Raw genomic sequence first — 65,000 nt, forward strand, 5'->3', positions numbered from 1 at the left:
CGACGTGGAGTGTGACACGTAGCTTCTACTGAGAACCTGAGACCCTCGACACTGGTACCAGCCATTAGGCGACCCCGGGCCTGTGGCACTGTGGACGCATGCCAATGTCAACAAGACTACAGCCTGGGTGGGGGAAGATGTTGAGGTCCGCGGGAGGAGGAGGAGTGAACAGACTGAACAGAAGAGGTCCGGACCGGTTCCGATCCAGACTGCACTTGACTCCTCCTTGATTACATTTTAATTGGTGTCTGTTTTGAGGATCCTGGTTCAAGCCCTGCATTAGTTGGCACATCTGTCCTGTTGAAGTTATTATATTATTATTATTACGTTAGAACTACTTTGTAATCACATTTCTCTGAACCCCCCCCCCAGATAAGTGGGATGCACCCATATCTTATTACTGTAATGAGCAATGTGTGACAGGCAGTGTCGGGGGTAACTCCAAAAGTAACATATTACATGTAATATATTACTTTTAGCAGTAACTCGGTAATATAACTTATTATTACTTATAGGATTTTAGTCAGATTATACCAGTTACTTTGTCAAGTAACTCAAGTTACAAATTGAGTTATTACATATTTTTTTAATCAAAGCACATATTTAAAAAAGATACAATCATTTCTTAATCAAAACTGTCTGTTTTTACGCAAATAACCACTATAGATGACGATAACAAAAGGAAAAGAATAACATTTAAAATTTTGGATTGTTTACACTGACTCCAAGGCGGTTTAAATTATTTTTCGGGGTGGTTCCGGGGCGGCGATGTAATTCTGCTGCTGCTGTTGTTTTGGTGAAAGTAATGCAAAAGTAGTGTAAATAAGTAACGAGTTACTCTACACAGACAACAGTAATATTGTAAAGTAACGTATTACTTTCAAATGAAAGTAACTAGTAATATGTAGTATATAAGTAACGTGCCCAACACTGGTGACAGGACGTGCTGTCATTGTCACTCCCACTCCACAGCCCTCTGTGTGTGTCTCTCTGTCTCTCTGTCTCTCTGTCTCTCTGTCTCTCTGTCTCTCTGTCATCCTTGCTGGACATTCATTCACAGAATGGCTCTTCCTGTCTCTCAGGAGGGACTAAATAACCAGAGGGATGAAGGCAGTACGAATGATCGTGTTTGTTTCCACTCGTCAGCCAATTGCGTCTCCCAGCTGAAAGTGTTTCATATTTTGAAGGCAGAGTTGGCACTCAGGCCAGACCCAGGCGAAGCCCTCGTCCCTGCTCTCAGTTATTGACATCTGAGCTTCCACAGAGGCAGCTATGTTGCCCTCGTGATCCTGTTAGGAGGACCACCACTCCTCCAGCAGACCTGCTGGGACACTTCAGTCACCGTACAAGGAGATGGACAATTAAAGAGTCTGAAAGCAGAGGAACCACAGCAGAGGGAGCAACATTTGGAACGCATTACAAATTAAGAAAAGAGCGGTTATTGTTTTTTGTTTTTGTTTTTTTTTAATTATGATTCACCTCTTTCAAAAGGTGGTTATCTGATTCATGACATGAGCAGCAGAGAAGATTACGAAGAAAAAGAGGTCATCTGAGGCAACTCATTATGAGAGGTTTAAACACTGAGCAATGAGTAACAGAGTTGGTTAAATCGGCCACTTGGTGTGAACGGCCAATAAGAAAACGTCTATACTTTGAAATGGAATCAGACGTTCTCCTCTTAGATGTCGTGACATGTGATGCATGTCAATACGTGTAATAATGCATTTAATAATAATAATAATAATTAAAAAAGAACAGAAGTAACTAAAGCTGTTAATCATCCACACAGAATAGACTTAAACTTAGAGCTCCTGTCCCACCAAAGCAAGGTGTCCTTCACCCACATACGTGTGGGTGTGTAGTGTGGGTGTGTAGTGTGTAGTGTGTGTGTGTGTGTGTGTGTGTGTGTGTGTGTGTATGTGTGTGTGTGTGTGTGTGTGTGTGTGTGTGTGTGTGTGTGTGTGCGTGTGTGTGTGTGTGTGTGTGTGTGTGTGTGTGTGTGTGTGTGTGCGCGTGTGCGAGTGTGAGCATGCCTGCATGCTTGTCAGTGAGATAGTGTGACAGTGACAGCAGTGACATCAGTGTGAGAGTGACAGTAGTGAGATAGTGTGAGAGTGACAGTAATGTGCTGTCACAAGTCGACAATTTTAAAGCTACCGTGAAATGTGCAACAGGTGGACTTACAACCTTCTTGCTAACACTGACGAAGTCTGTTAACACTTGACTGAGGTCAGCTTCACTGTCTTTTTATAGTGGGCCCCAATACCGAACGTGACTCAAATACGACTTGCAAATTGCAAATAATTCTCAGTTTTTGTTTTAAACTATAAGAATGAGGTCAACTTTCCTATGTCTAAATGTGTGTTTAAACAGTATTTGTTTCAGTATACTTTTTGCCTGACCCAAAATAATAATAATAATAATAATAATAATAATAATAATAATAATAATAATAATAATAATAATAATAATAATAATAATAATAATAATACATTTTACTGGGATTTGAGGGGTGGGTAGGAGGAGTGGCTAGGGCAGGGATACTCAACTTGCTTTGCCCGGGGGCCACTTTTGTAAAATCATAGGAGGCCAGGGGCCAGTTAATAAACAAACATTAATATAATTTTTTTCTGTAGCAGATTGTAGGTTTTTGGGGTGTCAGCCGGAGTTTAGTCTGATCATTTTGTGCACGCGGGATAGTTTGTTAGGTTAAGTTAAAGTATAAGTATAAGTGCCTGGGTGGCAAGCAGATGGCGGTATTTGACAATTTAGCTGGAGCTCAGTCAAACTTTATTTCACGTTAGTTTTCACTGTGAATTAGAAAATGGTCGGGGGGGCCACTCTGCACCCTATCGCGGGCCGCATCTGGCCCGCGGGGCGCATCTGGCCCCCGGGCCGCATCTGGCCCCCGGGCCGCATCTGGCCCCCGGGCCACAAGTTGAGTATCACTGGGCTAGCGGGTACGGGTGGTGTTTGGGTGACGGAAAAGCGGTCATACGGTCATAAGGTGCGAGAGAATCATTTCAAAATGGTGAACAATGAATGCGAACTATTTCATTTTAAGCTGTGTGAACTGAACTTTGAGCTAGCTCTTATGTGAACTTGCACAACAATGCACAGCAGTCTGGGTCCGGCTTAGCTAGGCTGGCCTGTTCTTGTTACTTAACCCATTGATACCTGATGCAGCATTTGCATGTATATCCCTCATTTGTGTGTGTATCCCTTTAAGACCGCGAACCGCGTGACCCGAAAATATTTCCGCTTTGAAAAAATGGCCACCGGAAAAAAATTCCGCTTTGCATCAGGTATCAATGGGTTAAGCTGTAGGCTACTATACAATGTGTGGCGGGGGGGGGGGGGGGGGGGGGGGGAATGCAAGTCCAAGCAATCGAATAATAAATCCCTTTATTAGACTAGATTTCTTATTTGATCCAGGAGATGGGACCTATATGCCCTATGATACTCAATCAACAAGCCATAAAGTTTATATTGTGCAACATTATGACTTAATGAGATGCCACATCATAAGAGTTTATCTGCATAATGGAGCAAGATCTGTCTAATCAACCTGATACTATTACAGCCTGTAAATCTCACCCATGTGTTTAAATCATATGAACTTAAATTAACATTCTCATTGGTATTCAACGTGAAAACTAACTAGCCTCCATGAAGCTAAGAGAGCAGCTTGTTGTCCACAATTACGCAGCTCCTAGTCATCGTGCGCCTGTTGTTTCACAGACGGTTTCCTGGGCTACTGCTGACCAGCGCTCCGGCTCACACACTCACTCCAAGAACACACACACACACACACACACACACACACACACACACACACACACACACACACACACACACACACACACACACACACACACACACACACACACACACACACACACACACACACACACACACTCCAAGAACTCGTCTGGGAAATTTCCACAAGGCCAAATCCCTCTGGCCAGCCAGGCGCCCTGAATAAACCTTAAGCCTGTAGGAAAGAATGGCAAAGAGAATAAACAGCAATAAACCATCTAAATGGCTCAAACACGCACGCACACACACACACACACACACACACACACACACACACACACACACACACACACACACACACACACACACACACACACACACACGCCATGCGAGCCGAGATGTCATTAGCACGTTTCACCGCTAATGGAGTCTTCAGTCAGGCATGTCAGGGGTTAATTGGCATGAGATCTGCCTAATAACATGTTGGCACTTAGCAGGTAGGCTACTATAACTACAGTAGTGTTTAAAGAGACAGACAGTGACAGAGATCATCTCCTCCTTTCCTCTGTCCATGACTCATTGTGGTCCACCATCGCCTTTCTCTTCTGGAGCCACCACACACTTTGAATTTCAACATCCAGCAGTGTCAAGACAATGTTTAACTTTCACTCTTTTAAATCACAACTAAATTTATGGCTGAACGAAACCCCATTGTCTTTGGTATTAGTAGGGCCCACATATTCTAGTTTAGGACTGCTTATTTATTTATTTATTTATTTATTTATTTATTTATTTATTTATTTATTTATTTATTTATTTATTTATTTATTTATATGTAGATGCTTATAGATGTGTTTTACTACTATTTTATAAATCTCACTTGGATGATAGGATGCAAGGTTTTGTCTAATCACAACATGACAAAAGAAATTAAAGCCTTGGTTTCCATCTTAAGGAGAAGAGTTGTTCATGTTCCCAAATATGGACTGAACGGTCTGATATCAGAGCAAAGATACGTGCAAATTCTGTTTTAGGGTGGACGTCAGCAGCTTTAAATTGATTGTTTGGAGTTGATGCAGCCTTGGGCACTTTGAGGCAAACCTGTAACACTTCCAGGACGTGGTCACAGGAGGCGCTGTCCTCAGCACTGATGTGGACATGAGGGGGAAACATGGTTGGATGGGCGCTGGTGATAGGGGCACAACTGATGGCCACACCTCTATTCCTTGAAAGCATATTGTCCTGTGCTTTTCCTATGGAGCTGGGGCCAGCCGGTCAAATCAGGACACTCACTCATGGACGTTTTGTGAGTATAGTGAAGGAGGCCGGGCTAGGGAAGAGGGATAGGAAGGTGCTAGAGAGTCTGGTCTTAAAGGGATACACACACAAATTAGGGATATACACACAAATGCTGCATCCGGTATCAATGGGTTAAAGGTATCTGTGCTTGTTTGATGGGCCTTGGGCCAAGGAACACAATTCATTTGATTTTGGTGGTGATCCAGATCTATTTTAACTCTATAACTCTCAGAGAATTCGATTTGATTCCAAATTCTAAGGGTATGTTTGGAGGTCAAGAGATCAATTTTACTTAAAAAAATGTAATGATAGGAATGCTATCTTTGGGTGGAAAAGCAAGTTAGACGTTGGCAGATTCTTTTTTTAAGTCTGAGTGTTGAGAATGTTTTGTCCAATTTTGAGAAAGAAATTCACTCCATCTGTGACTATTGCTTGGTAATTCCGGCGATTTTTCTCCCCACAGCTTCTCTCTCTCTCTCTCTCTCTCTCTCTCTCTCTCTCTCTCTCTCTATCTGACAAATTCAAAATGACATGTGGAGACATATTGGACACAGCATTTTCACCTGTCTGGCATGTGAAAAGGTTATGCTAAGGTTGAATATTGATCCCAAATCACTAGAGTTGAAGGCAAATGTGTATATAGCCTACACCAGTCCATGCTCCTTCTTGTTTCCTACCACACTACAACTGAGATGTCATCGGCCATGTGCACATTACAGGCAAATTCGATTTGCTGATCAAGTCATTAATCATCATTATCTTGATTGGTTTTCCCAAATCTGATTCGGGAGTGTGTCCGCACTGCCACAAATCTGATTCTCAAGTCGGATCTGTGTGTCCAGACCTCCATATGTGGTTTGGGACAAGTGACACAAATCAGACTTGGAGCGTCCCAGACTCATAAAACCAATCTGGATAGAATCATTAATAGGTCACTAAAGTTCACAAATTAGATTTGGCCTCCTAGTCTGAACATGGTTAAAGATGTTTGTTTCTTGTGTCTCCTGACTCTCCTCCACATAATCCTTTCATGCTGGGGAAGCATGTTTTTGTTTACATTCTTCACGCACAGAGCACATTTTTGCACTTTAAGCTGCTTTACTTAAGGCATGTGTTCGCTTCACAAAATCTCAGGCGACCAGCAGCTGGTGACACTTGTTTTTTTCTCCTCTTTTCTGCGGCTTTTTAACCCATTGATACCTGATGCAGCATTTGCGTGTATATCCCTCATTTGTGTGTGTATCCCTTTAAGACCGTGAACCGCGCCTTAAAGGGATACACACACAAATGCTGCATCAGGTATCAATGGGTTAATCTGACAGTGATTGATCACATATAGTCGGCAGCAGCCTGGTAAAGATCACACAGGGCGACTGTCACAAAGGCATAGCGCTATCGAGGGTGATGACATCATCACCGCGCCGATGACAATGGGATCTATGAGTCACAATTGGACCTGTGACATCAGACATCACCGATGATGTCATAACTGGCCAGACAATGCCAGACTATAGTCAATATGACATCATCGAACAAGTGTGACATCACCAAGCTGGGGGATGAGAGGTGTGAGTTATGACATCACCAGTGATGTCATACATACCCCCACTGCCAGCCATGCTATAAGCAGCGCACACTCCAGGTTTGACACGTACTTCTTTGGAGGTGTTCAAGCCTTCAAGGCTTTAACACAGCACAAGGTTTGAGGTTCAACGTCCACATTATCTTCAATGCCCAAGAGAGCAAACGCCAGAAGAGGATTCAGGAACAGGAACAGGAACAGGAAAGACAAAACAGGCATATTTGGTGGGCTTCAGCCCATGGATGTATTAAAAGAACTGGATAGGGGACGTGCCACGCCCACCCATGCATTTGGACGGAGGCTGCTCACTGGCGCATGAAGCCATCATGGGGGGGTTTTTCTTCCTGGTTTTACTCCCTGACCATGCGGCCCAAGGCGAAGTGCGCATGTGTGCCATGACGTATTCCATGACGTCTCCCACCCCTCGCCCATGGATGTAGATGTAGATGACGAAAATACACCCGTATACGGCTCTTAGTGGCTTCTGAAGAAAAAATGCCCCATAAAAAGTTATTTGATAATTAAAAGAGTCGTTGTATACTTTGAGTGACACCCGGAAAAAATTCCCCTGGGTTTAACAGCTGCCGGGGTCCCCATGCAAGTGGATGGGAATTTTCCTTTCTGGGCTGCATGGCGTCACGTGACTTGCAATACAGAGCTTCGACACCATGTTCAAATGGCTTCACAGCCCAGCGCTATTCCTGGGGGCTTGGTTCATTCAGCCCAATACATTCCAGGAGGTGTTGGCCAACATCCAGTTAGCCAGAGGGTTATGGGAACGAGGGACCTCCATCCTACTCTTAACCCATTGATACCTGTGCAGCATTTTGTGTGCGTATCCCTTTAAGACTGCGAACCGTGTGACGCGGTTCGCGGTCTTAAAGGGATACACACACAAATGAGGGATATACACGCAAATGCTGCATCAGGTATCAGTGGGTTAACCAGTGTGCCTACGGCATTGCAGGGTTCCATAATATACGATTCAGGTTCATATCTACAAGAAGAAAAGGTTGGTAAAGTTGGTTCTATGAACCCACCAGCGTGTCCTCCAACCTCCGAGAGAGAGCTGGGCCTTAAGGAACTCTCTAACAGCAACTATATAATAATGATCAAAGAAAATATAGAGGACTTTCAAGCCCAGTTTACACCAAAGATTCGCAACGAGACGAAACCGTCGCAAGGAAAGTTGCAGTGGTGTAAACTGGCCCCTCTCTCTCATCTCTGATGGCATCGCCAGCAATTCAGCTGGTCAAGTCACAGGAGCTGGTTGCAACTTGCAGTTGCAAGCTGCAGCCAGTCTTGTCGTTAGACGTTTTTTTTTAAAAAGAGACATGATTCCGCCTTGAGCCGGTTCCATCCTGACCTCTGACCTCCCTGAACGGGGACAAGAGAAGATATCTTAAGTCAGGGAAAACTGACACCACTAAAATCAAGTGTTGGGAAACAAAAGCTTACTGGGGGCAACTTCGTAATGGGGCCCTATGGAGCCTGCCTTGAGTGTCTCGTGCTAGCAGGCTGTGCTTTTTACTCAATTAACTTCATTTTAAAAACTGCGACAGTTCACACAACTTTAACACGACATGCATATATTATACATCGGACTCTTGAGCTACTTCTGCTCTCACTCAGAATGTCAAAATATAAGCGATGTGATGTATAGTTTTTGAGATATTAACGTTTGTTTAACTGCTGTGGTTCCACATTTCCATGTGGTCGTGACTGAGGAACATTGACACAATGAAGAAATCAGTCTATTACTCTATTAGAATGTGAATACAATAGTGGGCGAGGTCAAATCACCCTGATTCATGATTTTAGTATAACTTACTGGTACAGTAGACTTAGCAACCACGACTTATCGATTTGTGATCTTTCTGATCCAGTTTCCTATCATCTGTCAGGAGTGTCATGGATGATTTGGAGGCTATACGCATGCAGGAGGAGGTGTGGAAGGTGTGTGTGTGTGTGTGTGTGTGTGTGTGTGTGTGTGTGTGTGTGAGTGTGAGAGAGAGAGAGAGAGCCATCCACATCTGGCTGAAACACAGAACACTTAACACACTGTATTATTTGCACTAGCATCCAGTTTATTGGTTTGCGTGTTTACATTTAAAATTGTAAGTTTTAAGTTTTTAAGTTTTAAATTTGTTGTTCCAAATAGGTTTTTTGGTCAACACTAATATTTTATTTTATCTTATTCGATCATATTTGATTCATTTTTGCTTTGTTTTGTTTTTCGCTCTCTTCTGAAGATTTCAAAATAACAACGGTTATTTACAGATTCTGTGAATTTTTGTTAATATACTGTAATTGTTCACTATTTGCACTATCACCATTTAACTGCCCATTTATTACTGTTCTGTTATTATTCTGAATAGATTCCGGTCAACAATAGTCTTCTATTATATTCTATCTGATCACATTCCATTGAATTTTCTTTTCTCTTCCTCTTTGAATATCTTCAGATTTTGTGATTTATGTTACTGGGTAACAAAATGTCTTGTTTTCTGTTTTTGATTCTTTGTAACTGCTAAGTGTTGCTAATGTTGCTTTGGCAATGTAGGATGCACCTTATCATGCCAATAAAGCCCTTTGAATTGAATTGAATTGAGAGAGAGAGAGAGAGAGAGAGAGAGAGAGAGAGCGAGAGAGAAAGGGGGGGGGGGGAGGGAGGGAGAGAGGGGGCGTGTCTACGAGTCTAGTGACCACGCTCTGGGGATTAGCTATTTAAAGTTCAGTCTCCTCGCGCGCCATATAGGAACCTTTCCATTGTGCGCGTCGGTCGGGTCAGGACGCACAGGACAGCACGCACGCACACACACGGGCTGCGCGGGCGGAATAAACACACTTTAGCGCTACACTAGCGAAGTGTGCGAAAAGGACGCAAGTAGTGAAGTTTGATTGCAGCTGTCAAGTTATCAAGACGGTGTGTGTGGCTTATTACTGCTCCCCCTCCACTGCCTGGTGTCTGCCCTGCTCTTCTTCAATCAAGTCTGTTTCTGCGCAGTCTCCAGGTATGTAGCCTCACCTGTCCTGTGCCACCCACCTGAAACTCCATTCAGTAGATATGTTTGAGACTAGCTAAATACTTGACATCATGTACAAGCGTTAGCGTTATTAGTTTGTTGAGTTGTGTTGTTTGGCTGAGAGAGGGGGCGTGTCCGCGGGAGGAGCGCTCCTCCAGGCTGCTGAGACTCCCACTGTTTTTACTGAACAGCATTTTGTCAAACATCGTTCTGCACGCCTGGCTGACCAGCTCGCCCGTTATCTTCTTATTATCATCACCTAATTGTGCAGTAGAGCAAATTGTAACGGCCCCAATCAACAGGTTTTCTGAAGTGCTGCTGAAGATATTTGTGTAAACTCCAAATGCATGCACCTCATCATGGCTTCAATATGGTATGCGAGAATGTAAACAAGCACGTGTTATATTATTTACATTCACAGGAGTAGGAGGTTAGGCAATAACCTTAAAGCCATGATTAGATTAGATTAGCCTGTCTGGCACAGCTTTTCATTCACCCCCCCCCCCCCCCCCCCCCCCCCCGCTCCCCTCCCCCCCGTGCGCGGGCACAGTGGCCTCCAGTGCGCGTGCACTTGATCCATTTCCAAGAGGATAATGATGTGTTCAAAAATATCCAACTGATGGTGGACATTTGTTTTTAGGGGTTAAAATATGATCATTTTTGGCAGATAGATAGATAGATAGATACATAGATATATAGATAGCAGCAGACCTGAATGGACAGCATAGTAGTAGGCTATCACTGGTAACACCTAATGCACTCGCATACACACACACACACACACACACGCACGCACGCACGCACACACAGACACACACACACACACGCACACACACACACACACACACACACACACACACACACACACACACACGCACACACACACACACACACACACACACACACACACACACACACACACACAATCCCAGTACAACAGCTATCTTAGTGAGGCTAATTCATTGACATCATGCATTCCCTGGCCCTTACTAAACTTAACCATCAAAACTGAATGCCTATAACCAAACCCCCGATTCCAACCTAACCATAAGCCTTAACCTTCAAACAGGCCTTTGAAGACGTGTGAGAACGTGAGGAGCTGCCAAAATGGCCTCACTTTCCTCAAATGTCCTCACTTCTCAGGTCTGAAAAACTCCAATTGGTTCTCACTACACACACACACACGCACGCACGCACGCACACGCACACACACGCACACACACACACACGCACACACACACACACACACACGCACACACACACACACACACACACACACACACACACACACACAGAGTGTGCGTCACCGCCCTGGCAGGACTGTGCGAGGCCCTTTGAGAGGCAGCGCCACTCGGCTCCGAGCCCAAGACTTTTTTTTTTTTTTTTCACAGAGCTCCAGGGACCGTGAATGGAAAGTGTAATTCTGTGGAAATATGGCACTGCTGTGCTGTGGGAGGGGTCTTATCATATTACCTACTGTAAACAATCTCTGTAACGCTGCTACTTCCTGCCAGCTTTGTTTACATGACAGCAGCACAGAGACTACTGTACAGGTAGATCAGGAGCTGAATGGGTGTGGGCGGGGCTTCTACTGTACAGGTAGATCAGGAGCTGAATGGGTGTGGGCGGGGCTTCTACTGTACAGGTAGATCAGGAGCTGAATGGGTGTGGGCGGGGCTTCTACTGTACAGGTAGATCAGGAGCTGAATGGGTGTGGGCGGGGCTTCTACTGTACAGGTAGATCAGGAGCTGAATGGGTGTGGGCGGGGCTTCTACTGTACAGGTAGATCAGGAGCTGAATGGGTGTGGGCGGGGCTTTGAAAGGTGACTCGTTAACAGAGGAGATTGATGGACATGATGTGTGGTGGTGGTGGTGGTCTGCAAAAAAGCCTTCACATAAGCCTCTTCTAAACATCAAGTCTGGATCATGTCCGGCTAGCCAGAGCAGGATATTTTCCGGTTTGACCTTTCTAGACATGAGGAGTCTGTGTTTAGGAACAGCTGGAAATGGTCCGTATTCTCTCTGCCAGTGGGCGGGGGGAGGGGGTGCGGTAGCGTGTATCGATAACAAGAAGTGTGATATGGAAACAGCTTTAGTGAATCTTTAACCAAACTCCATTCAAAAACATGCCGTTTTAACGGAGGATCCATTCTGACTATTCAGGCAATAACGAGGGGTGGCAATGTGCCAAAAATGAGCGCTTGCTACATCGGCCAAAAGCCGCCCAGTCAAAATAGTGGTCGCACCGTCGTCAATCACTGTGGGGGATTTAATTTACAAGTGGCATTCAAGTCATATCTGACTAGTTTTCAATTTATTTCTCCCCACAAAAGTTAGGCTAGGCCTATGTCTCGATATAGGCTGTCAGTCAGTCAGCTCCTCTCATTGACATAAATAAATAGGCTCCTCTCCGCAGCTGTGTTAGCTTGGACACTCACAGTCACAGCACTGGCTGGCTGCCTCACAATACTTGGCTGCATCCAACTCGAGACAACTTTTCAGACCCTCCTGGACACAATCTTTCTCAGAAGAGACTAACGTTAGCGACAAATCTGGAGACTTTTTCTGACATGGGATTAACATTACCAGCAAGCAGCAGTAAGCAGGCAATGACGATAGCTGGGTAAGTCCCGCTAGCATCGATGCTAAGTTAGCAAAGTACCCAAGCGCAGCTGAAGCACATGGCTAATTAATCTGGATGTTAACGTCCATATTAATTAGCCATGTGCTTGCGCAATGACATCGTGTATTGGCGATGTCAAAGGGTGGCGATTGACGATCTGACTGAGGTCAAGATCGCGCAACTCTAGTAGTAGGCTATCACCTCCTTGTTGCATTTTTAAACTGGCAGATGGGGGACAAAGAAACGATTCAACTTTGACTTGTTTACTCACCTAATTTGGCTCTCTTCCAAATAATCCAGCCATGTAACTAACCCTACGTCCATTCATGAAAATAATGATCACTGGGACATTCATGGTTTGTAAAGTGCCACCACCCACCCACTCAGACAGAACAGCTACATGATCTGGATCATGAGCTGCCAGTGTTAAACAACAGCCGCTTTTCCTATAATGCGGATCCTATACTAGGCGCTCAGATGGTCATGATCCGCACTCGCGGGAGTGCGCATAAGCCGGCTAATTGTTTCTAAACATGCAGGCCGACCGGCTAGGAGCTGGTTATAATCCGGATTCCACTGCATGTTTAGAAGGGGCGCTATGGTGGGAAGATTTTCATTGGTTGAGATTTCCATACATTTCCATAGATTTCCATAGATTTCCATAAACTGCCTGATGTAAACCAAAGTGCCCTTCTGGGACATGTATTAAATATGATTGATTGATGATTGATGATTGAATTAGAAACTCTCCTCCCCCTATATATAATTTTTTTTGAACGACTGAGCGCACAGTATTTTAATCTGTTAGGTGTGTCAAAGTAAAACGTGAGGAAAAATGGCTTTAAATGTGCCACAACGTTGTATTTTCTACAGTGGCATTCCATCATCAAATACATCAAAATAAATACTTTGCGAGTTTGAATTTTGTTTTATGAAAATAATTGTTCACCATGATGTACTATGGCAGGGGTGTCCAAACTTTTTTGAATGGGGGCCAGATTAGATAATGTGCTCATCACCAACAATGTGCAGCAGCAGAGACATGTGAACACACACAAACACACACACACACACACACACACACACGCACACACACACACACACACACACACACACACACACACACATACACACACACACACACACACAGGCATAAACACACACACACACACACACACAGGCACAAACACGCACTCAGAGCGATGCATCTGAGCCCGTGAGCTGTTTACTTCAAAATGTTTCTCTGAAGCGATTGCGCAATTGCAAAATGACAGAACAAGTAACCCTGCATTATTCCCACTCTGGGATTAAGAATGATCACAGGATTAAGAAAAAGTAAAAGTTCATACCAGCCAATGATCAATATATATATAATCAATATTATATCATATGCAAAGGGTTTCCTTCCCTGACTATTGGTGCTTTCACAAAATATTGACACTATGAGATTTCTGATCGTCATCAGTAATGCAAGTAAGGCTACAGAACAGTCTGGTGAGTTCAGAGAATAACATCGCTTTACTGTAATGCAGCCTTTAAAACGACAGTAGGAAAAAACAACGCTCATGCCATATCCCGATATTACGATCCAAAAATCTAAAACGATATCTAGTCTCATATCACGATATCGATATCATACCGATGTATTCCCCAATTCCAATGTAGTTTCTACTGTAGATGGTAAATAAACGGACTCTATTGCCCATGCCCAGCCCCTAACCTCATCCTGTTCAAATATATATGCATCTTATTTTGTCTTCTTCTCTTTCTTCTTCTTCTTCTTCTTCTGCTCTTCTCCCATGTTTTACTCTTCCTCCTCCTCTCTGTGGTCAGTGTGGGTCTGTGCTTTTTCACTTGTTTGTGTGCGCGTGTGTGTGTGTGTGTGTGTGTGTGTGTGTGCGTGCGTGCATGCGACGCGTGCATGTGTGTCTTTGCCATCTGGTTTGTTTTTCCCCTCCAAGCTCCCAGGCTGCTGTGTGCTGCCAGACCCCCACAGCCAATCATGATCTCGGCCCAAAATTCCACCCCACACTGACCACAGGGACTTCACATTGTGTCCACTAGGGCTGTGAATCGTCACTGGCCTCACAATTCGATTCGATTACGATTCATCTGTCAACGATTCGATTCGATTCCACGAATGTGTGCTATACCTGTGTGCTATACCCTGTGTGCTATACCCTGTGTGCTATACCTGTGTGCTATACCTGTGTGCTATACCGCGGCCTCTCTTCTGAAACTGACATCTAAATGGACCTATAACCATAATGGCTTCACTGTCTGTTAAATGGGGTCGGGTTTCAGAGCCACACCTGAGTGAAAGAGAGAAGAGGGGGGGAGGGGGGAGGAAGGGAGGTAGAGAGGTAGAGAGGTAGAGAGGTTTAAGACAGAGGGAGAGAAACAGGGGAGGGAACGGAGAATGTTTATGGAAAATGTTGATTTTCTTGTACCGGTTTACAAGTTTCCCCATTGGCTTCACCAACTCTGTGTGTGTGTGTGTGTGTGTGTGTGTGTGTGTGTGTGTGTGTGTGTGTGTGTGTGTGTGTGTGTGTGTGTGTGTGTGTGTGTGTGTGTGTGTGTGTGTGTGTGTGTGTGTGTGTGTGTGTGTGTGTGTGCATGTGTGTGTGTGTGTGTAGTGTGTGCATGTGTGTGTATATAGTGAGTATAGTATATGTGAGTCCTGTCACGTCGGTGCCGGTGACCCGGTGGGGAAATTGCAGCCAGCAGCAGCAAACAGTGACTGATAACTTTGGTCTTAGGAGCTTTTGCTAAATGCAATCACAACACTGTTTGACACGAGATAGGCGTACTGAAATCACTCCCTCCTGTGATTAATTAACAATGGGGCCTCAATACGCTATCACACACTCGTTAGCTCACACACCACCGGCTTAATCTCGACACAACCTGGAGGACTGATTTGAGTGATTGATTCTTGAGTGCTGTCTTCTGCTATTTGAAAACGTCACGGTTTTAAATAGCAGTCTGATATTGGTGAAACCTCGGATGGGTGGATTCATCTGGTTGCTGATTGGCTCAAGGAGCGCCTGCATCATCGTGGCTGACGACATGTCTTCACTTGATCCTGGTTTTGCTGTTATTATTATTATGGAAAATGGATGATTCATTCTAGGCCTTGAGACGAAGCAATAAGAACAACAGTAACAACCCAGGTCTCAGTGAGGAAACTGCGCTATGGGCGTGTGGTCTGACTGTCATAGGCAACTTTCGGGGGGACAAATTTCAGACTTAGGACCAGTTAATTGTAGGCTTGGGTACCGAAACAAAGTACCAATATGGTACCGGTACTTTTACAATCAATACTACCGGTACCGAATTGCAACCCAGATTTAGGTGCCTCATTTAGGTGCCATGCCCGAGTGAAATATCTGCCCTCCGGTGCTCTGAAATGGGCGCTGCACGCACCTTCACTAACATTCTAGGGCTTAAACACATAAAAAAAAAAAAAAAAAAAAATTAAATACCGTTTCAGGCACCGCTTAGGCACCGCTACCATTTTAGAAGTATCGTTTTAGCACCGGTATCGAAAAAGATGAAACGATACCGATCCCTAGTTAATTGGGCACAGCTTTGCAATTGGGGACAAAAGCGGTCTTCAAGCCGCATTTTTGCGTCAGTGGTCAAAGACAACACACACCATGCTGTCTGTCACACACAGGACAACACACACCACGCTGCTGTCTGTCACAAACAGCGCTTTATCACCTCGTGTCCTTAAGTGACCTGAGGACTATTTTAGCCCTTTTTATGACAGGAAGACCTTGTGACAGTGTGGGGTTTTATAGTGTGTGGGATTACATAGCCCTGCACTGTGCTATATAGCTACAGGCTTTTTCTATTGTTTCTGACCGCCTGTATTGATTTCTGTTCATATCACGTTATACGTACACATCATTTACAACAGAAGAATGCAAGGTACACGCACACACACACACGCACACACACACACACGCACGCACGCACGCACGCACGCACGCACGCACGCACACACACACACACACACACACACACACACACACACACACACACACACACACACACACACACACACACACACAGTGCTTTTAAACCCTCAGCACAAAGGCAATAGACACTGGAGAGATGCCTCACCTCACTCGGCCTCATTTCATTTGACCTATTTGTTCACTGGATACAGACATCAAAGACTACCATGGCTCTAGATCCAGGATGGGTCAAGACTACCATGGCTCTAGATCCAGGATGGGTCAAGGTTCATGGGCGTGTCTGGCTCTAGATCCAGGATGGGTCAAGGTTCATGGTAGGGGTGTGCCGATTAATCATTTTTTAGATGCATCGCGATGAGTCACGTGACGATTAAAATCGATTCACAATGTTCGATTATCGATTTGCAAAAAATTGCACTTTTTTTTTTTTTTTTTTTTGCTTTATTTGCAAAAAATACGGTATTTCGCTCGGAAAGCAGTTCCTTAACTGTAAAACGAGACCAAAACCGAAGTACTGGAAACTGGAATCACTGAAGAAAGCATGCAGGGTGGCTGTAACATGTGATGCGTGGACTTCAGTCGCAACTGAAGATAATGGAGGTACATTTGTTTGTTTACTTTAATTAATGGATACTGACAAATATACCTTGCTTAAAAAAAATCCTGTTTGGTGAAAAAGATGCATCGAAAATCGTGATTAATCGTAATAATCGTAATAATCGTTTAATAATCGAATCGTAGCACCCTTAATCGTAATCGAATCGAATCGTGAGGTGCCTAAGGTGGCACACCCCTAGTTCATGGGCGTGTCTGGCTCTAGATCCAGGATGGGTCAAGGTTGGGTGACGCTCATATCGTCAAACAACACGGGGATTAACAGAACGTGATGCAGCTCCTGTCAGAACCCAGAACCTCAAAGCAGAAATTAAACCAAGCCTGACTGACTGACTGCATGTTGTGCGAAACCCTGCTATGCAAAAGTAAACGGTAAACTAGCTGATATAGAAAAGTTCACAGACAGATAAAAGTTTGACAGCGACAGCAGCAGCAGCAATAGTTGATCATAGGTTTTAATCACAGTGAGGCCATTTACACCTGGCGCTAACATGCGTTTTCTGTGATCAGATTGCAATCAGATTGTGTTTTATCACTTGAAATGCCAGGTGTAAACACCCACAAAACGCATTGAAGAAGGATTGCAATCTGATCGGCCAAACCACCTCCGGAGGTGGTCAGGGATGCATTGGGTACACATTGAACACAAGTGTAAATGCAATGTGTCCTCTCAATCTGGATACAGCAACTTTATGCGGATTGAGAGGACAACCATTTCTGCCATCAGATTGCAATCTGATGCATGTTAACGCCAGGTGTAAATGGAATCAGGCTGTGATCAAATACAATCTGATTGCAATCAGATCACAGAAAACACATGTTAACACATTGAATGCCAGCCATGTTTTCATTCCTGTAGGTAAGTTGTGCCAGGGGTGTTTTTGACGATTCTGGCTCATTTTAGAACAGCCGAGGATTCTTTTCTGTTAAGAATTCATGAACACCAATCATCTAAAAATAACTAATAGAATGTGTGCTTTCTCTGTCTAAAAGAGTTAGTTTGCAGAGTTAGTAGTTATGTAGATATTAGCCGTTGAGTACAGCATGGTTTCAGCGTCTGGAAATTTATTCAGAGATAAATGGCTTTTTGTGAAACAGTCACTTTAACCATTCATTTTTGGCATCAGTAAGACCGTCAGACATTCTAAACAATAGTTTTGAACAGTAATTTCCTCCATAACAACAGGAAACACCCCTCTCATTCAAACTCCTCCCTCCGTGTGTCTTCTCCTCCTTCCTCCTAACAGCGGGCGTGTCAGAAGCGCGTTGTGCTGCCTGCCTGTCTGTCTGCGTGCCTGCCTGCCTGCTTGCCTGCGTGCGGGGACGAGTCTGAAATGGATTACTGTAAAATCGCCAAGCCATTTCCTTGAATGGCTTGCTCCCGCGGTGTGTGTGTGTGTGTGTGTGTGTGTGTGTGTGTGTGTGTGTGTGTGTTCGCGCGTTGCTCCGCGGCTCTGGGGGGGAGGGGATCTCTGTCCGTTCTGTGTGTGTGTCTCCGGGCTCCTGACTGTAAAATCGCCAAGCCATTTCCGCGGGAGGCGGCTGTACGGGTCCCGTGGCTGTGGCTTCTCTCTGTATCTGTCGCCACTTAGTGGTCGGTAAAATAGATTACACACATGCTCTTGCTCCAAATAGTTATCTCGAAGATGTAAAAGGGGTTGATTGATGTCCCACCGTCAAAAAAAAAAAATGTTTATGTAAGACGAGTTAGCTCGTCCTTGGCACTTAAGCGCTGGATTATGTAAGACGAGTTAGGTCGTCTCTGGCACTTAATGTGTTAACACCAGGTGTAAATGGAATCAGGCTGTGATCAAATACAATCTGATTGCAATCAGATCACAGAAAACACATGTTAACACCAGGTGTAAATGGCCTCAGTAATGTGGTGAAACCTGTCTGCTAGGTGCCTTAGTCATAATTTAGCTCTGTGTAATCCGTGCAGCCTGTGCAGTGTGTGTGTGTGTGTGTATCAGAATGTGCAGTGTGTGTGTGTGTGTGTGTGTGTGTGTGTGTATCAGAATGTGCAGTGTGTGTGTGTGTGTGTGTGTATCAGAATGTGCAGTGTGTGTGTGTGTGTGTATCAGAATGTGCAGCCTGTGCAGTGTGTGTGTGTGTATCAGAATGTGCAGCATGTGCAGTGTGTGTGTGTGTGTGTGTGTATCAGAATGTGCAGCCTGTGCAGTGTGTGTGTGTGTGTGTGTGTGTGTGTGTGTGTGTGTGTATCAGAATGTGCAGCCTGTGCAGTGTGTGTGTGTGTGTGTATCAGAATGTGCAGTCTGTGCAGTGTGTGTGTGTGTGTGTGTGTGTGTGTATCAGAATGTACAGCCTGTGCAGTGTGTGTGTATCAGAATGTGCAGTCTGTGCAGTGTGTGTGTGTGTGTGTGTGTGTGTGTATCAGAAGGGGGATTACATTACATTATTCATGTTCACACCAGGATTAGACAATGCAGAGGGCGGTGAGGAGTTACTGGCTGATCATTGGTCGGATGTGGCGTTCAATCAGTGATATTATTTGGATTAGCCTATATCGTTGATGATGGGCTGGTAATGATCCTGTGACATGTCACTTGATAAAGCGGACATAATGGGAACACAGAGTGAGCACTTTTAACGAGTTGGATTGTTTTGAACACAAATATTTAAGCGAGCTCATCACCTGAGAAGATTTGCAGGAACTGTACAATCAGCGGTGCCTCAGGAGGTCCCGGAAGATCATCCAGGACACGAACCACCCGCATAACAGCCTGTTCTCCCTGTTGCCCTCAGGGAGAACAGGGACAGGTAAGGGTCCCGAAAGCACGCACAAGCCGCTTACGGGACAGTTTCTTTCCGCAGGCCACGAGACTCCTCAATAAATGTGCACACCTGGACACTTTTTTTAATATACATTCCATCGCATTCTATTTAATATTTAATACCCTTACTACCCATTTATTACCCTTCGTATTTTAGTGTTGCCACAACTGCCTTACTAGTGAACTATATTGCCCTATTGTTGCCTATTTAAAACTGCACCTTGTCTGTAACGGAGCCAACAACAGCATAAGAATTTCACATGTGCGTACTTGCACTACGGAGTGACAATATGTTGTGTTGTGTAATAGTTGTGTTGTGATTTGGCATGGCTTTACCTCCGTCAAGTCTCATCGTGGGCCATTTAAAGAGTATCGTGCACATGGATCATTACCCATATTTGCATATTATTTCATCTTCACTTATGACTCACTCTCCCGTTCTCTTCCTCTCTCTGCAGACTCATCTGTCATGGGCGTGAAGATGCTCCAGTGTTTCCCTTTCTACAGACGCTGTAAAGAGCGCTGCAAGGGCAGACAGTGCCCGCCAGCGGCAGGTGAGAGGCAGTGCACTCTTTCATTTACTTCAGAAAATCAGGACATAAAACTTTAGGTTAAGAAATTAACCCCTGTTCTCTGAGACATTTGTGAGGTATCTCACTATGGGAACACGCTCTCTGCGCTGTTTCCTAGAAGCATTTATTGCATTACGCCAGTCCTGACTGGCTGACGGACGTGACGTCTGCTCCCTAGGGGGAGGGAGCTTCCCCTACTATAAGAGCCTGACGTCACATCCTTACCCTCAGTCTAAGCAAGCACAACCTCTTCCTCGCTCCAGGCAAGGAGGGCTGTCTGGTGAGATACCTCACAAATGTCTCAGAGAACAGGGGTTAATTTCTTAACCTAAAGTTCTCTTTCAACATTTGTTTCGGTATCTCACTATGGGATATAGAGACTCCCGTATTGTCAGACAAGCTTACCTCGAAGACCGAGAATACAACCAGTTACGATAGTCAACAGGGACAGTTGGTGTCTCAACTCACGCTCAGCACTGTGTGAGACAGTGTAGGCGCAGTGACATCCAACCTGTAAAATCTGGTGAAGGTATGAGGCGTCGCCCAGCTGGCAGCCGCACATATCTCCTCCACAGAAATCCCTCGAAACAGAGCCCATGACGTGGCCATTCCACGCGTGGAATGAGCCCGCAGACCCTCAGGGGGAGGAATCCCCCTACTATCATACGCCATGGTAATAGCCCCCACGATCCAGTGTGACAAACGCTGCTTCGTGAGAGGCTTCCCCAAGTGTGACGTAGCCCATGACACAAACAGCTGTTCAGACTTCCTGAAGCCAGCTGTCCTGTCAATGTATATGCGTAACGCCCGCACCGGGCAAAGCGCATTAAGCCGCTCCTCCTCTCCCGAGGAAAAAGGAGGGGGATGAAAAGCATATAGCTCAATAGGGCGATATGGCACTGCCGGGTTGAAAACCTTAGGCACAAAAACAGGATTAGGTCTCATTACCACCTTATCCACCCCTGAAAACCGCATGCACGCCGGATTCACCGACAACGCATGTATGTCACTCACGCGTTTAGCCGAAGCCAAAGCGAGCAACAGAGTGGTCTTAAAGGAGAGTATTTTAAGCTCTACGTGATGTAAAGGCTCAAAAGGTGGGCGTGATAGCGCCTCAAGCACCATAGCCAAATCCCACGGGGCAGCCAAGTCCCTTGAAACCGGGCGCAGGCGTCGTGCCCCTTTCATAAACCGACAAATGAGAGGATGCTGACCCGCCGTTTTGTCCCCAAAGCCAATGTGACACGCCGATATAGCGGCTAAGTACACTTTGACAGTGGAGAAAGCCAAGCCTTTATCCAGCAGCCCCTGCAGAAACGTCAGGATCACCGGTACGGGGCTCTGAAAAGCCACCTCCCCGGCTTTTACGCACCACTCCTCGAACGCGCGCCATTTACCATCGTATGCGCAGCGCGTAGAGGAGGCTCTGGCGCTCTGAATAGTCTCAATGACACTTCGTGGAAGCCCGACAGTAGTCAGATTTTGCCTCTCACGGGCCAGGCCCATAGGGCCATGCGCTCCGGATGAGGATGGACGATCTCCCCGCGAGCCTGCGTCAGGAGATCTCTGCGGAGAGGCAGAGGCCACGGCGTGCCGCACAGCAGCTATCAGGATCAGAGCATGGCCCCTCTCTCTCACTCTGGCAAGAGTAGGAGTGATCAGCTCTAATGGGGGAAAAGCGTACAGGGGGACACGCGGCCACTCGTGTGCCAAGGCGTCCAGCCCCATCGGCGCAGCCCGACCGGTCAGGGAATAAAACAGTGGGCACTGAGCATCCTCTTCCGATGCGAACAGGTCTATCTCCGCCCGACCGTATTTCATCCAGATTTGGGACATCACTTAGCTGTGAAGTTTCCAATCTTTGTAACGGGGGTTGCCTCGGGACAGCAAATCTGCCGCCCGGTTCAATATCCCCGGCACATGCGTGGCTCTCAGTGACAAGTGAGAGTCGCTCCACACAGTCAGTCTGTGTGCCAACATGTGAAGTCGGTAGGAGCGCAGCCCACCCTGTCTGTTGATATACGCCACCACCGTGGTGTTGTCTGTTCTGACCAGGACATGCCTCCCCTTCAGGAAGGGTAGGAAATGCCTTAGTGCCAGCGAGACCGCCTGGAGCTCCAGAAGGTTTATGTGAAACCCCCTCAGCTGTGAGCTCCATGTGCCATGGTGACCGTGGTGCGTCGGACTCAGGTTGAGTGACGTCACCCACCGCTGAACCGGCCGAGTGGGATCACCACAAGCGCTGACGCCATCAGGCCCAGCAACCTGAGACACACCTTGAATTTTAGCAGCGCCCCTCTGCGAAAAAGTGTCAGACAAGCCCGAAAGGCTTCCTCCCTTTCCGCCGACAGACGTGCCCTGAAAACAACTGAATCTAGATGCAGACCTATAAAAGTGATCTTTTGAGTGGGGGTCAAAACACTTTTCTCCCAGTTTATTGTGAAACCCAGGGCTCCCAGATGCGACGTAAGCTGTCTGGTCTGCGCCTGGATATGCTGGGGTGAATCTGCCAGTATAAGCCAGTCGTTTATATACGTTGCCAAGCGAATGCCCCTCTCCCTCAGGGGGGCGATCGCTGCCTCGGTGCATTTCACAAATACCCTGGGACTCAGTGAGAGTCCGAACGGGAGCACCATGAACTCGTAGGTTATTCCTTTGAAGGCAAACCTGAGATACTTTCTGTGAGGCGGATAAATATGGATGTGAAAGTAGGCGTCTTTCAGGTCTATTGATGCAAACCAATCGCCCGGACGCACACTGCGTAATACGGCTGCGTTTGTCAGCATTCTGAATCTGTACCGTCTTAGGTATCCGTTCAGAGCCCGCAGATCCAGTATCGGTCGCAGACTTCCTCCTTTCTTGGGGACCAGAAAGTACCTCGAGTAAAAACCGCTGTGGTTCTATTCTGATGGTACCGTCTGAATAGCCCCCTTCTTCAGCGAGGTTATTTCCTCCTGCAAAACACGGGCTTTTTCCCCACGGGCCTGTGACTGCAGTGTCCCGTTGAACCGCGGTGGTGTTGATGCGAATTGGAGCCTGTAACCCTTTGTTACAGTCTTTATGACCCAATCTGACGTCACACACGCCCGCCACTGCTGAGCCCGGTCCGCAAGCGGGCCCAAAGCCGGCCTCGCTGCTAGCTCGGGCTGAGCAGACACTGTGAGATGAGCCTTCGCGGCACCCGTACTCACTGTGTTTTGCTGGCTTGGTCGTTGCACTACAGGCAGAGCAATGGTTCCCCCATGCGGCGTAACGAGGACTTGCCCGCTCATGTTCCAGGCTTGCGCCACATTCATTATTTTTAATGTTTTTTCTTTTATTGTTTTCACAATATTGGGCTGCGCCCTCGGCTCGTGGCCTGGATGCGCGCCTGTAAACATCTTTAATGAACGTTTTACATTGGGAAGGGAGGGACACTGGTATGTGCTTGTGTAACATTTGAACCCTGTTACACTTGTGCGATACAGCTGCGGCTCCACTGAGCTCTCTGCTGGGCAAACCCCTCTCTTCCAGTGGCTGTGAGCTGAGCGCCGATGTGGCCTCTGCACGCCTCTTGGAGAGCCCGGAACATGCTCTCTGGAACTGTTTCAGGAACAGAACATCCCTCGGGGGTAGCGAATCGGTCATCTGACTGGACCCGTCGTTTTCCCCCGGCAACAGCGCACTAAGTACGCCTCTTCTTCCTTGCCCCCGTCGTGGCGGGAGGACCAGCTTGGTCTCCCTGCGTCACCACGGCGGCAAAGGTTTTCTTCCCCCACGCGCCTCTCTGTTCTGGCGGCTTGCTGTGTCCCCGTCCGCCCGTCTGGGGTGGGCCGGGGGAGGGCTGTCGCTTGGGACCGCGGTAGCCTGGTCGGGCGGCGGCCTGGGCGAACTGCCTGGGTGCAGCAGCGGGGGGGGGAGGAGGTGGCGCTCTCCTGGGCAGGCACAGGTGTAGCGCTTCACCTTCCTTCTTTTTCTCCTCACAGCATTTTTGCATGGAGGCAACGGCTGGACCGAACAGGCCCTTAGGATCCACGGGGACGTCCAGGAGCTGGGTCTTCTCCCTCTGGGACAGGCTGGATAGGTTAAGCCATCTAGCTCTCTCCTGAGTGACCATCATTGCCATGGCACGCCCGGATGATTGCACGGCGCATCTATGCAGACGCAGGCAGAGATCCGTAACCACACACACCTCATCCCACAATTGTGTGGAGGGTGAGGCTCGCATGTCGTCCTGTAATTCGGCCTGGTAGGCTATTAGCAGGGACGATGCGTTCAAAGCCTTCACTGACGTGGCGACACACTTGTAACCTTTCTCCGTCAGTGATGACTGGAAACACTCAGCCTTGGAGGGCAGGCCTGGCCCCGCCGAGGCCATGGTGTTCTTCTGAGTGGGGTGGAGGTGGGAAGCCAACACCGGTTCGACCGGTGGCAGGTGGGCGAAACCCTTCTCTTCCATCCCGGCCCAATCTAACGACGACCCTCCCAGGACGGGGTTCTTACACGTTAGGGGATTATCCCATGACCGGGTCGCCTCCTCCAAGCACTCAGGGAAAATCGGCAGCAGCTGCTTTGCCGAGGGCTTGGTTGTGGGCAGTCTCCGCCCTTCGTAGCGAGACCTTGCGGTCTCGACGAGGGCTTCAGGCCACACTATGCCTAGCTTCGCAGCCGCTCTCCGGCAAACATCGTGTAGGTCCGTACCGGCGGTCGGGTCTGGAGGGCCACTGCCGAAGAATCCCACAGCCCCCGGCTTTGCAGCCGGTGCGATGTCAAACGGCGCGTAGCCGTCCTCCTCATCGTCGGAGCCCAAGCTGACAGGCTCGTCTCCCGAATCAGAGGCTTCGCCCAAGACGTTGTCTTGCCCGGCCGTGAGGCCGTCGTCGGACTCGTCGTCGGGGCCGGTCAGAGGGATTAGCTCGTCGACCTGTTCGCCCCAGCTCGTCCCCGCGTGGATGGTGTCTCCTCGGGGGCTCTCAGTTAGTTCCTGTGGCGGGGGAGTGGATACCCCCAGCATAGGATCCATCGCAGGCATGCTGGCCTGGCGTGCCAGCCTGCGTCTGCGAGTCTTGTTCGAGAAGCGTGCACAATGCTCGCAGGCAATCGGGGATAGCGTAGCGTCCTGGGCATGTTGCAGCCCGAGGCACGCTGAGCACACTTGGTGAGTGTCTGCTCCCGCAATTTTATTGCCGCAATCGCACGTCCTCGCCGCCGGAGTGGTGGCTCTACCCGTGGTGGGGATAAGTGCCGCCGGCTCCGACATCGCTCAGGCTAGTGTGATGGCTAGCCTTAGCAGCTAATGTTTGGATACGAACTAGCCGCTAGACTCAGAAAGTGGAACCGTACCGTGTCGGGATAGCGCTCGTTGACCGAGGTGTAAGCTCGCTCTGTAAGCAGTGATGCTAGTCCCTCATCCACCGTACTGTCTGTCCTTCCGAGGTATGCTTCAGGAGCGAGAAGAGGTTTTAGACTGAGGGTAAGGATGTGACGTCAGGCTCTTATAGTAGGGGAAGCTCCCTCCCCCTAGGGAGCAGACGTCACGTCCGTCAGCCAGTCAGGACTGGCGTAATGCAATAAATGCTTCTAGGAAACAGCGCAGAGAGCGTGTTCCCATAGTGAGATACCGAAACAAATGTTGAAAGAGAACCAGAGTGAATGCAAAAAAATCAACTAAAGCAATGAGAAGATACAGCAGAGCATGATTATATATATAAAAAAAAAAGGTTAGTTTGAATTAAAATTCAAACTAAACTGATTTTGTGCCTGATCAAATGCCTGATTTTGTGGCTGCACGCAGAGAGCAAACACCTAACATACTCTCCATTCCTATTCTCATTTCTATACTTTTTTTTTTTACCCCATCCCTCCATGCTGCAGTGCCCATAGAGGAGATGAAGCCGCGTCTGTCCTCCGCGACGTCCTGGAGCAGCGACAGTGAAGGGGCGGGCAGCCTGAGCAGAGGCTCCCAGATCTACTTCTCCACCAAGGCCAGGCTCTCCTTCAGACACCAGCTGGACAGCAACATCAACGCAGTGGACGCCACAAACTGAAGAGGAGGCCCTCTGGAGGGGCTAAACTGGTGGAGCGAGGACCGAGATGGGACTCCAGTATTTTCGAGGATTTAGCAAACGCATTCAAACCAGTCGCCCATCAGCATGCGGAGCCTGGCGTACCACACCGGATAGTTGAGCTAATTGCCTCCGTTGTCACCTGTCCTCCCTAGTTTGGGTTAGTTTAGATGCGATCATTAGTTAGGCGTAACTGCCCAAACTGCATTTTAACCTTGTCGTCTTCCTTGTCGCCTACAATTAACTCGCTAGCTGATCAGCTTCAAGCAGGGAATGAAGGGCAAAATGGACTGAGACAGACCCGTGTTTTCACTCTCACCACATTAACATCCCCCTAGTGGTGATGTCAGACTAAAACTCTAAACGGGCTGAGTTCAGTTGCTCTGAGGGACGCGACGCCGCTGGCGAGACGGAAAGACGAAACGGGAGACTTGTTTACAGCGTCATTACCGACAAGTGCATTATTGTTGTTGTTCATGATGGAGGTTTAGTTTTTTTTTCTACTGCCCTTTTTTCCTTTTCCAACTATTTTGATGCAAATATTTGAAATTGGAAGTTACTGATTTGATCACGGCCCATGTGAAAGTGAAACAGTACTGAAAATCTACAAAATTGCAGCAATGATATGCTTAGATGTCCGTAGACGACACTAGTGCCATGAATGAACTGGACACCGACACAGTGAAACACGACCAATTAGAAAAATCTTGTTCCGTTATAAAAAAGGCAACATAAGGGCCTGTGTCCACCTAGCGTCTTTTCAACAGCGCCGGCGTCTTTTTTCAGTTGTTTCCAATGAGGAGCGAGCGTAAGCGGGCGCACACGGACGTCTAGAGAAAGTGCGCTGCGCCCAGCGTCTATTTTCAGAGCGCTCCGGCGTTTTTGTGCGCCCGACTCCCAGCGCTTCCAGCTGAAACTATTTTAACTTTTCAGAAAGACGCTGGTGTCGGGTGCTGCTTTTGTGGCAACTTAATCATGGAGAAACTATCGCAACAGAGACAGAAAGGCTCAATTGTGGGAGCAGATTGGCTAGACATTTGATATTTCTGGTGAGTGTTGAGCTAAATCACTGTATGTGTGTTGTTTGCTAATGTTAGCTGTCAGCTATCAAGCTACTACCGCACTGAACTAATGTTAGTTTCAGACTGCTTCCTTGTTATATTGTGCGCTGGGATCAGCACTTCCCAGCGTACTTCCAGTGTTTAACGGTTGGAAAAAGACGCTAGGTAGACACAGGCCCTTAGTCACATTGTTACAAACAAAATTGTAGAAGGCCCATGTGAGCAAACACCAATATAATCAGGCCATTTTAAGGATGTTCAGCAGCAGTTTTTGTCAGTAAACTGAGCAGCACAGCGAAGATACATTTGCCACTATTGTTTGGCTTCACCTCACTTTGGCTAACTATTTCTTTCATATTTGTGATTAAAGACTTCTTCTAATTGCATTTGATATTAAAATGTATTTCCTTTTTAACAAACCTGTCGATTGATTGCAAGGTTGGACAGTTTTTTTTAAAACTAAAATTAACAAATGTCAATGTAAGGACCGATCCCAAATGACTGTGAAAGAACTGGTGGAATTTGAAATTTCTTTATATCTTTTGATACAAACCTAATTTGATCAACTATTAAAATCTACATTATGTCAAAGGAGCGATGTCTTTACTAACAAAGTAAAAACACAAAAGATTTACAGTCTCCCGTGGTTTTATTGATGGTGGATGTTAAGGTTTTGCAGCACAAAATGCATTGTTGAAAACATGGCTCTCTGGAAAACATTGTTAGTACTTCAGTGTCTTCAAATGGTTTTCATCGCTTATCTTAACATTAAGACATAGACAATGCAGCTCGTTAATATTTATTACAAAATTTGGTCATTGGTATAAAAAGAAAGAGAGAAACACAAAGTCTATAGTTGATCACTGGCGAGTCCCAAACCTGAGATCACTACATGTTCTTGGGTTTGGAGATGACGCCGTCCGGATAGCGCTTCTTGAACCGGGCCACGACGTCGGGATCCAAGAGGTGAATGCCATCGAGCTGATTTCCAAGAGTTACCCTAGGTAAGCAAGGAATGGGGAAACATTTTAGCGTACAGAAGATCATTAATGCACACAACATGATGCAGAAGAGTTTAGCTAGCTCCAAGTTAAAATACAGATAAGACACTGACCAGTTGGGCTGGACATTGTGCGGTCGACCGAACAGCTCGATCTTCCTGGTGCCAGGCGAGAGTCTCTCGATCATGCCATAGATCTCGTCCGGTTTGTGACTGGTGGAGCGGACCTGGGAGAGAGCGTACGGAGAATAACGGACAGATCAAACACCACAGAAGAAGACCTGGTATCGTATTACATGAGCTAACCTTTTCAAGCCACAGTTATTATTAGCCTACAGGTTTTGAATGACTAATTATATGAATTAATTATATATATTATATTAATTATTATATATATTAATTATATTTACCTCCGCCACAATGACATCACAGTCCAAGCCTCTGTTGAATCCCTGGGGGCTTCCTTTGACACCCACCTGAAGAGAAACACACACAAATCAACATTTTTACATTCTGACAACTCTGTACAATTCAATACAATATAATAAATACAAAACAATATAATACAATACCGCCCCCATCTGGCAATGTCAGGCTAACGCAGTATCTTGCTCAAAACATTGTAATACATAATACAGTAACAGGACTCATCCCACCCAGGCAACCACCTGTTCACCCTGATGCCCTCTGGGAGGCGCCATAGGTCTATCAAGACTCGCACCTCCAGTCCAGACTCCTCAACAGTTTCTACCCACGCGCCATTAAAGAACTGAATGCCCATTAGAACTGAAACTGTGAACTGAACTCATATTCAATGTGCAATAATTGTATTCTGCTGAGACTGTGCAAACACTGATTGTGCAATATCTATTTTTAACACTTCTAGTTATTTTAGCTATTTTTTATTGTTTGTATGAGTTGTTGGGTCGTTTTTTTATCGTGGGTCGTTTTATCGTCTTTTATCGATTATTTATTTTCTATACCACTGAAAGGAGTTGCACTTAAAAATGTCGTTGTACAGCTGTTCAATGACAATAAAGGCATTTGATTTGATTAAACAAAGAGGCAGAGACAGGCAACAGCCAGCAAACAGACGGCGGCAGAGAGACGTACCAGACAGTGCTCCTTTCCGTGGTTCAGCCAATGCCCCGTCCGCCCGGTGCGGATGATCCTCTGCAGCTGGTTGGTTTTCACCCAGATGATCTCATCGACACGATCGTAGCTGACGGCGTAAAAGACAAACAACCAAGTAAGCGAGAAATCCTCGCACGGCGAAATAAATGAAGGTATGGTGTCCCGTCAAAATGAGATGAATCTGAGCAAACCGAATAAACTGTGTGATTACAATGGTTGATGCACTGAACAAAAGAGAGATTTACCCCCAAAGACTGAGACACTCTCTGCCCAGCTCCATCGCCCTGTAGAGGAGGAGAGAGGGACAGATGAGGAGCTTGAACAGACATGACTTGATTACTGGACTGTACGTATAGCTGAGCAAAAAATCAATCAATCCTCGCTCATTTAATTAACTAAGGCATCAACTATCAACTAGACATCACTGATGATGTCACAGTGGGATTTATGACATCACTGATAATGTCACACTGGGATTTATGACATCAGTGGGACAGACAGAGAAACAGACAGAGCCCTAGCTCCCATTTATATACTGACTGATGATGATGATGTAGGAATTAATGTAGACTGAATATACTTTGTAGATCACATAAATGAGACAATTTCTTTACATGACTCAAAATAGACGAATGTAACATGGTTTCCTGATTCATATTAGATTTCATCTTGAAAGATGGATGTAGCCTACAACTCTCTATTTACCAATCCCAAAACACTTTCAAACGTATACCTGAATAGTTTTTGTTTTTTGTTAGTCCCCATGGGGTGGGTGGGGGGTGGGAGGGAGAGGGGAGAAAAAAGAAAAGAAAAAGAGTTTTCATACTGTATTTTGTGACATCCATGTTTTTTTGTGAAAACTGAGAAATAAAGTGATAAAAAAAAAAAAAAAGTATACCTGAATATATGTGTGTGTGTGTGTGTGTGTGTGTGTATACATACAACATTTAGCCTTTTTTGATGGCTTGAGGTTCTTTGACACACACAGTTTATATATTGCAATGGTAAACTAGTGGTTAGAGTTCTCTTTTCTTTTCGTTGATGCTCTTATCCAGAGCAAATGACCTTGAGTGACCAGGTATGCTATTTGCACCTATTTGCACCTGTATGCTATTTGCACCTGTATGTCAAATACGCCGAATTTAAAACGCCGAGTTTAATTGTATGTTTAATAAGGAATATGCTATTGGCACCTGTATGTCAAATACGCCGAATTTAAAATGTTTAAGCACGTTTAAAGTATGCACACGACATGTGCACCTATGTGCAGTGAATATGCCACTGTCTCTGACTTGTCTTATCACTATACTGCCTTATTGCTTGTTGTGTCTCTTGTTGTTTTTGCACTCATATGCCCTGTTATATTTGTACTATGTTGTAAACGGAGTTCACAGCACAATAATTTCACACGTGATACTTGTACCATGGAGTGACAATAAAAATCTTGAATCTTGAATCTTGAGGTAGTGTTTTGCTCAAGGAGACAATAAAGCAGTTGATGGACACACTGGCTGTTGACAGAAACGATCAAACCTTGAACCAGCAAAACGTTCATTTAACAGGCGAGCCATTCGCAGTCACACTAAGCAAACACACTACTATACTGCTGTGACACAACATACTTTATGGACTAATCGGTATTCTCGAAACAGCTCGGACTCTTCCGTTTACCTGCCAGTGACCCAGAGGAAGAGGAAGCCGTCGTCCTGGAGGATGGGGATGGTGAGCTTCCTCATCTCGTCGTCAGTTAGCGTGCCGTAGGGCAGCTCCATGTGGATGTCCCAGGGTGGGTCGGCCATCACCACCGCAAACTTCCCCAGGATGGACACGTCCAAGAAGCGGATGTCGCAGTTGATCCACTGGAAAATTTAAAATACAACCTTGGTGAATTCTGCAACCAAAATAATGAATATGTTAAAAAGCACACGCAAAGCAACAAGGATCAAAACTAATTTGTATACATGTATGACATATGACATACATTTGCACACATGTATTGCCCTTATAGAGAGGTTGATAAAGGTCACAGATTACTTAATGCACCTTTCAGATTTCCTTTGAATAGCTGTTCAAATTCAGCTGTCTCTTCTCTACATTCGGCCCGACCTCTTAGGGGACATTCACACCAAAAGCATTTTTTTCAGTCAGAATGCTATGAAAATCATGTCGAGGGCGCTTCCATTGTGCACAAAACACAGCGCACGGAGCGTTTTTTTTGGCGCTCCGTTTGTTTTCCGCTGTAGTCGCGTGCAGTACAGATCAGAACACAACAACCACACGGACGGTAGCCAGCTAGTTTTGTCTGTTTGATGTTGTTCACTGTCAACATGAAAGCCAGATTATTGCCAATTCTGGCAGCAGCGGGGGTTGAAAATCCCTCGGGAGGAGAAAAGGTAGGATGAGTGAAAAAGACGAGCAGCGCGCTTTTCCTCTAATGTTCAACTTTTCTCAGCTTTAAAACGCCCACAGCGCTCCTCCAAAAACAACAGACGCCACCAGCGCTGAAACGCCAGGTGCGTTCATGAAAAGAGGAGCACGTCTAGCGCGTCCTTACATTAGAGAATGAATTGCAGAAAGACGCTGGCAGCTCCAAAAACGCTTTTGGTCTGAATGTCCCCTTACCTGTGAGGGAAACAGCTTGCCCGCGTTGCTGTCTGCGTCCCCCTGGTGCAGTCCCAGCTCGGTGGCCCCCGCCTGGGGCCCCAGCAGGCCCCCCTCAGCCTCCGGCGGGCTGTCGATCTCGTAGTGGACGTATTTGCAGGTGTCCATGTGGAAACACGTGTTGAGGAAGGAGCAGTCGCCGAGGCTCTCGTCTGTGTGCTTGTTGATGATGCGTCTGAGTGAGAAAAAAATATATATCATAAAGAACCTTCACGTAATGCATCGGTTCCTATTATGCGATATAACGCGGGGCGGCTGTGGCTCAGGAGGTAGAGCGGGTCGTCCACGAATCAAAAGGTTGGTGGTTCGATCCCCGGCTCCCCCGGCTCTTATGTCGAAAGTGTCCTTGAGCAAGACACTGAACCCCAAATTGCTCCCGATGGCTGTGCCAGCCCAGCACCCTGTGTGGCAGCTTGCTGTCTTCGGTGTGTGAATGGGTGAATGTAGGCACATTGTAAAGTGCTATATAAATGCAGTCCATTTTACCATTTAATAACTCCAGACCAGTTTCAGCAAATATGAACAAAACAAAACTTTGCAAATCTGCAGCATCTAAGACTAAATTGTTTAATCAAAATATGACCAGCAATGCATTTGAGTTTAAAATACTGACCTGTAATTATAGCGCCCCCTTTAGGGAAATTAGTCCCCCCCAAGGCTGGAGCAAAGTGTGAAAATGCATTGTAATCTCTCAGAATGTAGTCAAAATCAGGCCTGTGGTATCAGGTGTTCTATCTTGGGGGAGGAGGTGAAGAACACAGGCACAGAGAATCGAGGGGGATCAGAGGAACCAAGAAAGCACTCAACTTGAAGTGAAAAGAATGTAAATGCCCTCGTTGCTTTCGCAAGTTCTACAGAATGTGATTAAAAAATGCATTTGAATTTGTTTCACTTCAGGTTGAATTCCTTGGTTTCTCGTATCCTCCTACTCGCTAATATAAATACACCCTCTGCCAAGGAGCACCTTCTGGTTTGGTACGGTCGATGGAGCTTCGAGGAGCTCTCGAGCTCCATCGCCCTCTACAGACAACACTGACCGGAAGTGCAGCTTGGTGCAGGGCTGAGGCGTGTCGTCGGAGCGCGTGCACTCCTCTTTGGTCCCGTGGTCGCAGAACTCCTGGACCTGAGCCCGGCCGCGAGAGCGGAACTTCTCCACGATGGATTGCTCCTTAGCCGTGCTGGTGTTCAGCAGCTCCAGGATCTCTCTGCTCATCTGCACACAACAACAACAACAACAACAAGCCACAGTCACACCACCGTGTACTGTATCACTTTTCACTCTGCTGCTGCAGGCTGCTCCGGCTTCAGAAGGTTGGAAACTGAGCCAGTCCCAATATTTTTGGGTGCATTGGAGATGGGGATGGGACTGTACATACAGTATGGGACTGTATGTACTGAAATTCAATGTATCACATTTTTAAATTGTAGTTTACATTCTACCAATGCTACCGTGCATTAGCATGTGATTGCTACAAAGATTTGTGTCTCAGAAATAAACATAATTCTGCCCAGTCAGACTTTGTTGTCATTTATTCATTACTACACTGCACTGTGTTGGAGGGATGTAACGATACACCATTTTGAGGTATACCCTGATATCAAGCAACCACAGTTCTCGTACTGGAAGCTTTCCCTGTAATACCGACCGTGCCCACGATAATGTTGCGCAATATGCACGCCGCCGCACGCCACTACAAATAAGTTCATAATGGAGGACCCCGGTGTAAACATTCTCATATTAGTTTCAGTTTCAGTTCAATAAAACAATAGTTTTCCTCAAAGCAACAAACTTTTTTTTTTTCCCCGATGGGCCATAGTACGTTTACTTAAAAGGGAGTAAACAAAGTGTATAGTGTGAAATACCGTATACCGTGATATTTTTGGTAGATACCGTATCGTACTGATCGTACTACTGTAAAATGTCATATCGTTACATCCCTATTGTGCTGGTATCAAATCATCAACACCATATTTCGTATCATATTGTGAGATAAGCAAATCATCCCATCCCTAAAAGAGATAGAAGGACAACAGAGTGAGAGGTCCATTTCCTCGTCCTTTCCCCTCCCTCATGCTGTACCTTCTTGCTCTGCTGCTCCTTGGTGGACTGCTGGTTCAGGAGGTTCTCGATCTCCATGTCCAGGTGAGACGACTGGCCCTTGCTGGTCCTGCCCTTCTTATCGGCCCCGGGCCCCGACGCGCCGGTCTTCCAGTCGGACGGCCCGGCCAGCTGCGACGTGGTAGCCGGCGCCAGAGAGATGGAGGAAGTGTGCGGAGGAGACGGCGGGCTCGGAAGGGCCGGGGAGGAGCCCGGCGGCCTTTTGCCGTGGCTCTGGTCTTCTGCTTTCCTCTTGACTCCGCTCCTCTGGGCTCCGGCTCCGGTCCCGATCATAGCCCAGAGTTTTGTGTGGTCCACCGCTATGACGAGCGTGGAGGAGGAGGACGTGGAGGAGCAGGAGGCCATGGTGGGCTGCCGGACCTCGATCAGCTCCTGAGCGGAGAACTTCAGCAGGAGGCTCTGGATGCACCCATGTGTGACGGCTGTTTCAGACTGTCAGCAAGAAGCAAATGAGAAGAGGAAGAATTAAAACAACTGGAAAAATGAAGCTGTTGGGACCATAAATACACATGTATGTTTTGCCAGAAGCACGATAGATAATCATGGACTCACACTGTTGAGATCGTCTGTGATGGCAAGAGAGTCTGTTGGCATTGGGAGACTCAGATCTGACAGATATGCCAACAGCTTCTTCTCCAGTTCGGGGTCTGGTGGTTTTTCCGTCTCCTCCTGATTGGAGGACTGGAGCGATGGAGCTGGACTGTCACTCCTGGCTGCAGCTCCCTCTGCGCTCCCTCCCACTTCTGACCGAGAGGGGACACCAGAGGTAGGAGAAAGTTGTGAATGGTCTTCGGAAAAAAAGGTGTTTATATAGACTAGATAGAGATAGATTTACAAACATGGCACTCCTCCCGCTGTTCTCAGCCTAGGGTATTCAACAAACATGGTGTCTAACTCTGAGAAATGTTTGACGCATTTCTCCCCAGTTCAGTCTAATAAGAATGGCTTACTAATCTAAAATATGATGTTGCTAATATTCCAAAAATCTTTTTACACTGTTATGTTATCACATCACAGGCAGTTATGATCGATTCATATATAAATCATAGCCTTCTCCTAGGGATCCTATCAAATGTACCACGTATCGGGGGTCCTGGGTCCAATCAGACCCTATGAATCAGACCCGCCGTCTGTGTGAACGTACCCGCGGCTAGTTGCGAGGGGTCTTTCCGTCGCCGCTGCAGTCTCTCCCGCAGAGAGTCCAGCTGTTTCTTGTGCGCCTGAATGTTGCTCCATGTGTCCGACATTATCGAGCTGGATTCAACATCCACACAAACAAACGCCAAAATGCAAGAAACAAGAATATAAATGGTGCACGGCCAAAGAGTGTCGGTCGCATCAGCATCTTGAATTAAAGGTTCCGGTGTTGTGCCAAAAAGTGACTGGCGGTGTACTGTGAACCGATTACCGAATGACCCTGATGTTAATTTATCAGTATTAGTCAGTGGATCGTAATTATATGTGCCTATATTGAAAGATATATATGTTTTATATATATATTTTTTTATAACGATGAAACTATCCATAACGTAATGAATGTCGGGCGGAAATATTTTGGGGACGGACTGCTCGAACTTCCGTTCACAGCATCATCACCGAAATTATTTCTTCGTCTGTATTAAAAAATGATCGCCGTTGAATTGAGGTTCTTTGTTGAAAGAAATGACAGTTTTTCTTAACAGATAGATATGTACGGAGTCTTACATTTAATACTAATTTCCTAAATTCGCTCCTCTCGAGCGGCTGTTGCTGGTATTCTCTTCCTGTTTCTCCTCTCGTTAACGAAGCACCGGAAAGATGGCGCAAGAGCCTGCGAAAGACAAAGATGAACTGCACATTTTGAAGGTATTTCTTCCTGATACTATCACGAATATCTCAATTGTGGCGGTGCTTCGAACCCCAGTGTTTTGTTGGCATCTCCTGCGCACTGTCACGTATTGCCCCGTTTGCTAACTTTGCTTGTTGCTAGCCATCTCCAAAACGAGTCGTTACTATAACAACTGGCAGCAGTTGTTATACCATAACGGTATAACAACCGTCATAAAGGGTTCAATTTCTTCCGACTGAGGTGCAGAACAAATGTGGATCTATGTTACATAATATCTTGTTCTGTGTGTAGAATGACATCGTTTCTTTCATTTGGCTCCATTAAGCTCAATTTTAAAATACTGGCTTTGCCTGCATCCAGTCCACTTCTTGCTGAGTCACCTCAATCAATATAAATGTGTCTTGAGGCTTAATGCAACATGCATGAGCATGGGGCAATGGCCAGGCAGGAGAATTTAGCAAGCTGTGAGATGGAGCTGGAGCCAAGCCCCACCTGCCCTAGTTATCTATTTTTGACAGTGTGTGTGCTACTTCTGTCGTTAACAATACACAACATATCCTGCTCTCTTCTATTCCCCATGTCCCACACCACATGACACAACATACCCTGCTCTCTTCTATTCCCCATGTCCCACACCACATGACACAACATACCCTGCTCTCTTCTATTCCCCATGTCCCACACCCAATGCAGGAGCTTGTGGACGAGCTGTATCGTTTTAGAGACCGTTATTTTGAGACTCACAGTGTGGAGGATGCTGGAAGGAAACAGAGCGATGTTGCACAGGAGATGGAAAAGACCATGCAGAGGCTGGAGGAGAAGAAAGGTGTGTGTTGGGGGAGGGAAGAAGACTAGAGGTTCATTTTTTAACACATGGCCAGTTTCCAACATACCAATCACACCCAGAATACCAAATCCCTCTGTGTTGTTGACCCATCTCCCTCTGTGTTGACCCATCTCCCGCAGAGCACTTTGAGCACAAAACAGAGTTCCTGCTGCTGAAGGGCAGGTGTCTGAACATAGCTCCAGACTTTAGTGGCACAGCAGAGGAGTGCCTGTCCCGGGCGGTGAAGCTGGAGCCTGGCCTGGTCGAGGGCTGGAACACCTTGGGGGAGCAGTACTGGAAAAAAGGAGACCTGATGGCTGCCAAGAACTGCTTCACCGGGGCCTTGCAGCAGGTACGTTGTGGTTTTTCAGTCAGTGAAGCTATCTGCCAGACACGCTATGGTCCTATTCAGACATTTCCAATGTCCGCCTTTTTAGTCATGGTGTATATACATCAGCTCACTTTTAACCCGGACGTATGATGGCGGCACTTTCCCTAGTTGCTTCATGCCTCCACCTAGTGTTCACTCAAATCCATCCTAGATAATAGTATGTAGTTATCTTTCACTGTCAGCAAAATAAATCCTAATACCAAAACTAAATGGGAAAGATAGTATTCTAAAACTTACGGAAATGATCTCTGATTGATATCATGATTAATAATGCGTAGAGTACCTAATGAATTTGCAGGTCATCTCCGATTACTGTCTAGTTAGTACTATCTTCCAGAATCGTTTCAAACGTCTTTCCTTCCCTCTGCCACATTTCACCTAGCGACTAATCTGTGCTTTTTATCTCGCTATAATCTCCCTATTCTACAGAGTAAGAACAAAGTGTCCCTACGGAACCTGTCCATGGTGCTGAGGCAGCTGCCCCCAGAGGACAGCGATGAGCAGGGCAAGCGGGTGATGGAGAGCGTGGACATGGCCCGGCAAGCTGTGCAGTTGGACGTCGCGGACGGGATGTCCTGGTGTGAGTAGAGAGGACAGGATGTCCTGGTGTGATTAGGTGGGATGTCCTGGTGTGAGTAGGAGGGATGTCCTGGTGTGAGTAGGAGGGATCTCCTGGTGTGAGTAGGAGGGATGTCCTGGTGTGAGTAGGAGTGATGCCCTGGTGTGAGTAGGAGGGATGTCCTGGTGTGAGTAGAGAGGACAGGATGTCCTGGTGTGAGTAGGAGGGATGTCCTGGTGTGAGTAGGAGGGATGTCCAGGTGTGAGGAGAGAGGACAGGATGTCCTGGTGTGAGTAGGAGGGATGTCCTGGTGTGAGTAGGAGGGATGTCCTGGTGTGAGTAGGAGTGATGTCCTGGTGTGAGTAGGAGGGATGTCCAGGTGTGAGGAGAGAGGACAGGATGTCCTGGTGTGAGTAGGAGGGATGTCCTGGTGTGAGTAGGAGGGATGTCCTGGTGTGAGTAGAGAGGACGGGATGTCCTGGTGTGAGTAGGAGTGATGTCCTGGTGTGAGTAGGAGGGATGTCCTGGTGTGAGTAGAGAGGACGGGATGTCCTGGTGTGAGTAGGAGTGATGTCCTGGTGTGAGTAGGAGGGATGCCCTGGTGTGAGTAGAGAGGACGGGATGTCCTGGTGTGAGTAGAGAGGACAGGATGTCCTGGTGTGAGTAGGAGGGATGTCCTGGTGTGAGTAGAGAGTCAAAGAAAATAAGGGATGGGGTTTGCTTCTTTTTTTTGCCACAAAGGAGCTCTTGTCTTACAGGGTTAGAGGGCCATTTTATTTTGAATCAAGATTCATTATGTTATTACCATGTCAACAGAGTTGATACTAGGAATTTGCCTCAGTGCAGCTCTTAAAAACAGACGGATAACATAGAAAACACACGGGTAATAAAATAAAATAAGAATAGCAAAAACAGTTATCCCGTTTATACATACATTCAAATATACATAATATGGTGAGCACAGCTGTAAAGTGTATGCTGCTACGACGTTGGTTTTAAAGTGCGTGTTGCTTTGTGCTGCCGCCGTCTACATTCAAAGTGCGTGTTAAAAGTGCGTCAGAGTTCAGGCATCGAACAGCCTCAGGATATGTGCTGTTCCTGAAGGCGGGATGTCCTGCACTTAAGACACTGGAGTCTCCTACCGGAGGGCAGGGGTTTGAAGAAAGAGCTAGCTAGGTGTGAGAGGGGTCGGCGATCACCTTCTGCGTCTAGCGTTTGATACATGTGGCATATATGGAGGACACAGAGGGAAGGTCGCGGCCAGTGATTTCTGACGCTGTCTCCTCGCTGTGGGCGGTTGTGTTGCCGTACCGCACTGTGACTGAAAAGACGAGGACGCTCTTCAGTCTCCACAGTGGCTCTGTAGAAGTGGACCATCGCCTCCACACTCACACCAAACAAGCTAACGCAGAAAGTGAAGCCTCTGGTGCGCTTTGCTTATTATGTGCTTGGTGTTAACTTCCCAAATTCCCAAACTTTGCAAATCAAATCTGCAATGAAATTCTTTCTACTTATCTGGGCAATCAGAAGAATCACTTTTATTGCCACGATATGCAAGTTACATAGGAGGAATTTGTCTTAGTGTCTGTATGCAGCGTAGTGGTAGCAGTCACGTTAATATACAGAGATAAAGAAGTAGGAAAGATAACTAAAAGACAATCACAACGTTGCAAGTGCAATCAAATATATGTACAATATGTACATGAGTGGAGGAGTGTTCAGTGGACATTAAATATGAATTTACATTGAACTTACATGAAATTTACAGTAGGCATTAAATAGGCAGTGAATTGACATGAATTCACAGTCTGAGTTAAATAGGCATTACATTAAATATGAGTTAGTGAGTCTGAGGGGTCAGCCATGATGTAGTCAACAAGAGTACGGTAATCTAATGGTGTAAAGTTCTGGTAGAAGGGGCTCTTCCTCCTGAGCGCGCTGTTTGCTTTTCTTCCCTGTGATCAGCTGCAGACAGTACAGATGATGTGCTGAGAGATGGTACATTGTACAAAACAACACCTGGAGAATTATATCATCTAATCAGTTACGTATTTGGTTTGTTTCAGACATCCTGGGCAATGCCTATGTGTCTCTGTTTTTCACCTGTGGGCAGAATCCAAAGATGTCCCAACAAGCTCTAAGTGCCTATGCACAGTCTGTGAGTACACTATACACACGCGACACGCGCACGCACGCACACGCACACACACACGCACACGCGCACGCACGCACACACACGCGCGCACGCGCACACACACACACACACACACACACACACACACACACACACACACACACACACACACAGACTTGAACTGTGGACATGTTTACCCAGTTAAAACCAATCAGTGCTAATTGTACACTGTTACACTTAGGGCTGTGCAATAAAATCGATACGGCAATATATCGCGATACTTTTTTTCCGCAATACTGTATCGATATTTCAGAAAAATATGGTGATATATCGCCATATCGATTTTTTTGCACAGCCGTGTGTTCAGTGACACAATAAGAATACTTTTTATTTCAATGCGTTCAGTAACACACTCAACACTCAATAGTTTTGACTCAATTTGTCCACTAAGTTATCAATATGAAGTCATGTACTGTATATATTATTACACTACCTGGGTGGTACACAGCAAATTTACTTTTCAGTAAATTATGTCGAGTATTGCAATATGTATTGTATCGCAATGTATCGTGATACAATCGTATCGTGACCCCATGTATCGTGATACGTATCGTATCGTATACCCAGCCCTAGTTACACTCCTTCCTGACCCTTCTGCAGGAGAAAGTGGACAGGACTGCCTCCTGTTACCCGGAGCTGCATTTCAACCGCTCCACTCTGTTCCAGTACGAGGAGATGTACGGGTCGGCGCTGGGCGGCTACAGCCGAGCCGCCGCGCTCGACCCCGGCTTCGACGAGCCTCCCAAGAGAGAGAAGCAGCTGCTGGAGTACCTGGGGCAAGTCACAGAGCTCATCCAGAACAAGGTAGGATGAGAGGACAGTGACCTATCCCACACACGGTGTTTAGGTGCTGCAACGGTTCCCGTTTCCCTTCGGGGATCTCCGGAGATTCAAACCAACACAGGGAATGCCACACCTCCCACTCCTAGTGAGTGACAGGGAGAGTGATTGACAGGATTAAGTCACGCCTTCTGCCTCAGGAATTGGGCTCTTATGTCTTTCTGAGATTCTGACATTATCCTGCTCATCTGTGGCCACCGAACCTGGCAATTTATTGGGATTACTTAGAAATAAATCTTAATCCATGAAAGTCACTTAAACGCTCAATTATGCACAACGTTAAATACGGATAGCACACACACGCTCACATTCTGCTGTCCATGGCTGTCCATGGCTGAAGACGGGGGTCTGAAGCCAGACTCCTACTTCTTTCACTGATCACTGATGATGTCACAGTGGGATTTATGACATCACTGATGATGTCACACATCACTGGGATTTATGACATCACTGATGATGTCACAGTGGGATTTATGACATCACAATGGGACATGGGACAGACAGACAGAGACACAGAGCCCCAGCTCCCATTTATATACTGATGATGATGATGATCAAATTAATTTCTCAGTTTCATCCTAAGGCAGGCATTATCATGCCAATTTAGAGACTAATTGCAAATTAGCACAGCAATACTGGCTCATTTGAATGTATTGGTTATTTCAAGCCATCCTGACAAAACAACTGCAGCTACATTCGTGTGGACTGTAGAGAATATGCACCACTGACAATTGGAGATTTCACTTTCCACCAGAAGGTGGCAGCAAAGTCCAGTTCTCATCCTTGTCGCTCCCCTCACTTTTGTCTGTCCCTGTGTGTCTCCAGGGGAAGGTGAAGGCACGTCGGTTACGGACGATGCTGTCCAAACTCAACACGTCGGCCTTGGGCCCCTGCGCCTCTCCTCAGTTCCGCTCCCCTACGGGCCGTGTGGGGAGCCTGGAGCCTCGAACCCTGTCCTCTCTCACGCACGGCTCCAACACGGGGGTGGCCGCCCTGGGCAAGGTGGTGTTCAGCGTGGCTTCTGAGGGCCGCATGGCCTTGTAAGTACAGCTTATTTCATCAGCAATACGGCCAAAATCCAAACGTCCAACCTCCGGACGCGAGTCCTCGCCGACTTCAGCCGTACATACCGTGACAAGTTCACCGCTATCACGTCAAGTCTGCCATGGCGAGAGACTGCAAGGCTATAAATAAGCCGCTGATAGACAGGCCTCGTTGCTGTACTTCTACATATTTCTGTTTCGTGGTGTGGTTGAATATTATTTCTGGCCTACATGATTCAAATAACATTTTAATAAAGTAATTACATAGATTTTTTTTCGGCAAGTGGAAAAACGACAACATAATTTCCGCAATGCATTGAATTGTGGGTATTTATAAGTTTGATGAAGAGTTCAGTGGCGTTATAAAATCTCTACTGAGAATCTTGTGTGAAGTGATGTTTCTTCTCTCCTTTTCCCAGCACGTTCGGCATGGTGGACAGTGAGGAGACGTGCATAGTGGTGATGGTCTACAACACCTCAGGCAGCTGGGGCGTCCTGATAGGAGACACTGTAGTCATTCCTGAACCTCAGATCAAGCGACAAAGCATAGCACATAACGACCAGGTCAGTGTCTATTTTAAAACATCTTTTAGACTTACAGCAGATGCTTATAGGGTTTTCCATGCCCCTGTTTGCAGAGAATATACACAAATTAAATGGATACTTTTGACAAATTCACTTTTAGCATGTCTTCTTTCGTGACCTGCCACTTGACTGTCACGTACTTTTACTATTTTAACCACTATTGGGTCGGGCCAGAGCCATGTCTATAGAAAAGTCGCGACATCTTCATTCACTCCCAATGGACCAGTTTTTTACTCTCAAGAGTTCCAGGAAGTAAGGTCCTGGATTAAGCAGCACTGTCGAGTCGCAGCAAAATGGACAGTTTGTGTTGTACTTTGAACGTTTTTTTTTAATCAAATTGTACATTATCAGCTTTATTTTAGCATTGAAAAGTAGCGCGAGACCCTTTCCTGGCTGTTCATTGGCTAATGAGTCACGCATTTTGGTCCTCCGCTGACGCCCCTCTCTCTCTCTAAATTGCTCTGGGTTCAGTCAGTGTCTTGCTCAAGGTCACATGGCTGTTGCAGGGATCAAACCTGTGACCTACTGGTTACAGAACAGTCACAAAATGTCACAAAAGTTCTACTATACTATATTAGTGAGAGTGAAATGAAAAGACCCCCCCTCCCCGCATTGTTAGCTCATTTTCCATGCAGTAATATACACCTATTTAAAACTGGAACTCATACTGTATCTAATTTAATGCCTGTCTAACTGGGACTGTAAATTCATGTAAATTCCCTGCACATTAATGCCTATTTAACTTAGCCTGTAAATTTCATGTACATTCAATGTAAACTCTTATTTAACTCCGACTGTAAATTCATGTAAATCCACTGCCTATTTAACGTCTAGATTTACGTCTCAGTCTGTAAATCTCATGTAAATCCAACGTAAATTCATATTTATCATCCACAGAACACTTCACCACTCATGTACATATTGTATATATTTACTCGATTTGATTCGATTTGATTGCACTTGCAACTTTGTGATTGTTTTTAGTTACAGTATCTTCCTACTTCTTATCTCTGTATATTGATGTGCCCGCCACGCTGCATACAGACACTAAGACAAATTCCTCCTATGTAACTTGCATACTGTGGCAATAAAAGTGATTCTGATTCTGATGCCAAAAATATATATATAACATTAAATGTTACACTCTGCTACTTTTGAGTGTTCCCTCCGAAAAATGATGCCCCACCCCCGTACAGAAGCTTCCGAAATGCCAATTCATTCTTACCTTAACCTTCCCCCAACTGCATCCTGTTACATATTTGATTTGATTTGTGATTATTATTATTATTTTTAATCTATTAGCAGTCTCTCTCATTGCCTGACTTTCCGTGTCCTCTCTCCTGCAGTCTTTTGACTTCAGGAGTATACGAGTGGACTCCCCTCTGCTCCTCATTGTCAACGGCAAGAGACAAAACATCCAGAGTCAGATCGCTGCCGCGGTCACCTACAGGCCCCAGAGTGAATGATGTCACCTACAGGCCCCAGAGTGAATGATGTCACCTACAGGCCCCAGAGTGAATGATGTCACCTACAGGCCCCAGAGCGAATGAGCGGAGCGAGGAATGAGAGGACAGAGAATTTGGGGTTGGGATCCGGAAGGAAGGAAGGACTTTGGGGGGCTGAAAACCAATGGGACTATGGGGCCATTTACACCTGGCACTGACATGCGTTTTCTGTGATCAGATTGCAATCGGATAGTGCTTGACCACATTAGCCTGATTTCATTTACACCTGGCGTTAGCATGTGTTTTGGGTGATCAGATTGCAATCTGATCACCCAAAACGGGTGTCGTCTCAGCATAAAGCAACTGTATGCGGATTGAGAGGACACATTGCATTTACACTTGTGTTCAATGTGGTCACAATGCGTCCCTGACCACCTCCGGAGGTGGTTTGGCCGATCAGATCCCAGTGTGTTTTGGGGGCGTTTACACCTGTACCTGTACATTCAAGTGGTCAAGCACTATCCGATTGCAATCTGATCACAGAAAACACATGTTGGTGCCAGCCAGGTGTAAATGGCCTCTATGAAGATCCCGAAAAGTGTGTGCCTGACTGCCTGTTTTTTGTGTGCGTGTATCTTGTAAATATATTATGTATGTTATGTTGTCTTTAGAAAAACAAGTTTGTTTATATTTTTAAATATTAGCCTTTTTGCATTCTGTTGATGTGGAAGGGGATGGCGATCTTTTCTATGTGAATGACAGAACCATGACTGTGATGACAATGTATAAAATATGACTTCATTATAATCTAAAAAAAATTCCTCTTATGCCTTGAGCCTATTCATTGGATGTTATACCCTACTGGTCCGGCTAGCCGGTTCGAAGCAATAATCGCGTAAGTTAAATTTGGAAAATCCTGGAGCGAAAGGTCTGAAATTCAGCACAGGTTTTTTTTATGGTTTATTATGGTAATTCACGTTGCCAGAACTAGAAAAACATCGTCCTGGCACCCAGAAACTCAAATAATCCTCAATTGCCTATTAAGGACCGGCTGCACGGTCATTGATTTCATTATAACCGCCTTTTTGAGACCTCCAGGAAATTCTTACAAAATTAATGTATTTCATTTTTTTCAGCGGGCATCCTGGACCAAATACCTTGAAATTTGACCTTAATATCTAACCTTGGGGTTGATTGAACATTTGGTTGAGTTACAAGGCTTCAAAATCCATTGCATAGTTTTCCCATTGATTTCAATGTTAATTTTGCAAAAAAACAACAACAAAAAATTCGACTCCCAGCCACTTTCCCCAAAAATAATTATTTTTCTGATCTTACACCTCTCAGTTCGACTCAAGACATCAAATTTGTAGTTTCTATTGTGTTTGCCCCCCCCCCCTATTTTCTCACTGTAGGCACAGCAACCACTTGAATGGAGATTTACATGAAATATACACTACAGTGATCGTCATGGAAACATGGTCACATGACCTTGAAACCCGGATTTTCCGGTGCAAACTACTGATTTGAAGCCTTTAGACCGAGATTGGTGGAGGAATCAAGCTATTTCATGTTTTTTGTGAAAATTTGCTGGGAGTCCAAAATTGGCAGTTTTGTGTTTGTGTTTGTATTTTGTGTTTTCTACTATAAATTTGATTGTACATTAAGTACAGTAAACTGGCATTCGAGGGGTTAAAATTCGGAGTAAGCACTAAATGTTGATATGAGGTATGAGGGATGAACTTACCAATGGATAAGAATCAATAAAAAATAAAAAAAATAATTAATTAAGACTATCAAAAAAAAGAACTAATATCAAGGTCCATGTACACGGACCAGTAGGCGGTTAAGGGTTACCGGGTTAGCGGGGTACAAGGGTTAAAGTGGGGTCCGAGGACCAGCAGGGGGACCTTGAAGGAGTTCCAGGGAGTCCCAGGCAAAATTAATAGTTTAATCTCACAATGACTATGTCATCCACTAAATAATCAGTGCAAGGGGCGAATGTGCCCCACATTTCACACGTGGCTTTGACTTAACGGAACATTTAGCCCACTTGTAGAAAATACAGATGTATACATACAGTATCGTGTTACCCTTCAGCCTGAAAATACATTATAAATATATAACGATATGATTATTCTTCCATAAGATTGTCATCCATAAGTGGGCTGTAGCTCAACCAGATAAAGATATGGATGTGGTGCAGAACATCAGAAGGTTGTTGGTTCGGTCCCTGCATCAGGCTCTGGCTTCAGAAATGTTCACATGATGCTGCTGGCTAAGATACCAGCAGTGATGCTTCTTTATCATCAGTTTGAACACTGATAGAAAGAAGCTGATGAAGGACACTGGACCGTCCATGGCTCAGTGAGATAAACAGCTGCTTGCTGTGTACTCGTTCACTGGTTCAAATCCCACCTGTCTCACTCTTTACACTTTCAAATCAGATGCCAAAGTCTGAATGTGTTTTGTGTCGTTTTATGCCTGGCGGCCACTGTTGCATTGGTAGACAGCATTTTCTTGTTCAATGTTGGTAAACGTTCAGCAGTCTGGTTTCCTCTCATAGAAAGATTTCCTCATTCATTCAAAGCACAAAGTGTATTAATTAGTGGAGCTTGTATGTCAGAATCAAAATCTGCATTGGATATTAATCTGTTACTGAAGACTGCTACCGCTTTTATTCACATCAGTCATTTCTTTGAACAGCGGTTTCGGCTTGCCTCCACATGAGCCTATACAGCAGGTTCAATAATTCATATAATAAAATAATGATTAAAAAAAGCTGCTGAACTGAATCAATCTGGGTGTAGTTTTCATTGATAAAAAAAATAGACTATTTTTGTTGTCACTGTAGTGGCTATTTGTCAAACTTTCAAAACAAAGTTCAATAAATCTTACAAACAAAATACCACTGATGCACTTTCAGTTAGGTTGTACTTACAGGTTGGACAGGTTGGACAGGCAGGCAGCCAAGAAGTTCAGTCCATATCGCGCCCGCGGTGCATACTGCGCATAATCATCGAAAGTAAAAGGAGACCAGGGAGCTGTCGAAGGTAATTATTCCACTGTTTTGGCTTCCTACGAAAAATACACCAATTTATTTGGCTTATACTGTATGTCTCTGGTGCTCAATATTGGTGTTTGTAGGTATTTTGTAGCCTATAGACGCTTTTAACTTGACAACATAAACATTCTAAATTGAACCCCAGCTCACTTCCTGTTACAGTGTTTGCTATGGACATAAAAGAAGAAGGAGCAGAGCAGGACCGACAATTTATAGGCTGTAGGCACAAAAAAGTTAACTGAATAAATCCCTTAACACTGAAAGACCACAGTGGTCATTTTGACCTTTTTGAAATGTAGGCTATATACATGTGCTGCGCAATAACTTTGTTGAATTCAAAAATATACTGATGGTAGGCTACATGACTTTTCCTAAAAGTGTCTATTGTCATTTAAAATAGTTTTCATATGAATTACATAAAAGGCACCGAAAATATGATCATTTCTACCTAGAAAGACCATGGGCGGTCATTTTGACCTCACTGAATTCCCCAGGGTTCTAGACCTTTTTTTTTTTTTTTTTTTTTTTACATTTTGGGGTTGTTTTGTCTTTTTTAAATATAGGCTATCTTAACTAACACAATAAATGCATTCATCTCTCAATTGGGTAATTATCATGAGAGATTATAGTTTGGAATCTTGCAGTCGAAATGACCACTTACAGCCAGTCTAGTAGTTATGGAATTCTGGTCCTTAGTGTTAAAGCCTCTTTTAGATATAATGTACATTTTTGAATTAACAAAGAATTAACTAGGTTAATTACAATATGAAAACAGTCACCAAATAGGCCTATGCTAAGAGTTTCGTACATTTGCAGAAGGAGTTGCCCAATTATTTGTCAGAATTAGACTGGTTGTACAGTAAAGATGCGTCAATTTACATTATTATTATTTTTTTTTATATAAGGATCCAAGTGAAACTATTAACAGCCTCAACGTGAGAAGAAGTGGCACAAAGTGAATGAGCTCCGAGTCCAGCGGTCTGTCCCACACGAAAATCACAGAATGGATCAAATCCAAGTGTTCGTGGAGGAAACGGATGGAAACGACAAATGGACGACGACGACAATCGAACTGGGCAACGAAGAGCAGTTCAAGACAGGCCCGGTTCTACGGGGGTGCAAAAGCATGCATTGCACCCTTATTTTAATTGTCTGCATGCTCAGTTGAAAAGTAAAAAAAAAAAAAAAAAAAAAAAAAAATTTTTTTTTTTTTTTTTTTTTTTTAATAAATGCTACAGCTGCACACTTACTGTTTAAACTTGAATTATCGTTGTTGTTTTTCTTTGTTCTTTGATGTGATTTTATGGCTTTTTGGCACCTATATGTAACCTTTTAAGGTTGAGATAATTGTATTATCATTATATGGTCCAAATATTTCAGTAAAGCACTTGAAACACTTGAAATATTCTTGCTTGGGTGGTATCATTCTACTTGAAATGATGGTCAAATGCATTATTTTTAGTAAAATAACATGTCAAATTTTTCGGGCGGCCGGCCTTCGGCCGGCCACCCGAGTGGGCCCGGCCTTCGGCCGGGCATCTGCACCCCTTCCTATCTTGGATGCACCCTTAGTCATCTGGTTCTGGAACCGGCCCTGGTTCAAGAGCATGACGGTACTGCAGCTGAGGATGAAGATAAAGGAAAAGCGAGGTAATTATTTCCTAAGGCTCGGGTTTGATGAGCTCTCGCGAGCTCTCAGTTTGGAAGCGGGAGGGGACACACACACACACACACACACTGTCAGTGTCTGTCTGTGTGTGGGGGGGGGGGGGGGGGGGGGGGGGTCCATACCAGTGGCGGCTGGTGCATTTTTGTCCAGGAAGAGCACTGAGAGTTCCTCCTGGCGCTCCTGTTGCAGTCATTGATCGCATCACTTTTTGCTTTCATTTCAGCCTTTCCCCTTTTTATTGCTGTGAAGGCTGTAATGTAAAATCTGTTTGCCTATAATAATAATAATAATACCTATAGGGAGTTATGGATTTGTTGGGATATAGGCTATTTAGTAGGCTATAAATGCACATGCGGCAAGTAATTTTGAGTAAGATTAGGTAACCGTTAGGGTGTGAAAAAAGTGCCATTAAGAGGTGTGCTCGGTCCTATGGCTTAATAGCTAAGGTGCTTGCCTTCCAATCTGAGGGCTGGGGTTAGATTCCCAGTCAAATCTAATTATAATAATATTATAAAACATTAGGGTTAGACATTAGGTTTAGGCATGTACAACAATGTGGTTAGGGTTTATGTTTGGTTCTGGTCCTGGTTAAATAAGAAAACCCTAATCTTAACCTTAACTATAGCTAATGCCAATACTGTAAAAAACGACAACAACACAACATACATAAATCTGTTTTATAATTCTGTCCATTTTCTGACGGATCAGTGTGGCCACAGCCTGTGTGTCTGTGTAGAATACTGGTGCCATTGATTGCAGTTGTTAGGGCAGATATCCCCTTGAATGCCATGATGGAGCAGTAAGTTATACACACTCCAACACACTCCAACAGCCATTATAGCTTTGATGGAATTGGGGGAAACAGGGAGCTAGCCACCTGGCTAAAGGCTAACCAAGCTAGCACCTGTTGATTCTCTGCAGGCTGGAAACTGGGGTTGATGGGGAGACAAAACGATGTTCTGGCCGGGACGTGTGTATGGACTAGGCCCGGACCCGGCCGCGACGTGTGTATGGACTAGGCCCGGACCCGGCCGGGACGTGTGTATGGACTAGGCCCGGACCCAGCCGGGACGTGTGTATGGACTAGGCCCGGACCCAGCCGGGACGTGTGTATGGACTAGGCCCGGACCCGCTGCCTCGAGCCCAAAGAAGCTGCATGTGTAATGAGAAATAAATTGTTCTCCTTTTCTCTTTGTGAGTGTGTGTGTGTGTGTGTGTGTGTGTGTGTGTGTGTGTGTGTGTGTGTGTGTGTGTGTGTTGTGTGTGTGTGTGTGTGTGTGTGTGTGTGTGTGTGTGTAGGGGACGATAGCCATGACATTGGGTTGATATGGCATGGCAAATTATTGGAAGATTCATCCCTGCTGTTTTCATGCGGGATACAAGATTCTTCTACCATTGTTCTGTGGTTGCGAAAGAGCAGAATGGGTCAAATCCAAGTGTTCGTGAAGGAAACGGATGGAAGGATAATGATAATCAACCTGGGCAACGAAGAGCAGTTCAAGAGCATGACGGTACTGCAGCTGAAGATGAAGATAAAGGAAGAAGAGTATGCAGGTAATTATTTCCTATGGCTCGGCGTTTGATGAGCTCTCGCGAGCTCTCAGTTTGGAAGCGGGAGGACACACACACACACACTGTCAGTGTGCATGTGTGTGTGTGTGTGTGTGTGTGTGTGGGGGGGGGGGGGGGTCCATACCATTGAGATATCTTTATTTAGGTTGATGGTCCATACCAGTGGCGGCTGGTGCATTTTTGTCCAGGAAGAGCACTGAGAGTTCCTCCTGGCGCTCCTGTTGCAGTCATTGATCGCATCACTTTTTGCTTTCATTTCAGCCTTTCCCCTTTTTATTGCTGTGAAGGCCATAATGTCAAATCTGTTAGCCTATAATAATAATAATAATAATAATAATAATAATAATAATAATAATAATAATAATAATAATAATAACACCTATAGGGGGTTATGGATTTGTTGGGATATAGGCTATTTAGTAGGCTATAAATGCACATGCGGCAAGTCATTTTTAGTAAGATTAGGTAACCGTTAGGGTGTGAAAAAAGTGCCATTAAGAGGTGTGCTCGGTCCTATGGCTTAATAGCTAAGGTGCTTGCCTTCCAATCTGAGGGCTGGGGTTAGATTCCCAGTCAAATCTAATTATAATAATATTATAAAACATTAGGGTTAGACATTAGGTTTAGGCATGTACAACAATGTGGTTAGGGTTTATGTTTGGTTCTGGTCCTGGTTAAATAAGAAAACCCTAACCCTAATCTTAACCTTAACTATAGCTAATGCCAATACTGTAAAAAACGACAACAACACAACATACATAAATCTGTTTTATAATTCTGTCCATTTTCTGACGGATCAGTGTGGCCACGGCTTAAGCAAGCCTGTGTGTCTGTGTAGAATACTGGTGCCATTGCAGTTGTTAGGGCAGATATCCCCTTGAATGCCATGATGGAGCAGTAAGTTATACACACTCCAACACACAATCCAACAGCCATTATAGCTTTGATGGAATTGGGGGAAACAGGGAGCTAGCCACCTGGCTAAAGGCTAACCAAGCTAGCACCTGTTGATTCTCTGCAGGCTGGAAACGGGTTGATGGGGAGACAAAACGATGTTCTGGCCGGGACGTGTGTATGGACTAGGCCCGGACCCGGCCGGGACGTGTGTATTGACTAGGCCCGGACCCGGCCGGGATGTGTGTATGGACTAGGCCCGGACCCGGCCGGGACGTGTGTATTGACTAGGCCCGGACCCGGCCGGGACGTGTGTATGGACTAGGCCCGGACCCGCTGCCTCGAGCCCACAGAAGCTTGTATGTGTAATGAGAAATAAATTGTTCTCCTTTTCTCTTTGTGAGTGTGTGTGTGTGTGTGTGTGTGTGTGTGTGTGTGTGTGTGTGTGTGTGTGTGTGTGTGTGTAGGGGACGACAGCGATAGGTATCGCATGATATCGCAAGGAAAACAAATGGAAGATTCATCCCTGCTGTCTTCATACGGGATACACGATTGTTCTACCATCGAGCTGACGTTGCGACTTCGTGGAGGAGGCAGTCGACCAGATCCACAGGATGGTGAGGGGCGTCCACAGGATGGTGAGGGGCGTCCAAAGGATGGTGAGGGGCGTCCAAAGGATGGTGAGGGGCGTCCAAAGGATGGTGAGGGGCGTCGGCATTCCATGGAAGAGTATGGCAACTTTACTCAACCTGTAGAACCCACACAAACATGGTGTCAAGTTATGTAACTCGTAAAACACAATGCACAAATAAATGCAGAGTGATTTGTATCTGTAAATCTGTATCTGTAGTTGGGTTTACATTCCATCCACATGTATCGCAAATTTGAACCGAATTTTCAGAAAATCCACAAAAGAAAAAGCGAAATTATCCACGTTTCCATCCTCTCATTATGCGAATATTAGGAGTTGGTGACGAGGATGCAGCCAGTTGCCTGCTGATTAAAACCTGATATGTGTCGTTGTCATGTAAGTTTTTGGGTTATCCACAAAGCGAGACCATACAATGGATTACCAGGTGCCACTCTTCCATTCGGCATGCAGTTACTGAAAATGAATAAAATGTCAATTGTGGAAGTGAGTCACCTGTTAATCCCGCAGGCTTCCATTAAAGCACACTGCAACACCGACGGGTGATCTAAGCCTTCCAATTGTGCCCAAATGCGTTGCTTACCCACTGAGCAATTTCACGTCTAAAAGACGTTTATAAAATGTCTATTCAACGTCTATTTGTCAGAGTCCAACAGTTGAAACTTCAACGTCATGGTTTATAAAATATTACATGACCGTTGCCCCAACAATCCCCAAAGAAATCAGGCTGGCAAATTCCCTGAATGGTTTTAAAAACCTGAAAAAATTCCTGATGAGTAAACTAGGGTAAAATATGAGTCGAGTCCCCCAGTGTTTCATGGTATGTTTGTTTTAAAGAGATACTCAACACTTTTTCCACTTTTTTCTGCTGAAAATCAATATATATTGGAAATTAGCTGTGTTCTTGAGGAATCCAGGTCAAAGTCCTGACATTTACTGTAAATCTGAGTCATTCCTCATCTCTTCTCACATACCCATGCAGTTCCATACAAACCAAAAAGGCCAGCTGTAGACTCCCAATGTTCCTCCCTTTCTATTGGCTGAGCTCTTGATCTGTGACGTAGCTTGATCAGTGACGTCGCCAAACCCAGCCCGCCCATCTCTCGTGCCTAGGCCCCTCCCAGCCAAAGTTTATAAAAGTGGCTGCACACCATGCTGGGACTATGGAGTGTGGAGAATTGTTGAATAGAGAGAGAGAGAGAGAGATTTGATTGTTGTGTTGTGTTTGTAAAATAAATAAATGTTCGTCTGTTTGAATAGCGTCGCTGTCGCGGCAGGACCTCGAATCGCCAAAACAGCAACTTTTCAGGAAGTTAAAAAAACCTGTTTGCTCTTAAAATACTGAACCAAACGTCGTCAAAGTTGGCACGTCTTAATTATAGTTTGTTTCCCGCTGAATGTGTCATTACTTTATTAATATTTTACCTGGATAAGCTCAAATGATGTTTATATTATCAGTCCGACTTGGAAGCACTCTCTCCCGGCCAGTCAGGCGATGATGGCCGCCTCCCCTCTGGTATGCTCATGCACGAGGCCGCGGGGGCGCGCGCAGCCGTGCTCTGAGCCTCTCATGGCCGAGGCGAAGGCTTTGGGATGGGGGTAAGAACAGTCTGACATAACGTAACGTTAACATTACTTTATTCTCGTCAGAAACCACTCCGATTTGCATGTTAAAACAAGTTTGCAGCCTAGGAATAACTGGAAAACATTTTATTGATCTAGTCACGTCAGAGGAAGCCAGGATTCAACAAAACGATATCACAAATACACAGCGCGTCTGCCGTGTGTCTTTTAAGCAGCCTTAGCTTTCATTGCAAAACTTCGGCCAATGCTAATTAGCCGACTCCTGTCTGCCTGCATCAGCTAGCTGGCTTTAACTGAAACTACACATGCGCAAGCAGGGAATGCACAGAGCTCTGCCATTGGTTCTGAAATTTGCCCGGCCCACAAAAGCTCATCCTATCCAAATGTGGAGTGGGCGGATTCGAAAGCCTGAAAACTCCCCGCCCTTTTTTTGAAAAACTGACATGATCTGAACCTGGCTTCTCTGTCTGGCTCTGTCTGTTGAAGTATCTCAAGTTCCTTTTATCCTTTGTCTGTAGTCTCGACGACAGCCTAATGAGAGTTGTTACGCTGATACACTACGTTACTGCATGCTGCAGAGCTCTCTCTGGGTCTGGGACACTTTCCCTCAGAGGGCTGGTTATGGGAGGGAACCGTTCCACTTGGCCAGTCATATATATTGTCTGATTTGTATTGTTTTATCTGATGCTACTGTATTACTGTGTGTCATGTTCTTAAGATCAGGGACCATGATGGAAATAAGTGTATCACACTTTTCATGTTATCCCTTGGATGTTTGTCTGCATTATCCATAATAAAATTCATTCATTCATATTGTATTAGCATCACACTGTAACAGGAAGTAAACTGGGGCAATTTAGAATGTTTATGTTGTCAATTAAAACTGTATAAATTGTGAGGAGAGTGAATTTGTGAATAAATGAACATTCCTGACCATTTGTACTGCCTTATATTATCTTGAATAGGTAAACCAGCCATTTTAAATAGATATATGTTTGGTAAATTATAACTTTGTTTTATGCAATAACATGTTATTGTCAAATACTTTATAAATGAGACCAAATAAATGTATGCAGAGTTAATGGGCTGTCTCAGTGTTTTTATTTCCTCTCAGTAAAGAAATTCTGCAAATTTATTTAGTGACCCAAATCAAATCTGCGACTCACCCACCTGTGGGTCCTGATGCAGTCTTTGGCTGTGTGCAGTCATCAGTACAGAGCATGCGTCTCAGGCAAACAAGGAAGTAACTTTGGTTAGAGAGGGAACCCTCTTTGTTAGTTCTCACTATGGATTTACTTCGAAAATGACCATTTCCCGTAACTTTGGATCATTATTTCATTGCATGGTGAGTACGAGTCACAACATGTAGGGGAGAGTGGGGTGAGTTGTGCCACCCCTTGTATCTAGAAAACCATAGAAGAAATTGGTCATCTGACCACACATTTTTGAAGAGGCATCCATTTTACTCACTCTGCAAAGAAGGGAGGCAGATGGCACAAGAGCTAAGCACATTTAAGTTCAAAAAACAGTTTTTTGCCTCTCAAAGTAAATTTTTTATGATCAAGGTTTATTGATTGTTGTGTCTGAACAATTATAGACAAGCTTGAAAACATTTCACACATGTGTTAGTGTTTTAGTAAGCTACAATATGAGGCTATACTGTTAGCATGATGTTAGCTCCAAACCAGCTATATGATACACGTTTGTTAAAATGGTGGGGATGGGGTGATTTGTGCCAAAAGGCCTGGGTTAAGTTGTGCCAGTGCAGTTGCAGTTGATTTAGTGAAATTTTATTTCATTTTGTTCTTAAATGTTTAAATAGACCTTGTTGAAGAATATTGCAGTATTGGCAAGTGTAGCCTGGCTCTGTGATAGTTGATTTTGTTCATTTTGAACATAATTTTTATTTCTGAAAATGTTAAATATGTAGGTCAACTGCTGCTACCGTTTAGCCTTGTTTAACCGTGTTATAGTACACTGGACTTTAGTGTTATCTTTATTTTGTCTTGCTTTGATATAGCATTACAGTATATGAGATGAAAATGTTCTGTTTTACTTCAGTAATCAATGGCACAATTTACCCCAACGTATTCTCTCCAAAGGCACAACTTACCCCGCACCGGGGTCAAGTTGTGCCAAGAGACCACTTTTTTAAGAATAGCCATATTTTTTTAACAGTTTATTTAAGATCCAAAGGGAGTGTTCCCAGTGGTGCACAACATCCTGAAATATATTTACATATTGTAGTTGGAGGCATTACTGTCATGCCCTCACTTTAAAGACACCTCAAGTAAAAAGTGGCACAACTCACCCCACTCTCCCCTACTGTACATGTGTGAGTGTTTTTGCGCTGTTGGAATGTGTATTTTGGGCGACTGAGTGGGGAAAAGGCAGCTGCACCATATACTGCCATTGTAGTGCTAAGCTAACTAGCAGTGAGGGGTATAATCCCCTGCTCATCTCTGTGGAAGTCAGGGGAGACAGGTTTTTCTCAGAGCATTTCAGTCTTTCCTCTAGGTGTCTTTGTTCAAAATTGACTGAGGCTGGAACCCACAACCTCAAAATTGACTGAGGCTCGAACCCACAACCTCAAAATTTACTGAGGCTCAAAGCAACAAGCTCAGTACTGCTGGGCAGTCATTCAACTCTCTGAGCCACACCTTTTAAGACAGGTTTTCTCAGAGCTTTTCAGTCTTTCATCTGGGTGTCCATTTCCATAACTCTCTGACTGACTCAGGCTCAAAACTTCAACCTGTCATGGAGCTGTCAAACTCTATGAGCCACTGAGTCTCACAAGGTCAAGTCATTTCTGTCAGAGCGTTTCAGTCTTCACATGAGAAGTTCTTCAAAGTCCCAAGATTTCACTGAGGCTCAAACCCCAAAATCTCCAAAGTGTGGTGTCATTTACAACGGGGACATGTTCCCACCACTTTTCAACACAATGTGACACCCTTGTGTACTCAGATGTCAAATACGGTCTGGCAGAGAATTCTGGAAATTTGAGTCTGGAAAAGTATGGAAATTTGAAATGGAAAATGTGTAGGAACCCTGGTGAAATACACTATATGGATACTGTAATTACAGTATGGGTCACGGCTGTGCTGGTGTGATTGCATTTAATCATCCAGTGTCTGTAACGCAGCGCTTCCCAAACGGAGGTTTGGGGACATGGATGTGTTTTTTAATAATACGTTTCACCACCTTATCTTTCTGATAACTCCTTAAAATGTAATGGTTTAACAAAGTTGCACAAAAGATGCTCATTCTTATCGTCTGGGTTGGTCAATTTAACAACGTAACAGCCCAAATCTCTGAAAATACAACAAATCAACCTTTCACTCTGTGCAACAACCCATGACAAGCCAACTACTTTTAGCCGTTACGTCAAATATTTGTAATATGACTATGCAAATCTGCATTTCTGATGCGTTCAGGTGGATGGTTGTATCAAATATTGACGGAGTATAAAATGCATCCGATAATTATGTAGTCTTGTTATCACAATAACACATCAGTAACTTAGTCCTGGCTTCAAACCAACAACCTTTTGGTGCGATATAACCCATTAATAATCAATAAGTTGTTGATGTGTTTTGTTACATATTGCAGCCCAAGAGAGAAAAGGGTCAGAGTAAAATTTGACACATTATTCAAGTTGTGTTGAGTGTTTTTTGTATTGTGGGGGACCCTCAATAATGCTCAATATTCACCCTCACTGAGGGTAAATATTGAGCATTCGACGTGCAATAAAGCTTCGCTCTAGTTCACGTCAGTTATTGCTCACACATGAAGAAACCTTCTCATCTTCTTGAATAGGTTATTTCTTGAAATCTGTGGATTTTGAACAAACGAGGAACAGGCGACTATCCAATCTTCTCCATCAAGAACGGAGATGAAGCTGACATCTATGGATTAAAGTGTGAATTTGCTTTGTACTGTAGTTGAGTCAAAGTGGCTCTGAAGTAGTTGTTCCTGAAAAGCACACTCGATACCCGAGTTAAAGCACATAGTTGCATTCGTCTCTGTATTAGTCCAATATGGAATGTGGATATCACTTATCATTACTGTCAAAAACATTTTATTGTTCCAATTTAGAGAAGCAAACAAACAAACAAAATCATCCAAAGAGCTTCAACTAAAAAAAACATTTCACATCAACTTGAGAAAGGTCTACAATCCTTAGGCTTACAGAAAGATTTAGATTTCAGAAAAAATTCAGATTTTTTTTTCTTCCAGAAAAATACATTAGATAAACAGCAATTGCCAGTTAATGTGCTACAGCTAGGATCAAATCCGATGACAGGTGTGCTTAGCTCAGTACTTCTTCATGTAGGGCCGGCATCTGTCTCTGGAGGGAGACATGAACTGGAAGAAGGTCTTCGCTCCGTCCGGCTCCAGGCAGGAGAAGAATCGTCCGTCCCCCTCGTAGCCTGTGGACAGGAACTGAGGGCTTCCCCGGGGGGGAGACGCCTGCCGGGCCGCCCCTGGGTGATGAAGGATGTCTTTCATTGTTAACAAGTCAAATTCCCCTGACATAGACAATCAGCTCATTACTCCTAGTGTTCTTTCTCCACGAACCACCTCTTTCTTGACTAAATGCATTCAGTTCTGTCGTGGCCCTCTTTGTGCCATTTAACATTCCTCTACTCCAGGGATACTCAACCTGCCACTTCTGCAAAATGACCAGGCCAGTTAATAAACAAACAATAATAATATTAATTCTTCTGTAGCGGATTGTAGTTTTTTGGGGGTGTAATTTGGAGTTTAGTCTGACAATTTTGTGCACACAGGATAGTTACTGTATTACGGTAGTTAGGTTAAGTTAGTTAACTACATAAGTGCCTGAGTGGCGAGCAGGCGGCAATATTTGACAATTTAGCTGGAGCTCAGGCAACCTTTATTTAACGTTAGTTTTCATTGTGAATTAGAAAATGGTTGGGGGGGGGCACTCGGCACCCTACCGCGGGCCGCAAGTTGAATATCACTGCTCTACTCTCTCTTTGTTGGTTCATTAACCACCGTGGGCATTTCTCCCTCTGCCTTATCTCTACTGTAAGAAAATGATATTTGATTTGATATAAAAGTATTTTCATTAGGAGCTGTTGATCTCAAAATCAGCTGTCTTGTGGGTCTGCTGGGTCTGCTGTCATTTCCCCCCAGTTCTCAATATCAATAATCGATGTCAAAATTACTTCTGATTTTCCTTATTTGTAAAAGTGTTAGAAGAACAACTTTTAAATAAGGGTTTAAAAAAGTCAAGTAAGAAATTGTTGTTGCCGTATCGTTACATCTGTAAAGACATCAAATTTCCAAAGTGTGCCTCTTCCTCTTCCTCACCCGTGTTGAAGCTGTGATGTCCCGGGTGCAGTGGCGGCGCGTCCCCCACACCCACGACCATGTTACGCAGCCTCAGAGAGTCGTACAGGCCCTGTAGCTTCTGGTACTGCCGGTTCCTCTCCATCAGCCTCTCCGACACCTCGCTGTACTTCCTCTTGTACTCATCCGTCACCTGAGTGGACACGAGCGAAGGGGGGTTAACCCATTGATACCCGATGCAGCATTTGCGTGTATATCCCTCATTTGTGTGTGTATCCCTTTAAGGCCGCGAACCGCATCTTAAAGGGATACACACACAAATGCTGCATCAGGTATCAATGGGTTAAGTTTCCATTTCTTTGCAAGTTGTCTTTAGAAGCAAAAGGACTTATCGAGCGCAGGTTGGCTGCCTGCCAAAGTGGCTGGTAGCCCTGGACGGCTACAACACAACTCTACCAAGCATCTGCCTGGTGGCTGGTGTTGAAGCCAAGCCCTGGACAACAACACAGTAACATCACTGTTTTACTTGAAGCAAAACGCATTGTTCACCCCTAACGGTGGCTCAGCGGTAGAGCCGTCGCCTCACAGCTAGAAGGTCCTGGGTTTGATTCCTGCCTGGGATGCTGTGGGCACCGAGGGTGTACCCCCCCCCCCCCCCCCCCCCCGCCATATCCTCAGTGCCCACTGCCCAGGTGGGCTATCTCGTCAAAAGGGCCTTTCTGTGTGGAGTTTGCATGTTCTCCCTGTGCTCCCCAGGGGTTCCTCCATACAACATTGTTATGGACCCCCACTAAAAACATGCAGAAGCTCAGACTACAACCGAAGTTGGTCCCCGGGCGCTGTACACAAGAAAGCTGCCCACTGCTCTTGGCTGCCCCCCGGTGGAAGGACAGGCCTGGATGGGATAAATGCAGAGACTATTTCACCGGCCATCATCAGCATGAGTGTGTGTGTTGGGTTGTCGTGTGACAAATAAAGACGGGTTTGTCCGTCTAGTTCTTCTTCTTTTTACCTCGGGTAAAATGAAAGAACTTTTTCTAGAGTGCACAAGAACCAATACTTTGCAATAGTGTTTTTTTCCTGCACTTGCCAGCACCCTAAAAAGAGAATTCAGTAGGGGGGTTATCAATTTTTCACAGTAATATCTCCCTACATATATGTCAGTGTTGTTTCCCTACCTTCTACTGACTTTAAGGCAATGGTCATCAAAGTTCAAGTGCTCGGGTTCCATCAGACAAGTGGAGAATGAAGTGTGCACTGAGGCACACCTGGCTACACATTCAAACACATGGAGGGAATTTAAATGGAAAATTATCACCAGATTTGTTTTTTTTAGAACACCACAAATTGTGGCTATAATGGGTCCGTCACACTCTAGCTCATGTTGGCGGAATTGTGAGACTCATATTGCCAATCACACCCATATATTTGGGTTATGTGTTATGTCCTAAGCTAAATGTATTCTGGGAAGAGGTATTTGATGCCTTAAAAGAGGTATTCCAACAGAATATACCTCAAGACCCCACAGTGGCACTATTAGGAGTAATACCTGAAGGCCAAAAAGCCAAAAAATATCTTTTGAACATACTACTAAATGCAGCCTTAAAGAAACAGCTCACCCTAAAATCCAAAATACATATTTTTCCTCTCACCTGTAGTGCTATTTATCCATCTATCCACCTTATTTCTAGCTGCCATGATGCCTGATGGGTGCTTCTTCCGCTTCCGGTGTAATAGACTGTTTTAACTTTAACGTCTATGAGGATTTTGGGGATTTTACAGCAGAGCCATTCTGCTCTATAGCTGTGTCGTTCGGGTGCGCGATATTTTTTCCCATGATGGCAAAGGCATGACCCGCCCCTCTCTGCCTCTGATTGGCTGACTGTACTCGGCTGCTCCCACCTTCTTTCCAGGCGAGCCAGAAGTATCTCAAACATGAGCAGCAGGTGCAAAACAATCATTAAATCAACAAGCATGAGATACTTCATTATATGAAACGTTACAATTGCAGACCCTATATCTGAGTTATTTAGGCCTAGGCCTATTGTACAGAAGTACAGTTATTTGTGTATTGAGTACTGATTCAACTTAATTACTCAAGTAAAAGGAAAACAGTACAGGCTCTGAAATGTACTGAAGTATAAAAGTAAAAGGTTTTCTGTGCAAGGCGAATAGAAACTCACATCATATTAATATAATTCAAATACTATTCAACTTGAAAAGGTCCCTTCAAAACATATTTTAAGATGCATAAAGACTATACTTTAATCTTCTAGTCTTAATCACTATGACCCACTAGCTCAGAGAGTTGGATTGCTGTCTAGCAGTTTGGAGCTTGTGTGTTTGAGCCTCAGTGACTTTAGAGATTGTGGGTTCGATCCTCAATCAGTTTTGAATGTCAGCAGCCAGAGGAAAGAGTCATTTAAAGCCCTGAGGAAACCTCATTCAATCAGTCTGACTTGGTGGCACAGAGAGTAGGCTTGCTGCCTGCCAATATTGAGACCTCAGCCACTTTTGCGGTCGTGGGTTCGAGCCTCAGTCAGTTTTGAATGGTGACAGGCAGAGGGAAGAGACAAGAGCGCCCAGAGAAGAGCTGTGAGCGTGAAGGGCAGCTGGTGGTGTGAAGGAATAATACAGAGACACTGAGGCCAGAGGTTGTGGGTTTGTTTCCCGCTCCGCTGCCACTACCTGGACCTAAGGGGGGGGGGGGTTTTCTCCCCCCCTGACCTCTGCAGAGACATGAGCTGAGGGTTATGAGACAGAAAACCACAGAGAGCTGAAGTTTTACTGACATCGGTAGTATGTTTTGTGGCTCTTTGTTTTGCCTGGCTGCCTCATAGTTTTCGTCTATGAAATCAACACTGCTATGGATGCATGTCTCCACCTAGTGGTGCACTCCTCTTCCAAACTCACACACTTTTCCACAACTACACCATGTATCTGAAACAATGTTTACTTACTGTCAATCTCATCAAAGTTTCTGAAGACCATCTGCATCTCCACATGATTCCACTCCATAAAGCTGCATTTCCCAATGAAGGGCTGGGCAAACACCACATACTGATACATATTTCAATTCAAATACATGTCACTCTTGTGTTAGAATGAGTAAATGGGCATTGACACTGTTTTTATATAACCCTTGATCAATTCTCATCAATCTTTTATCTTTTCTTTTTTATTTGTCTGTAGGCTACATACGTGCACTGCCAAGAGTAGCGGCAGCATTCTAAACCAGAGACCAGACTATATCAAAAACATAAACACACAGTGGCGTCTTTCATGCATGCTAGCAAGCGAAACTGCTGCCTGTCTGACCACAGACTGTAGAAAGAGACGCAGGATAGCCAAGCGAATGTGATTGGATGAACGTTTGACGCTAGGCCAATCACAGGCAGAGAGGGTGCCTCCAGACTTCGGCATCATCCGGAAAAAAATATCGCTTCGGGCGCTGGGATAACGTAATGCATTGTGGGTAGTCGGCTACTGTGGCTAATGCTAGCGGCTAGCGTAATAGTTACTTTACATGGCAGTAAAACGCCACTGAATGACCAAATTGATTTAACTTTTAACCATTTCGAGTAACACTGTTTCCATACGGACCCCCAGCGTTGGTTAATTGTTTATAACGTGATTATATTTATAACTTTTATAACGTACTCCCGTTTCCGGTTTATAATTCGGGTCTGCAGCCGAGTATAACAAAGGAAATGGCAAGCTGCAACAATGAGTCACGTTAAATCGGACCTTGTACCCACAATTATTTTTTTTTACAGTGGAGCGTTCAAAAATAAGGTGGATATTGTTTTGTGTTAGTTGCCTGAGTTTTGGAGATATCGGCCGCAGAGTTTCTGCCTTCTCTCAAATACAATGGAACTGGATGGCACTCGGCTTGTGGTGCTCAAAGTGCCAAAGTAATACATTTGATCAACTCAACAGCAATGTCTCTTTCCAGAAATCATGACCCCGTTACTCAAGATAATCCACAGACCTCGTTATGAGCAGTTTCATGGAGGAACTATTTTCTTTTGACCGAACTACAGCCGCTAGCTGCTAGCTAGTTCCTACATGAGACTGCAAAAAAGTCAAGTTTTTTGTTTTTTGTTTCAGTTTTTATTATTATTATTCCCTTGAGTATGTATATACTGGTAATAAGTACAAATGTACACAGCTGGAAAAGGAAAAAGCCAAAGCAAACAATTATAATGGAATGAAATACTGTCTGTATTGTTCCTTATCTCAAGATTCTCAACCGACAAGCATCATTTTTGCGGGGGTCATGCGGGGGTCATTGGCATAATGCTTATTTATTTGTGGGACATCAACACAAGTGAAGCGTGGGAACTCCTGTCGTATGAAGGGTCCTCCTCTTTACAAAGCTGAGGAAAAGAGTGAGATATACAGAACAGCACACTACCCCCCTCTGCCACTTCACCCTTTAGTCTCTTTGCATAATCTTATCAGTGGCTTAACAAATATGGCAACCGCATTTCCCCAGCAGGTCAAAGGGCAAGCTGAAACTATTGTCACCCAAACGACACCTGTCAAATCCTTTTGGCACTCAAGACCGCGCCAGATCAACAGCTTAGCTCATTCCTGTGGATTTGCTGTTGTAGTGTGGTACCTTCTTCAGCGAGGTGATCTCCCCCCTCATGGCGCTGAGCTCCAGCTCTCTGCTCTGGTTCTGCTGGTTCAGAACCTTCTCCATCTGCTTCAGCTGACCCTCGGCCCGCGAGAGACTGTACTCCTGATACATGCGCTCCTGGTGGATCTGTGTGTATATATAGACATGCACGTCTGACAATTAGCCGACTGTGTTTTACATCAAAACAACTGACAGACTGAACATGGACACAAACAGACAGACTGCATCTCTTCTGCTACCAATGAATTTATTATTTCTTGACACCCACCAATCCCCCCCCCCCCCCGCCCCCACTCGCTTCTTTTCAGCGTCCTCGTTTCACCGGCAGGATGTAGTGCGTGGCAGGATCACGCTATTACCCCCAGTTACCCTTCCCCCAAACTGGCATTCCCGACCGACCAGAGGAGGCGCTAGTGCAGCGACCAGGTGTCATACCCCACTGGCTTCCCACCCGTAGACACGGCCAATTGTGTCTCTAGGAACGTCTGACCAAGCCAGAAGTGCCGCTGCCAGGAGTTGAACCCGAGTCTCCACAGCGATGGGCGAGTGCTTTTTACCTCTGCACACTACCCAGTCACACCAAACTGACTTATTTTTTACTTCACTTTTAAGTTGTCTTCCATAATTGGACAGATTTTCTACAAATCTATATCGCTTGGTTTTACAACTCACTGTTTAAAGATGCACACACACACACACACAATGACAGACATACAGGCGGCTACAGAGACACACTGATAACCTGATAGCTCCAGAAGGACAGGGCGCGGGAGCTAATGTCCAGGACGATGTCTGGCCGCAGGCCGGCCAGCACCATGGCCTTGTACTCCTCGGAGGGCGCCAACTCTGTCCTCACAATGTCCAGCTTGCCAGACAGCGCAGACGAGCAGGCTGGGCAGATGGCGGGGGAACGGCTGAACTCCCCGGAGCCGTGCTGGTCACAGAAAGCGTGCGAGCACGCCGTGAACCAGGCGAAGCCGCACAACTTGGCCCGACACTTGGGGAAGTTACACAGGAGTGTGTCGTCGCAGAGAGACATGGCCATGGCTGTGAAGTGTACAGTAACAGTTCAGTCAGTGTGGGCATGTAGCCAAGGGCCAAGGTCAAAAATACTCCCAAGAAATCTCAGAATGCACGTAAAAACCATTATCCAGATTTCAATCATTTTCTTTTCATTCAATTCATTTAATTTCCATTTCATCTCTAACACACGACTCGGCACTGCATGGTTGCCAGAAGATGACGAAGAACACACTGACACAAACAGCACTGTTGTTCACACTACGCTTTAAAGTTTAGCTACGTTATCCACAAATTATATTTTAAGTGCCCCCTACAATTTTGTAAATGCCCCCGGTTTTTAGACATTGGGGGCAAAAGTTGCCCCCATTTTTTTTATAATTATTTCCTACACTGAGTTCAGTTGATGGTGTCAAAGCAAAAGGACAGCTATTAATTCAAGAAGATACAATTAAGTGGGGGGGGGGAGAAAATACATTTTGAGTTGTTAAGCGATGTACTTTACCCCTATGGAGAATAAACACAGCCAGGAAAGGGGGGAAAATCAAGATCGAGTCTCTAAGCCCAAGTCAATACACTTGTTGTTGTTTACTTGTCTT

General features: G+C 45.1%; 4 protein-coding genes across 5 annotated transcripts; 2 read left to right on the forward strand and 2 right to left on the reverse strand.

Moving 5' to 3' along the window:
* Positions 1-9,408: 9,408 nt before the first annotated feature.
* On the forward strand, positions 9,409-27,978 carry LOC310779945 (uncharacterized protein C17orf114). Of its 2 annotated transcripts, XR_014552880.1 has the most exons (4): positions 9,409-9,654; positions 20,145-20,240; positions 26,112-26,857; positions 26,921-27,978. XR_014552880.1 is itself a non-coding variant. In XM_083640468.1 (3 exons), the coding sequence occupies exons 2-3, from the start codon at positions 20,156-20,158 to the stop codon at positions 26,282-26,284; spliced, it is 258 nt and encodes an 85-aa protein (XP_083496594.1). In that variant the 5' UTR covers positions 9,409-9,654; positions 20,145-20,155; the 3' UTR covers positions 26,285-27,978. The 2 variants fall into 2 exon arrangements, 1 of the variants encoding a protein (XP_083496594.1); XM_083640468.1 differs by having other exon boundaries at positions 26,112-27,978.
* Positions 27,979-28,015: 37 nt separating this feature from the next.
* Positions 28,016-35,543, reverse strand: mettl3 (methyltransferase like 3). Its single transcript, XM_083639705.1, has 11 exons — positions 35,422-35,543; positions 34,830-35,020; positions 34,239-34,709; positions 33,196-33,371; positions 32,120-32,333; positions 31,169-31,356; positions 29,743-29,781; positions 29,477-29,585; positions 28,774-28,839; positions 28,478-28,590; positions 28,016-28,363 (listed from the first exon to the last, which is right to left on the reverse strand). The coding sequence occupies exons 1-11, from the start codon at positions 35,522-35,524 to the stop codon at positions 28,252-28,254; spliced, it is 1,782 nt and encodes a 593-aa protein (XP_083495831.1). The 5' UTR covers positions 35,525-35,543; the 3' UTR covers positions 28,016-28,251.
* Positions 35,544-35,894: 351 nt separating this feature from the next.
* ttc5 (tetratricopeptide repeat domain 5) lies at positions 35,895-44,771 on the forward strand. The gene is made up of 9 exons (XM_083639780.1): positions 35,895-36,122; positions 36,799-36,931; positions 37,072-37,283; positions 37,752-37,902; positions 39,948-40,039; positions 40,676-40,879; positions 41,741-41,955; positions 42,378-42,522; positions 43,890-44,771. The coding sequence occupies exons 1-9, from the start codon at positions 36,075-36,077 to the stop codon at positions 44,007-44,009; spliced, it is 1,320 nt and encodes a 439-aa protein (XP_083495906.1). The 5' UTR covers positions 35,895-36,074; the 3' UTR covers positions 44,010-44,771.
* A 12,963-nt stretch (positions 44,772-57,734) lies between these two features.
* ccnb1ip1 (cyclin B1 interacting protein 1) lies at positions 57,735-64,426 on the reverse strand (the record flags this gene model as incomplete). The annotated part of the gene is made up of 4 exons (XM_083640569.1): positions 57,735-57,904; positions 58,758-58,929; positions 63,361-63,507; positions 64,124-64,426. 4 exons carry the CDS (start codon positions 64,424-64,426, stop codon positions 57,735-57,737), a joined length of 792 nt encoding a protein of 263 aa, XP_083496695.1.
* Between the last annotated feature and the right edge of the window lie 574 nt (positions 64,427-65,000).

Source organism: Poromitra crassiceps (assembly GCF_964638095.1).
Source record: "Poromitra crassiceps genome assembly, chromosome: 7".
Classification (NCBI taxonomy): Eukaryota; Metazoa; Chordata; class Actinopteri; order Beryciformes; family Melamphaidae; genus Poromitra; species Poromitra crassiceps.

Coding starts and splice junctions, on each gene's coding strand:
- LOC310779945 (XM_083640468.1), top strand. CDS start 20,156: ATGGGCGTGAAGATGCTCCAGTGTTTCCCTTTCTACAGACGCTGTAAA. Junction 20,241..26,111: donor ACAGTGCCCGCCAGCGGCAG/GTGAGAGGCAGT, acceptor TCCATGCTGCAG/TGCCCATAGAGGAGATGAAG.
- ttc5 (XM_083639780.1), top strand. CDS start 36,075: ATGGCGCAAGAGCCTGCGAAAGACAAAGATGAACTGCACATTTTGAAG. Junction 36,932..37,071: donor GAGGCTGGAGGAGAAGAAAG/GTGTGTGTTGGG, acceptor CATCTCCCGCAG/AGCACTTTGAGCACAAAACA. Junction 41,956..42,377: donor TCTGAGGGCCGCATGGCCTT/GTAAGTACAGCT, acceptor TCCTTTTCCCAG/CACGTTCGGCATGGTGGACA.
- mettl3 (XM_083639705.1), bottom strand. CDS start 35,524: ATGTCGGACACATGGAGCAACATTCAGGCGCACAAGAAACAGCTGGAC. Junction 35,021..35,421: donor CCCCTCGCAACTAGCCGCGG/GTACGTTCACAC, acceptor CCTCTCGGTCAG/AAGTGGGAGGGAGCGCAGAG. Junction 29,782..31,168: donor TTCCTCTGGGTCACTGGCAG/GTAAACGGAAGA, acceptor CCTCCTCTACAG/GGCGATGGAGCTGGGCAGAG.